This window comes from Carcharodon carcharias, chromosome 10 (assembly GCF_017639515.1).
Source record: "Carcharodon carcharias isolate sCarCar2 chromosome 10, sCarCar2.pri, whole genome shotgun sequence".
Lineage (NCBI taxonomy): Eukaryota > Metazoa > Chordata > Chondrichthyes > Lamniformes > Lamnidae > Carcharodon > Carcharodon carcharias.
In genome coordinates, this window is record NC_054476.1 from 128,473,997 (window position 1) to 128,546,085 (window position 72,089).

The 72,089-nt window shown below is 43.9% G+C and overlaps 1 protein-coding gene and 1 long non-coding RNA gene across 3 annotated transcripts; one reads left to right on the forward strand and one right to left on the reverse strand.

The window, feature by feature from the left end:
* The first annotated feature begins 5,333 nt into the window (after positions 1 to 5,333).
* On the forward strand, positions 5,334 to 52,268 carry LOC121282984. Of its 2 annotated transcripts, none has more exons than XR_005944160.1 (3): positions 5,334 to 5,462; positions 29,811 to 29,941; positions 51,991 to 52,268. It is a non-coding gene; the product is annotated as an uncharacterized LOC121282984 (long non-coding RNA). The 2 variants fall into 2 exon arrangements; XR_005944159.1 differs by lacking the exon at positions 5,334 to 5,462 and adding an exon at positions 14,088 to 14,221.
* Positions 52,269 to 66,042: 13,774 nt separating this feature from the next.
* On the reverse strand, positions 66,043 to 67,596 carry LOC121283163 (claudin-3-like). Its single transcript, XM_041197346.1, has one exon. It carries the CDS (start codon positions 67,318 to 67,320, stop codon positions 66,670 to 66,672), a length of 651 nt encoding a protein of 216 aa, XP_041053280.1. The 5' UTR covers positions 67,321 to 67,596; the 3' UTR covers positions 66,043 to 66,669.
* Between the last annotated feature and the right edge of the window lie 4,493 nt (positions 67,597 to 72,089).

The following is a 72,089-nucleotide window of genomic DNA, read 5'->3' on the forward strand; positions in this document are numbered from 1 at the left end:
GCAGTGTTGCAGTGAAGCTGAACACAAGCTTGAGGATCAACACCTCAACTTTCGATTGGGCACATTACAGCCTTCTCGATTCAACATTGAGTTCAATGATTTCAGACTGTACCCACCAGCACCCATCACCGCCAACCCCATTTTGTGTCATTTTCTTTGCAGCTTTCAGTCTCAACTTTTTTTCTTGTTTTTGCTTTCGGACATCAGCTGTTCATTATTCCGCCATTTACACCTCCTCTTGGTCCGCCTTTGGTTTCCTTAATTGCCCCATTACCACTCCCTTTGGTTATTTCCACCAACTCTTTTGACACTGGTCTTCTGCCCTATCACAGACCTTCCCTTTAGTTTTTTTTACACCCTCCCCCATTGCACCTCCTTAAAACCTATTACATTTCTAACTTTTCCCAGCTTTATTGAAAAATCATTGACCTGAAAGGTTAACTCTGTTTCTCAGATGCTGCCAGACCTGTTCAGTATTTCCAGGGCTTTCTGTTTTTATTTCAGATTTTCAGCAACTGCAGTATTTTGCTTTTGAATAAGAAAGTACTGACTGGTTTCTCAGGTCCTGTAGGCATGACTTGTCATAGGCTGCTCTCCATGATGACAATTTACTGCCCATGGTAAGTTCAGGATAGGACATAAAAGTTCTGATTATTTGCTCCCCCAAGTACGGCCATAATTGATTTTGAGCTCATTAAACATGAGGAGCTGTTAAACAAAAACAGAATTACCTGGAAAAACTCAGCAGGTCTGGCAGCATCGGTGGAGAAGAAATGAGTTGACGTTTCGAGTCCTCATGACCCCGTTTTGGATTTCCAGCATCCGCGGTTTTTTGTTTTTATCTCTATGAGGAGCTGTTGCTGATCTCTATCCACTGACCTCTGGTGGAAATGGAGGTGTCTGGAGTGGAGGAGTGTCAGGAATGCCTTCCCTCATTGAATAGCATTCTTACACTCTGTTTAATCTCACACAGGATGAATACTCATCTGGGTGCAGCTTTTTCACTGTACAACTAACTAACCTCATAATGGTCCAGCTCTATTACGACAATGACTGATTAACCCTCAGATCATGCAAAACCTGTCACTATGTGTGTAACTGACCCACAGATGGTACCACCTGAAGCAGACATCAGGTATGCCAGCTGTGAGTCAGGGCCTTAAACTTCATTATGAGCTGCTTGTTGCCCATTTTGAAGTACAGCCCCTCTTGAGCATTTTTGGCTTGAGTGTAGTGACAAGGTCATTCAGCCTATGCATTTTTCTCTCTTTTGAGTCACACTCCAAACTAGATGGGCCCAACACACTGGCCTTGTGCCTCAGACTGTAATTTCTTAATCAAAAAGATTTGTGTGGATCAAGCAGAAAATGAGAAGATTGCAAAATCACACACCAGCTGCAACCCTTAACTGACTCCCACCAGCCCAGCCTACGCTGAGACCAGTACAAGATTGCAGTTCTCACATCGGCATATCAAACACAAGTAGAGCCGAGAAACTTCTTACAATCCAATCATCCTTGAAACAAAGAGAAACACCAACTACACCTGGTGATATATCAATATTCTAATAATTGCAATTGATAGAAACATAACTGCAATGCTTGGAAAGCTAATTAATGCACTAGAAGAGTGAAGAAAGTACTTTGCAGTTATTGAGCGCCTCTCGCAATCACAGGATGTTACAAAGCATTTCATAGCCAATAAACTATCTTTCTGAGGTGTTGTCACTGTTGCAGTGTAAGGATTAGCAGCAGCCAATTCTCACACAGCAATTTCCCATAAGCAGCAATCACGTAAATGACCAGCTAATGTATTTTTTTTGTGTTGTTGATTGATGGATAAATATTAACCAGGACAAAAACAGAATAACCTGGAAAAACTCAGCAGATCTGGCAGCATCGGCGGAGAAGAAAAGAGTTGACATTTCGAGTCCTCATGACCCTTCGACAGAACTAATTAGAAATAGGAAAGGAGTAAACCAGCTTATATTTCACTCCTATCCTATTTCTACTTAGATCTATCGAAGGGTCATGAGGACTCGAAACGTCAACTCTTTTCTTCTCCGCCGATGCTGCCAGACCTGCTGAGTTTTTCCAGGTTATTCTGTTTTTGTTTTGGATTTCCAGCATCCGCAGTTTTTGTTTTTATTTTTTGTTTTTATTATTATTAACCAGGACACTGGCATAATTCCCCTGCTCTTATTTGAATAGGGTCATAGTAATGTCCACCTGAGAAACAGCGATTCTGAAAGACAGATATATTTAATTTAATTTGTTCTTGGGATGTGGGTGAGGCAGCATTTACTACAATCCCAAGTTGCCTTAAGGCATTAAAAGCCCAATACAATGTGGGACAGTCATCATTGCAAAATTTACATTCCTAATTGTATATACATAAAATCATCATCACTGCAATATATACATACCTGATCATTGTAAGCGCATGACAATAAAGGTGAGCAAAGCCATTTGGCCCACCATAATTCATTGTTGGTTTTTAGGGATTTGAGCCTCTAATTGTTGTGGGAATGGACTGTCAAAAGGTTCAGTTGTGAGACTGCTTTAATGAGATAAAGTCAGAACAAGTTTATTAAGGTAAACTATGGCAATAAACCCCGGCAGTGTTTCTCAGTCTAATGCGGGCTAAATATTTCCCGAAGGGAGTGCATGATGCTTCTCTTCATGCAGCTTTTGGTCTCTGGTCTTTATACTTCTTTCTCTCTCCCTCCGTCACTCCATCTCCCTTGTCTCTTGTCTTGTTTTCTTCTTTCTAGATTTTTCTGCCATGCTAATTTGATTGGGAGGCCTTCTTTTATCCCAGCTCTTATCCAATTAACTCCTCCCTTTCCCCAATCATCTTCAGCCCTGTGGTTGAGCATAGTTCATATGGGTGTTAATAACGTAACATAATTGCCTAATGCCCTTGGTAATTACTGCTGTATCTTAAGGCTTTTACATCCTGTGGTCTCTTATAGCGAGAGACATTTCTGCTGTTAGCCTGCAGAAGCAGCTTTCAGCAAGTTTTTAAAACTTGACATAAACTCCCAGAATCCCTCTATCTTGGCATCATTCTACACGGTGCCCTATTTCTAAGATTTCCCACTCCACCATATTGCCAAGGCAAGTTTCTAATAAAATTAGATGTTAGATTTTAACAATTAGTATTCTGGTTAGTAACCTAATAATCTTACACATCCATTCAGAAAGAACTGACAGGTCTCTTCTGTGCAACATCCATCTTTTGTGTAACCTCTGGTCCCATTTTGTTTCAAGCTTTTTTGTTTTTTCTTTCTTTTGTTTCTTTCTGAATTACTTTGGATTCAAACAGCTGCCATCCTGCCACTCACTCCTCCTCCAGAGACATCTTATATTTCTTTACTTGTCCAATATCACTCCCTCTGACATTGCACCTTTTGTCATTTAATCCGCCTAGCATCCTTCCCTTTTGTTCTTCCTTCCAACCCCCACCCCGAACCACTCCCCCCACTCTTTAAGTTGCTCAAAACATTTTTAACTTTTCTCAGCTCAGATGAAAGGTCATAGGCCTGGAAAGTTAACTCTGTTTCTCTCTCCACAGATACAACCTGAACTGCTAGGTATTGCCAGCATTTTCTGTTTTTTCTTTCAAATGCAGAGCACATGCAGAATTTTGCTTTTGTGTTCCAATTGTTACAAATGAGTCCAGGGTTTCACTCCATTGCTCGATTTGAAAGCCCATTCGTGGTGCGAGTTGCTCTTTGTGCAAAGAACAGCTGACAGCCATCTTAAAATTATATTTTATTAATTTGAATAGTTATTCCCCTTGTCCTACTCTTCATTTAAATGATTATTCTGTGGACAGAATTTAATGAGTGTAACAGGGGTCTTGCCCACCTTCTCTCCGGGAGGCCCGATGCAATTATCAGATAATCAGGCATTTGCTTGGGAAGTGTTGTGCCTCCCACTTAGTTAAGGCCCCAGTGGGTCAGAAATCCTACCCATGAGAGCTGCTGACCAATCAGAGGCCAACAGCTCTCTAGTACAGGCAGTGCCATCAGGAGCAGTGGCCACTGCCGGTATTACGCTCAAGCCTGCAGGAGAGATTGGCCATGGATCCCCAGACAGAGGTGAGTATGAGTGGAATGATAGTTGCATGGAGGGGGCATCTGGCCAAGGATGGGAAAGGGGGTCAACAGGAAGGACAGGGGCTGGCTACCTGTGCCCAAACCCCCACCCTCTGCCCTTCCTGATGCCAGGTCTCTCGACTGGGCACAGACTGTCTGAGAACGGACTGTGCTTGAGAACATGGTACCCATCTTGAACCACCCTTCCAACCAACCGTTCAACCCAACAACCCCCTTCCACTCCTTCTGATCTTCCCAGAAGGCTGCTAGCAAACCCATCAGGGTTTTCTGGGTGGCCTCCCCAGATGACAAGAACCCCGCTTGCCACTGGTTGAAGTGGCGGCCAGATCAGACCCTTAATTTCCTGCTTAGGGGCTTCAATTGGCTTCTGGGCAGAAGGACTCTCTTCTCACCTGAGCTTGATTGGAATGAGTTGGGAAGGCGGTGGGATCGCCAACCCATGTGATCAAATGGCATTCTGCCTCTGAACTCACCCTGAGTGGTCAGGGGGGAGAGACATTAAGTTCTGCCCTAGATTTCCATTTTCCGTTGTCTTCCAGGCTTGGAAACTCAATTTTCTCCAGTCTTTCCTCATAACTCTGCTCATTGACTAAAGAGTTTTAATTATTTCCCTTCTCTGCACTGCCTCCAGTGTTTGAGTAATTGGAACTGGACACAGTAACAAAAAGGTGGTCTGATTAAACTATACAGTTGGGCTTTCTCTGATTAATATCTTAATGTTTTGGCTATGCAATTTAACATTCATCGGCTTTGCTCCTCTTCCAAATGTTGAGTCTATTAAGACTCCTACATTCCTTTCCGCTTCAGCCTTAGCTATTTCAACACCAGTCGTGGTGAGTGTGTAACACATTCTTCCTTCAATTGCAGTAATTTACACTTGCCTTCATTAAATTTCAGTTGCCATTATTCTGCCCACAAACATATTTTATCCAACTCATCTATAATTATTGAGCAGCCTCCCCTGATTCTATTGCCGCTCCTAGTTTGGTGTCATCTGCAAATTTGAAAATTTTTCACTGATGGTGAGAAAATTCAACGCACCTGGTTTTCCAATGTAAAATGGTGCAAAGCCTCCAAATTTTGCATTGTAATCAGCTGTGTTCAAACTACATAGGATTATGTGGGAAGCCATATTGACTTGGACAAATCTTAGAACACCTGCCTGGAAACAACAGGGGGAATAGTAAACAAATGTAAACTAGTATCTTGCTCCTGATTAAGGATGTGCAGCCAAATTGAACTTTATATCCCTTCATTCTAAAACCTGCCAACAAACTTGGTACAGTCACAAAGAAGTCTGCCAATGTTATTTGAAGCGATCCTCAGCTGTAAGTCTCTGGTAAGTCATTTTAGACTGCTTTTGGGCTTTTAGTCAATTTCTTGCTGCCAAAGGTAGCAGTTTGGTATTGTGGCAGGATTGGAAACCTGATGGAAGGATTCAAACATGCAATTCCCAGAAAGATGGTCACAGATTTAGGAAGCATGTTCAAGTATTTCATATTTCTAGTATATATTTAATACTGCTAGTGTTTCGCTTATCTGTCATCTTCACTGTACAACAAATATGAGTTTTTAAAAAGCCAAAGTGCATGTTCCCTTTAGGAAGAACAGACTGTCATTAAATAGCATCTCAACCACTCAATTTTCTGCATCCCCAAGTGACGAGTTGCCAAAACCCAGCATGAGTAACACTGGCAGTGAGCAAATTATAATCAAATGAATCATATGCAGCAATCTGGCTTGTGCCTATCAGCTGTTGAGCCCACTTGTTGTTTGTTCTTTTGCAAGTTAAATTTCTCCTCATGAGTTACTGAAGGTAGATCATTAAAAAGTTATGGTTCCTGCATGGAGAGCTGATGCATTACAGTCACAAATACATCACATCACAGCACAACTTCAACTTTCAACCAAACACTTCATGAATTTTTGCATTTCTGCCCCAACTCCCATATCCCCCCAACACCTGCCCCCCCCTCCAATATTTTAAATTGCCTGCATTCCAGAACTGGAAATTTGTCTGTCCCAGAAGAGCAGGGGCCTAAAGTAGTGTTTCAATGATATCACTGGGGTGTGCTTGTCATTTTTAACTGTGGTCCCAACTAAGGCTGAGACTGGCCCAGTGAAACCAGGAGGCAGCAAAGATCCTGGTCACAGGAGACCCATTGCCAGGTTTTTCTTTTTAAAGATAAAAACAAAAAAACTGCAGATGCTGGAAATCCAAAACAAAAACAGAATTACCTGGAAAAACTCAGCAGGTCTGGCAGCATCGGCGGAGAAGAAAAGAGTTGACGTTTCGAGTCCTCATGACCCTTCAACAGAGCAGTTCTGTTGAAGGGTCATGAGGACTTGAAACGTCAACTCTTTTCTTCTCCGCCGATGCTGCCAGACCTGCTGAGTTTTTCCAGGTATTTCTGTTTTTGTTTTCTTTTTAAAGGTTTCTTGTGAGCCAAGGAGAGCAGGGGCGCCCACAAGGATACTTTAGGCCTCATCTGCCCAGGCTTGCTCCCTTTACAACCACCAAATCCTTACTTACCTTAGTGGCACCAGCCATGACTGTGAGTGACATTCTGACTGACCACTCTTACAAATGTTGACTCCTCCAGCCAATGGATGTGACTGTCATTCCCTCTGGCTTCGGGCTGGAGTCAATCTCAGTTAAAATCTCCTAGGCCTCATGCTCCAGCAAGGTGTTGGGCAGTTCATTCACTGCCTGGTTTGACACTCCCCCCAGCCCCGAATCCCACAAGAGTTAAAATAGAGGCTATAGTCTTGTGTGTGGGAGTGTAGTATGTGGTGGATACCCAATAATTGTAATAGACAAACAAATCCTAATTCCTCAGAACACAGTGAACGTTTTTTTCATTAAAAAATGTGCTTGACCTTTAGGACCCAGGAGAAACACCATACCAATACTGAGTAATGTGGTGGAGTGGAGCTACCTGTCACATGCGTAAAATCAATTTTCTTTTCCATAGCTACCTGTGTGGCTGCAGAGCAAAGAAACTAAAACTGCAACATTAGCTATTAGCTGGCTTGTTAATGCTTTGTTTCTCTTGCTTCAAGTTTTCCCACAGATAACTGCCTGATGTATATTTTCTTGACAAACCAGTCCCTTCAACTGCCTGCCCTTCGAAGGGAGGTTTAGTATCCTCCCAGATAAATGATCAGAATGAAGGTCACCACATCACAACCCTTCTTTCAACATTGTCCAATCAGCACCCAGGTTTATATTTGAAAGAGCGAGACTGAAAGAATTGCATTGGCTGAGCTCACACATGAGCATACACAGTCAGATAGCAAATTCAATCCATCAAAAAGAATGGGGGAGCTGCAGTAAAGCAAGTTGCCATGCTCAATCCATCAGCAGAGGGCAATATATTTGTGTTCCAACAACAAGGTGTGGTGCAGAGTCAACACAAGATCTGGTTGTGTCAGGATCCACCAGGTTTAACCTGATGCAATGTAAGAAGTGAGATTGGGACTCAAAAAGACTTAACACGTAGACCGGAAGCAGTTTTACATTTTTGCAGATTATTTTTAAGTGTGGGATATGTTGAACAAGCGTATCACAGAATTGCAACACTGACAATTACTTAAGGGCAAAATTACCACCATGACTTCTAGTTTTTGATGGCAATATGGATTTGAAAACAAGGATCAGAATTTTAAAATTGAGGCACTGCCAGATGGGGAGCCAATAATGCAGAATTGTGTGCACAGGGATGATAATGATTGGGATTTGGTTCAAGTTAGGACACGGGCAGCAGAGTTTTGGATGAACACGAGTTTATGGTAGGTGGGAGATAGAAGGCAGGCCAGAAAACTAGTAAAATAGCTAAGCCTAGAGGAAACAGAGAAATGGATAAGTCAGACTAGCTGATAGGAGCTGATTCAGGGGATATTACGGATATTGAAGTAGGCAGACTTAATGATGCTGTGGATATGTGCTTGGAAGTTCATCTGAGAGTCAAGTGCACACCAAGGTTGGGAACGGTCTGCTTCAGTCTCACACAGTTGCTAAGAGGGTGGATATAATCATTGCCTAGGGAATGGTGGTTGTGGTGGCTTCAACCTTCCCAATGTAAAGACAACCTTTGCTTACCCTCAGTAAATGTATGATTGAGATGCTCTGTTACCGAGTCATGTGCTTCTATATGTTCCCCAGTTTCTGAGGCAGATCTGGCTGCTGTGTGTTTTTTTTTACATTTTTTTTACAAGTTCATGAGATATGGGCATTGCTGGCAAAGCTGGCATTTTTGCCTATCCTTAATTGCCTTTGAAAAGGTGAACTGCTGCAATCCATGTGGTGAAGGTACTCCAACAGTGCTGTTAGGCACGGAGTTCCAGGATTTTAACCTAGTGACTTTGAAGCAACAGTGATAAATGTCGAAATCAGGATGTTGTGTAACTTGAAGGGGAAAATGAATGTGATGATATTCCCATATGATATTCACAAATGCGCCCATTGTCCTTCTTCAACTTTGTTTAACTGTCTTTGTCCTTCTAGTGGTAGTAGTAGCAGGTAATGAATGATCTTTGTCACTGAAGTGGCTAGCAAATTTTGTGAGCAGGGATCTGAGTTGCCTCATCTCAACATCCAAGTTCATGACAACTTGTTGAGATGTAGCATTCCACTAAATGAATGGGATGAGCTTGTACATTAATGAAAGCTTTTGTGGTAGTGAATAAGTGACTGATTAGGATCAAGAAAACAAAGGATAAATTAGCCTCCAACCTCTGCAAATTTTGCTTCCACTATCGGTTGGAAAACCGGTGGTAACCCTGCATCAATTCTGTGGGAGCGGCCTGACATATTAAATGCCTGTCAGGCACTTAACTGGCCAACATCGGGACTCCTAGAGGATTTATCTCCGAGGGGCAGAAATCCTGCCTACCGAGAGCTGTCGGCCAGAGATCAGTCTACACTGCCGGCAGTACCACAGGTAGTGTTGGCTCTACCAAGCCTTCACCAGGGACCATTGCTGGATCCCTAGATACGGGTGAGTTGGACAGGATGGAGGTCGCGGGAAGATGACCGTTGGAGAGGATAGGGCAGCAAGCGATGCAGCAGTAGGTTGGGGGGGGGGGTTGTCGTGGGGGAGGGGGTCGCTGTCAGCATCAATTCCTTCCTGATGCCAGTCCCTCAACTGGGCACTGCGTGCCTGACAATGAGGGACCTCTCCTCTGAGACTGCACCCGACAGGGTTTGCAGCTTTTCGCAGGCACGGGAGAGTTCTGTGACTCCCAATAAACCCCTGAGGTACAACTAAATTCTAGTAGGTTCAGGAATAATTGGTGTCAAATGGCTCATTAATGAGCCTAATTGACATCCTGCCAGCTGGTGAGATTCCTGCATTGGGTACTTCCCACCCTGTACAGTTTTTCCAATGCAGGGAAGCTGATCTGAGTACTCCCGCCTGATTCACCCGGTCTCCTCATCAACATGCCGGCTCTGGCGGGCTCAAATAAATTCTGCTCAATATTTCTTCTCTAGATCTATTGTACCTCCTCAAATGCTGAAAGAAGACACATTCTTGGGGATGCTGCAGCCCTATGGATTCTCTCCCTCTTGTTCTGCACAGTCTCTTTATGTAAAACTAATAGAATGTATTAAGTAATTGGACTTGCTAGCAGGATGTACATTGATACCCATGTTTCATGTTGGTATCCTCAGATACTGTGACAAAAGAAACAATAGTATGTAGGTACAGGATATGGAAAGATTGTGTGAATGCGTAAACGTTCATCACCGAGGTAGACACATGGAATTAGAAGTCGGGGCAGCCACATTACCGAAAGTTACTAAAGAAGATGTTGTTGGAAAGGGGTATTCATGGAAACTATATCAGAGAAAGCTATGGTAAGATGGTGTAGATGGAGGGCAGAGAGGGACTACCCTGGCTGAGGTAATCAACTTCTTCCAATATTGCACCCAGGATCATTGCACAGTGTTTCTAATAACTGTGTTTTGACAAAGGACCCACCCTTCAACTCACCAACACTGTTAATGAGGAAGAGGACTATAAAACTGGATAAATTATTGGATAAATCATTATAATAATGATACAGGACTAGGCAAATAATTGTTATACTCTTGAAATATATGGACTTCAATGGTTGCAGAATTGGATAAATATCTGTACAATAAAGAATGTGAAAATGTATGAAAAACAGAAGGAAAAGACCAATTACTCCATCAAGCCTGTGCCATTCAGATGCAGTGCAGCATTCAGAAACCACCAACCCCTCTACACACCCTCAGTCACACCTGGGACAAGTGAAAAATCATTGGACAACTTTGGAAAAATAATTCTGCAAAAGTCCTTTCTAACCTCTGAATGTGGCCAAACCAGTTCTGGGAGGCTACAGTGACTCATATCAATAATTACCTCTATCCCTTGCTACCTTGTGTAACTTGATCTATTGTTGTCTCTTTGAAACTCATTCAGCAAAGTGTTGAAGAGATGCAGTAAACCATGCTTATTGCATTTGGTCATTTGTTCCTAACCCAGCTTTGGAAGTGAATTAAAACTTCTGCAGAAGCTTCTTGGAAATTTAATTTTTGTGTGCAGGTGGAGTTTTCCTCAAATTTTCAGTGGTGAAATGGAAGAAGCCCTGAGGAAATTCCCCTTCTAGCTTTCTATATTTCACTCTGGTTACTCCTAGTTCTCCTAATCCATCAAGATATATAATTATTACGCTACAGTTATGCTACTACTGGGCTGGAAAATAACAACTAGTTACAGTAGTGTGCTGGACTGGTTAAATATATGTCACAATACAGTTATAACTCTGGACTGATTAAATAATTATTTATGTCACAATAATACACTGGACTTGATAAATATCTGTTTCCTTACAGTAATACTGGATTGGGTAAATATCTGTTACTTTACAGTAATGTTATAGGACTGGATAATTAGATATCTAGTAATTCTACAGGACTGAGTAAATATCTGTTAAATTAGAGTAAGACAGTATACTACAAGATTGGGCAAATGGTCAGGGCTGGATATGTAACTAAAAGCAATAAACTGCCGATGCTGGAAATGTGAAACAAATATAGAAAATACTGGAAGCACAGTCAGTATCTGTGAACAGGGCAAATAAGTTAATGTTTCCAGTGTGCACCCTTCACCAGAACTGTAAGAACACTGTTACATTGCAATAATATGATAAGAAATCATAAATAATTGTTGTATTACAGCATTAATATAGGACTGGGTGAATAACCATGACTAGATGAATCACTGTTAATTTTAATGTGCCGATTGCTCACAGAGCTTATGTGGTAAGTAATTGAGCTATACTGAAAGGAAAAATCCTCAGTTTGATTCTTGGCCCATGCTTAGTTGATCTTTTTTATGTAAGCATTATGTTACGGACAGGGGAGGAGAGATAAACTGAAACCCAAAATTCCTTTCCCTTCTATCCGTAATTAGTGTGGTTTTTTTTTGGAAAGGTTCTTTGTGTGTTTCTAAACCTTTGTTCGTGTGTGGTCAATCTAAAGTACCAGCAGCAGACTTTCATGTGTTTAAACAAAGAGGATTACTTAATCACACACTTGCCCTGGAAGCTACATCTGTCACACGCTACACATTCACCAAAGATATAATTAAAGAAGATAATGCACTTCTACAAGTATAAAATAAAAGAATAGTTAACAGTTCACATGCCTTTGTGAGTCCAGTGTAGAAGGAAGATTTTCATCACAGTTCAGGTAAGTTCACATGGCTGGGGGTTGGATATCAGGATTGTTTCAGAGAAGAATGCTCAGCAGGTTATGAACTCAGGTACCCATGGCTGTTATGTCAGGAGATCCAATTTCTTTACAGGTGAACTCGGAACTTTGGAATCAGGCTGGGAAGGCTTTTTCAAAGACTTTGGCTTTTAAACCTCTCCATTCTTAAAAGACAAAGGCAGCACAGTTTTTCTCTGTAGCTGTTGTGTGGTCAGTGCAGATTGCCCCGCTGGCCTCTTCTGAGCTTTGGGGTAAGAGGATTTCAGTATCAGAGAACCTGTTTCAGCCACATGGTTAACAGCTACTGATCTACAATAGAAGGTGGATGGTGGTTTTTCACACTTAACTTGTGGATAACTAGTCTCACAGAGATAAAAACAAAAAACTGCGGATGCTGAAAATCCAGAACAAAAACAGAAATACCTGGAAAAACTCAGCAGGTCTGGCAGCATCGGCGCATAAGAGCAAAGTTGCCGTTTCAAGTCCTCATGACCCTTCAACAGAACTAAGTAAAAGTAGGAGAGGGGTGAAATATAAGCTGGCATCCCCCACCTTAAACCAGTTTATATTTCACCCCACTCCTATTTTTACTTAGTTCTGTTGAAGCGTCATAAGGACTCAAAACGTCAACTTTGTTCTTCTCCACTGATGCTGCCAGACCTGCTGAGTTTTTCCAGGTATTTCTGTTTTTGTAACTAGTCTCACAGTTTTCCTTTGTTACAATGCAAACCTGGAGGCACAGGATGGAATGCTCCCTTCCAGGATTGAGACATAGAGTTTTACAGCACAGAAACAGGCCCTTCGGCCCATTGTGTCTGTGCCAGCCACCAAGCACCTATTTATTCTAATCCCATTTTTCAGCACTGGGCCCATAGCCCTGTATGCTCTGGCATTTCAAGTGCTCATCTAAATACTTCTTAAATGTTGTGAGGGTTCCTGCCTCTACCACCCCCTCAGGCTGTGTGTTCTGGATTCCAACCACTCTCTGGGTGAAAACATTTTTCCTCAAATCCCCTCTGAACCTCCTGCCCCTTACCTTAAATCTATGCCCCCTGGTTGATGACATCTCCCGCCGCAGAGGCTGCTAAGAATTCACACTGTGTCGCGCAACCCTGACCTGATTAATTATGCAGTCGGAAGGTTTCTCAATGTATTGTGCAGCAGGGCGGTCTGGATGACACGCTTCCCGCCATCATATACGGGCACCATATTTAAAAGATTGAGATGGCCAGAGACCTCCGGCGCCCAAGTTCAATGATGCCTCTCTGGGTGTCCTCCTCAACCATGTGGAGGCTAAGAGGGATGTCATCTTTCCAGCGGGTGGAAGGAGGAGGCTGAGCAGGGAGATGAGCCCAGCATGGGAGCAAGTCTCCAGGACAGTCAGTGCCCAAGGCCTCCAGCAGAGTACTGTCCTGCACTGCTGCAAGAGGATGAATAACCTCATCCGTGCCACCAGGCTAAGTAAACCCTGCTCACACTCACCTCAATGAATGGTACGGGGACATGGGCCTCAGTGGCAGCATGATAAGGTGATGCCTCATAGCCCCACTGCAGTAATCCTCTCTGCAGGCTGCAGGTGGCGAGGCCTCTGTGGCTCCCTCACCCGTCCACACAAAGAGCTCACATTCTGTCTGGTAGTGGAGGGAAGGGGCTCAGGCGTGCATGGCAGCAGCAAGCTCTGCAAATGGCATGCCTTTCTGAGCCTTATCCTTATATCTGCAAGGGCTCACTACATTTCGAGTCACTCCAGGATCTCCAAAGGAAGGAAACCATGGTTTGATTGTTGAAAGCGTGCTGCCCCTGAACCCTTCTGGACAACCTACAATGCACCAATGACATGCCACACAATCCAGTGGGTTATTTGTAGGACTGGAAGCATCAGAAAGATATGTGAAATTGCTGTATATGATTGGATGCTAAATACAATTGGGCTGGAGAAGTTAATCCATAATCGCCGAAAGAGGGAGAAGATGGGAGGGGGTCGGCCACATTTGAAGGAATTCAGTGACTTTGAGGAGCGGGCAGCCCAGCTGGCAGGGATGGACTGGGACAGGGTCATCGGAGAAGGAGAGATTGGCTTTCAGCCTCCATCCGATAAGGATCCATACATATTATAGAAACCTCAAGGACAAGGACGCCTCCATGTCGGAGGCAGCTCATGCAGTCAATTCGCTCTCTCTCCTCTCTCACTTACAGGTGCCACCAGGAAGAGGGCAAGGCCTGAGCCTCAGGAAGCCATGCCCAGCTCCAACACAAGCCAGGAGAGGAGCGAGGACATCACAGCTGACCAAAGTACACCCGTGGAGGCATCACAGGAGACACCTGCATCCTCCTCCAGCCCAGAGACATACACCTTGGTGGGTATTAGTCCTAGTATAGGAAGGAGCTCACGTTCTGGTGGTCACTGCAGGGATATGTGTCCACAGCAGGAAGAGGCAGGGTCAGCTGAGCTCACTGGCACTTGGAGGAGTGCTAGGCAAGACGCATCTGCAAATCGTTTGACAGCCTCTGGAACTGGCCATCCAAACAATGGTGGAGAGGCAACAAGACATGGGGGAACATCAGGCAGAGTTGTTGGAGGCCCTCAACAGGGTGACATGCGAGGTGGTGGAGGCTGTCCACCTGCTGGCTGATGAAGTGGTGCTGACCACTGCATGCATGGAGGTCTCCATGGGGATGATGGCGGACTCTATGGAAAACCCAGTCCAGCAGATTCTGCTGGAGATGCGCGCAGACCTGCACTCTATGCCGTGGCCATGGGGGATCTTCTGTAGCAGCGACATGAAAGGGAGATGGGACACCTTGACCTCCCTCCAGGCACCCCTTCCCCTCAAAGAGTCAGACAGGGGCCTTTGCACACCCAAAGGGTAGAGGAGTGGCAGCTGGACACTTCTGGGACTGACATTTAGGACTCTCTGAAGTTGCCTGTGACTCCTTCAATCTCGTCCGCTGTCATCACAGACAGAGCCCTCCAGGTCTCAGGTCCCCAGAGACTGGCCGCCAAAGTCATCCAAGGTGAGAGGGCCAATTGGTCAGCAGTCTGCCTCAGCCCTGCTGCGGATGTTGGAGGAGCACTTAGAAGTGGTAGGGAAAGAAAAGTCAAGAAGTTCTGAATTCACAAGCAGTTGCATGGGTGCACTATTGAATGTCACAGTTATCAAACTTTTGTACATATTGTTCACTTTAATCATGTCTAATGCAGTTTGTTTGCAATAGTCCTTAAGCCTTTGTGCATCCCTCACCTCCACCCCCCTCATGTCCCTGGGGATACCCCGTCCCCCGGAATGAGACATCTGCAGGGAGGCAAAAGTATTTGCCAGGGCCTTTGTGAGCCATGTGCAAGAAGACTCCAGTGCACATTGAGGCTTTGCCCTTCACGGTCTCATCTGTCCCAGGGCACTAGCATTGTGAAAACTACATGCTGAGTGAAGTTCTCCTTCAGTTATCCAGTTGAGATGACCTGCATCTCCACCCACCCTGATGACCCAACTTTCATGCAGCACCTTGAGATCTCCACCATGAGGCTCTGCATGGTGGCAACCAGCCAAGGTGGTAGTAACTTTCTATCTGCGATCTAACATCTTTTCCCTTCCCCCAGTAACCCACATCCTCTCCCCCATGACCATGAACTCCCCTGGAATGACATTCGACCTCCCCACTGTCACCCTTCAACCCTCCCCCATCACCTTCCGATCCGTCCAGCTTAATGTAGCGGTGCCCTTCCTACCCGAGAATCCAACAGCTGTAACTATAGACTTGCCTGCCCGCATCCTTCTTACCCTCCAAATTTGAGTCACTTTCCACATCCCCACCAATAGTCCTCAGTGCCCCTTCACATGATGCTGTCGCAATCCCACTCCCACTGCCCCCTTTAAATTTCACCACCCCCTTCTAACATGATTACATTCACTTTTCCCCCCCACCCCCCTGGAATCCACTAGTGACTCCATGGCCCCTCCCTCTGACCCCCTTCATACCTCTACATCCCCCCCCATGCCCCTTCACACTTTACACGCCCCATTCCCCTTCACACCTGCACAAGCCCCCTACCCACCTGCTGCATCACAACCAGGGCCCTTCCCACCCAACCATTCCATATCAGCTGATCCATTGAAAGACCCCCTCTGATTCTGTCTGTCATGAAAATTGGCTACAGCTTCACCAACTATATATGGGCACATTGAACCTTTTAAGGGCAATCTGTTTTTTAAAGAAATACACATAAAGACACTGATCAAAAGGTGGCTGATATGTAAAATTACGATGTGGATTATAATGACAGACTTGGCCTGAGAACATGGAATGTCTTTTCTGAAGAGGTGTCAAGGCCCACTTCAAATGGGGACACTTGAAAGAGAAGTATGAAAAATGTAAAAGGTTGGGCTTTAATCTCCGTGTTTGATTAGACAATGGACAATTTCCTACATCTCATCAGAAATCCAAAAACCCATCTCCTGTTGATTTATGTCTGAGAATGCGTAAAAAGGTTGAGATGAAAGTAAAGTGGCTTGTAGATGCAAGACATGCCTATTTTCCCCTTGCAGAATACACACAGGAAATGGGTTAAAACTGACTGAAGACCAGCAAATGGGAGTGTAGAGGAACAAGGAAGCAAGAAGCAACACCAGTTAGTTACCCCAGCAGAGACAAGCAGGCAACCTTCCTCCCTCCCTCCCTCTCTCTCTCTTGCTGGATGCAAGTTGTCTATCAGGCAGCAAGCAGAAAGAAACAGGACAGCCTCTTCAGTTACTCCAGCAGAGACAACCACGTCACCTCTCCCGCTGGGAATAAACCAGCAAGTGTCTCCAGCAGACTGAAAAATTGCCAAAGTCAGCTCTACCAAAATCACCCAACTTAATAACCTCAAAGTACCACCATCTATACCTCATGGACAAGCCAAGGACTGATTTGTATATTCCTTTAATCTTTTATTTGAACTCTTAACTTTCTCAGTTCTGGTGTGTGTGTGTGTGTGCGTGTGTAGACGTGTGCGTGTGTGGATGGGTGTATGGATACTTTTTTATTTTTCCTCTGGTTTTAGTAACTAAAGAACGTACTCTTTCTTTGATTCAAGGAAACCTGGTTAAATTGACTCCTTATAAAACGTAAATACATTTGGATTGGGAAAAAGTATCCACAGGGGAAGAATTATAAACAAACCTTTGTTGCAACCAAGAGGGTTGAATAAAAAGGGGAGACATCCCACTTCTTCATTCCACTCCATAAGACCATAAGATGGAGGAACAGAAGTAGGCTATTCGGCCTATTTGAGTCTGCTCTGCCATTCATGGCTGATCTGATAATCCTCAACTCCATTTTCCTGCCTTTTCCTCATAACCCTTGATTCCCTTACTGATTAAAAATCTGTCTATCTCAGCCTTGAATATACTTAACTACCCAGCCTCTGCAGTAAAGAATTCTGTAGATTGACTAGTCTCCGAGAGAAGAAATTCCTCCTCATCTCTGTTTTAAACTGGGTCCCCTTACGCTGAGATTATGCCCTCTGGTCCTAGCTTTCCCACAAGGAGAAACAACCTCTCAGCATCTACCCTGCCAAACCCCTTAGGAATCTTATATGTTTCAATAAGGTTGCCTCTCATTCTTCTAAACTCCAATGAGTACAGGCCCAATCTATTCAACCTCTCCTCATAAGAACATCCCTCCACTCCTGAAATCAACCTAGTGAACCTTCTCTGGACTACTTCCAATGCCAGTATATTTTTCCTTTGATAACGGGACCAAGACTGTTAACACTATTCTAGGTGTGCTCTAACTAGTGCCTTGTATAATTTCAGCAAGACTTCCCTATTTTCATACTCCATTCCCTTTGAAATAAAGGCCAACATTCCATTTGCCTTAGCTATTACCTGCTGAACTTGTATGCCAGCTTTTTGTGATTCATGCACGAGGACCCCCAAATCTCTCTGTGCTGCAGCTTTCTTCAGTCTTTCTCTATTTAAGTAATAGTCAGCTCCTTTATTCTTCCTGCCAAATTGCAAAACCTCACACTTACCCACATCATATCTCAGCTGCGATGTTTTTGCCCGCTCACTTAACCTGTCTATATCCCTCTATAGACTCTTTGTGTCATCCTCATCACTTGCCTTCCCGTATATTTTTGTGTCACCTGCAAACTTAGCGATAGTACATTCATTTCCCTCATCCAAGTCATTAATATATGTCATAAATAATTGTGGCCCCAGCACTGACCCCTGTGCACTCCACTAGTTACAGGTTGCCATCCTGAAAGTGCCCACCATATCCCAACTCTCTGTCTTCTATTAGTTAGCTAGTCCTCTATCCATGCTAATATACTACCCCCAACACCATGGGCTCTTATCTTATTAAGTAGCCTTATGTGTGGTACCTTATTGAATGCCTTTTGGAAATTCAAACATATTACATCTACTGATTCCCCTTTATCTATCCTGCTTGTTACCTATTAAAGAATTTAAATAAATTTGTCAGGCATTATTTCCCCTTCATGAAGCTGTGCTGATTCTGCTTGATTATATTATGCATTTCTAAATGCTCTGCTATTACATCCTTTATAATAGACTCCAACATTTTCCCAATGGCAGATGTTAAGCTAACTGGCCTATAGTTACCTGTTTTTTGTCTCCCTCCCTTTTTGAATAAGGGTGTTACATTGGCAGTTTTCTAATCCTCTGTGACTTTTCCAGAATCTAAGGTTTCATGGGGAAAATTTTCCCCCATGTTGGGTGGGAAGCGCGGGAGTGGATGCGCCTCCAAACGCCATTTTACAGGGGCAGGCCAATTAAGGCCCACCCAGCATGAAATCCACCAGGAAGCGCTATGCGTCCCCTGTGCGGGTGGTGGGGGGGAATTCCCTCAGCCGAGAGTGCGCTGTTTTGCGCATTCGCGCGAAAGAGTGCACAGATCTCCCTGAGGCTAAGTGCTGCCTCAGGGAGATTGGCTCCCAATTTGCAATACAACTGATAGAAAAATTTCCCTGACATGTCCCCTCATGTGATGCTGTCACATGAGTTGGGACATGTCCATAACTTTTATTAAAACCTTTATTAAAAATTTAAATACCCTCATGAAACCTCACCCCACCCGTGGATGAGGTTTCATGCTTTTTCTGAAGCCCGCCAGGGCTCCCGGCCTGCCCGCCAACCTTAAGGTTGGACAGGCAGGTCCATTAATGACTTCAATTAGTTTCTCAATAGCCTCAATAGGCCGTTGTCAGGTCAGCGGGCATGCAGCCGACTCGACTGCGCCCCCACTGACCTGAAAGTGGGAATGACACGAGGTGACATCAGGAGTTCCATCCAATTTCATCGCGTGTCATTTTACGTGTCGGCGAGTGGGCCCCGCCCCTGCTCGCTGACAGGAAGATCCTGCCCTTGGAAGATTACTACCAGTGCATCCATTATCTCTGCAGCTATTTCCTTTAATATCCTAGGATGCAAATCATTTGGTCCAGCTGACTTATTGGCCTTTAGCCCTACTAGTTTCCCTAGTACTTTTTCTCTAGTGATAGTTATTGTATTTATTTCCTTCCCCCCTTTTGCCCCATGATTATTTGGTATTTTTGGTATGCTATTAGTGTCTTTTACCATGAAGACTGATGCAAAGTATTTATTCAACTCCTCTGCCATTTCCTGGTTCCCCAATATTATTTCCCCAACCTCATTCTCTAATCCCAAATACATTCTATGAACTCTTGCTCATGGCTACCTCTGCCAATTTCATTTTCCAAATCGGCATGACGATTAAAGTCACCCATGATTAATATTGACTTTGGCCTCTCTCTTCCTTTTTATATATTTAAATAAGCTCTTACTTTCCATTTTTATATTACTTGCTAGTTTACCATCAAAATTTATCTTCTCCCCCTTTATTTTTTTTTTTTGGCCATCTTCTGCTGGTTTTCAAAACTTTTCCAATCCTCTGGGTTATCACTAATCTTTGCCACATTGTATATTTTTTCTTTCACTTTGATACTATCCTGAACTTCCTTGGTTAATCATGGTTGGTCTGTCCCTTTCCTACAATCCTTCTTCCTCACTGGGATATATCTTTGTTGCGAATCATGAATAATTTTCTTAAGCATCTGCTATTGTTCATCAACCGTCTTACCTGCTAAGCTCCTTTCCCAGTTCACTCCAGCCAACTCTGTTCTCATTCCTTTGTAATTACCCTTATTTAAGTTTCGCACAGTTGTTTCAAAACTAAGTTTCTAACTCTCTAACTGAATGCTAAATTCCACCATGTTATGGTCGCTGTTTCCCAGGGGATCTTTTACTCTGACGTCATTTATTAAACCTGCCTCATTACACAATAACAGATCCAAAATAGCTCTTTGGACCCACAATATATTGTTCTAGGAAACAATCCCAAATACACTCTATGAATTCTTGCTCATGGCTACCTCTGCCAATTTCATTTTCCAAATCTACATGAAAATTAAAGTCACCCATGATTAATATACTGCCTTTTTTTACATGCCCTCATTATCTCCTGATTTATTCTCTGTCCTACAGCATAGCTACTGTTCAGGGGCCTATAGGCTACTCCCACCAGTGTCCTCTTCCCTTTGTTATTTCTTACCTCCACCCATATGGATTCCACTTCTTCTAATCCAAGTTCATTTCTTGCTATCGTACTTATTCCATCTCGTACTAACAAAGCTACCCCACCACCCTTTCCTTCCTCCCTGTCCTTTCAAAAAGTCACAGACCCCTGAATATTTAGTTCCCAGCTTTGATCTCCTTGTAGCCATGTCTCTGTAATGGCTATAAGATCATACCCAGTAACCTCTGTTTGTGCCGTTAATTCATTTATTTTGTTCTGAATACTACGTGCATTAAGTAAAGAGCAATCAATTTTGCCTTTTTACCATTTTTCCCCCTTTGACCACATTTGCTGCTGTTTTTTTTAATGTTTGTACACTCTGGCCCTTCCTGTCACACTCTGGGAATCATTAACTAAGGAGCTGCCCTGCAAGGCTGCCATATCCTTTTGCTTTGTAAGCCTATTTATCCCCTCTCCAGAATCCTCCTCCCACCCCTCCATTTAGTTTAAAGTCCTCTCTACAGCCCTGGTTATTCAATTCGCATTGATCCCAGCATGGCGCAAGTGAATCCCATCCCACCGGAACAGCTCCCTTCTATCCCAGTACTAACGCTAGTACCCCATGAACTGAAACCCATTCCTCCCACAGCAACCTTTGAGCCATGTATTTAGCTCCTTAACTTTATTTACCCTATGCCAGTTTGCCCGTGGTTCAGGTAGTAATCCCGAGATTATTACTTTGGAGGTTCTTCTTTTTAATTTAGCTCCTAACTGTTCAAATTCTTTCAGCAGAACCTCCTTTCTAGTCCTATCAATGCCGTTGGTACCAATGTGAATGATGACAACTGGATCCCTCTCCTCCCACTCCAAGTTTCTCTCCAGCCCTGAGGAGATGTCCTTAACCCTGGCACCAGGCAGGCAACACAACCTTCGGGACTCATGCTCACAGCTGCAGAGAACAGTATCTACCCCCTTAATTATACAGTCCACTACCACTGTCACGTTCCTATTTCCTCCCGTCACTTGAATGGCTCCCTGTAGCATGGTGCCGTGGTCAGTTTGCTCATCCTCCCTGCAGTCCCTGCTCTTTCCCACATAGCTTGCAAGAACATCATAACTATTGGACAATTGCAGAGGCTGAAGCCCTTGAACGCTACCCCCGGGTCCCCATATCTGCCTAACCTGCAGTCACACCTTCCTGTCCCCGATCACAGGCCAAATTCTAATTATTTCGAACCTGTGGAGTGTGACTGCCTCTTGGAGTAAAGTGTCCAGGTAACTATGCCACATCAGGGAGAGGGAAAATGTCTGCAGCTCAGATTCCAGCTCCTTAACTCAGATCCAAAATTCCTCGAGCTGCAAACGCTTACTACAGATGTGTTTGCTCTGGATCACCTTGGTGTCCAGGAGTACCCACATGCTGCAGCAGCAACACATCACCCGTCCTGCCATTGCTATCTTCTTTTATTTAATTAATTAATTACTCTAATATCCCTGCTCTTTACAGTTTATTGAAATTAATTATTTACACCAGTATCGATCTTATTCTTAACAAGCTATTTTTACGAAAGAGAAAATAAAGACTAGTGATCTAAACACTAAATTTAGACCTTAATTTTAATCTAAAGACTAGAAATACTCACCAATCCAACTCACCAATCAGCTGTCATCTGTGCTCTTTTTAAATTAAATCTCCCTGTTCTTTGTTTCAAATGAAGTCCACATGCTCACCCACTCTCTGTTTCAAATGAAGTGGACACGCTCACCCACTCTCTGTTTCAAATGAAGTCCACACACTCACTTGCTCTCTGTTTTAAATAAAATCCACACGCTCACCTCTCCTCCCCATCTTTGCCCCCACTGGTCCATGCGGACCCTTGCTGTCCAACAGTACTTCCTGCAGACTTCCATCTGCTTCTGGAAGATCTGAACACTGGGAGAAGTTGCCGGTTGAAGGTCCGAATCCTGGGAGAAGTTGCCGGTTGAAGGTCCGAATCCTGGGAGAAGTTGCCGGTTGAAGGTCCGAAATGTGTCCTGGACTGGGGTGATTTCCCGTTGCTGTCACAGACGATTGGGCCTGGGGGCACGATTCTGGTCAGGCCTTCAGCCACATCCCATTAGTGGGAGGCAAATCACTTTCATGCCGGCATGAAAGTGATTTTTGGAGCTCCCACTGCATGTCCCCCTCCCCCCCCGGCCTGCCCCAGACTCCATTAAAGCAATCATAGGGGCACAGGAAAATTCTGCCCATAGAGCCTAAGAGCCCAGTGTTTTGGAGTAAGTTTTGAACATTGGCAGGCGTGAATTCCCCAAAGGAGTGCAGTCTATGCACGTCCATTCAAAGGGGAGACCCCCACCCATTCTGATTCAATTCAGAGCTTTCCAGAAGCTTGATCGTCAGTGTTGAAGTTGTGGAGATCACCTGACTCCACCTGGGCAGCTATTTTAACAATTCACCAGTGTTCATCTTTAAATAAATAAAGGCAGTTCCAGAAGCTTCCACATAAGCACAGTCATGTTTAAAGTTGTAAATGTTTAAAGTTTTACTGGGCATGACAATTGAAACACTAGAATTGTCCTCATTGTTTCCGTGTGGAACAATCACCCCAGAGTTTTCTCAACTGATCAGTATTCAATGGCTCTTCTTGGAAAATGGACATATGTAAACATCAAGGCCGGAATTCTCCAGCAACCCCACAGTGGGTTCCCCCACGGAGGGGCCAGCAAGACATTGAAATCTCCACTTACATCGGAGGGACCAGAAGGTCTCACCGACATGAGGGGCTGGAAATTTCCGGCCCAAGTGTCAAAACCCTATTGATGCCCTCCATGATAGTACAGCTTGTGACTACCTGTTCACAACCCTGAAAGTTCAAGAATATCATTTGGTGCAAATATTGGAGAATGCCCAGTAGAAGTTCAACTTAATAGGCTGCAGTTGAATTCAGAATATGCAATGAAAAAATTGGATAAAAAGAAAGCAATGATTTAAAATAACAATTACTCTGCAATTACTGCCACAATTCAGAAGGTTTGCTGCCAAGTCTTCCTCTGTCTACAAGAGCTTCGCAGGTAAACTGGAGCCTTATCTCTGTGTTCCACGTCAGTCCAAATGGCTGCCCTCCTTATCCTGAGACTATGACCTCTAGATCTAGATTCTCCAGCAGCAGGAAATGACTGCTGTGCATCTACTCTCTCAAGCCCTCTCATCATCTCATGTGTTTTATTGAGACCTCCCCACATTCTTCTAAACCCCCAAAGAGTATAGGTCCAACCCACTCAATCTCTCTTCATAGGATAACCCTCTCTTCCCAGGAATAAACTTAAGGAACCATTGTTGTACCCCCTCTTAAGGCAAGTGTCTCCAGTCTAGACTATAAACAGTATCAGTAAGGGAATCATGGGTTATGGGGAAAAAGCAGGAAAGTGGAGTTGAGGATTAACAGACTAACCATTATCTCATTGAATGGTGGAGCAGACTCAATGGTCTGAATAGACTACTTCTGCTCCTACGTCTTATGGTCTTACAATCTTACAGTACTCCAGATGTGGTGTCATAAAAGCTCTGTAAAATTGCAGCAAGATTTCTCTTGTTTTCTAGTCAATTTGCAATAAATGCCAATATACCATTTCTCTTCCTAATTTCTTGCTTTACCTGCATGTTAACTTTCGTGTGCAAGGACGCCTAAATCCTTCTGAACAATAATATTTAACATAATCTCACCATTTAAAGAATATTCAGTCTATCCATTCTTCTTATCAAAATGAAAAACCTCTTTACCCCACATTGTACTTCATCTACCACCCTTTTTGTTCACGCACTTAAGCTATTTATATCCTCTTGTGTCCCATGTAGCTTTGTCTTATTAACAAACTTACACATTACACTCAGTTCCTTCATCTAAATCATTATACGTATTGTAAGTTGCTGTGGCACCAGCACTGATCCTTGTGGCACTCCACTAGTAACAATCTGTCAACCTAAAAATGACGGGTTTATTCCTACTCTTGGGTCGGGTCCAATGGGGACACAGGGTAGAGGCAGTTCCCTGAAAGCTGCTAGGAGGTGCAAAAACCCCTGAGAGAGCTGTCAAGGAAAGAACTGAAGACTTTGGTGTTGGAAGGTGTCATGGCCTCAGCATTTGCTGGGCATGCCAGGTGGGAGGGCAATGCCAGGGGGCACTGCCCCCTGCTTCTCAGACGAGTGCCTGTGCACTCTAGTAGAGGCAGTAAGTGCTAGGCGTGACATATCTTGCCACGGGATGGCAAGATGAGGCCATCACACCAGGTGAATAAGGTGTAGACAGAGATGGCAGCCCAGGTGAGCGGACATGACGTGGTGCTTTGCATACGGCTCCAGTGCTGCAAAAGGTTCCATGACCTTGTGCTCCACAAGAATGAGTACCATCTTGGCATGGAGCAATGTATAGATGTTTTGAAGGGTGGCTCAAGGGTGTAAGATTTAATGTGCCTATACTAAGGCTGGTAGATTGACCTGCATGGAAGGGTGAGGTGTGATGATGTGATGGGCACCTCAACCTGGGGGATGGGGGCTGGTCGGGGTGTAGGACCAGGCTGGCATGGTGTTGTAGGTAGAGGATGGACTAATGAATGCACTTTTGTCCATACAGGAGAAGAGAAGTCTTAATGAAGACATAATGATACCGAAGCAGTCCATGTCCAAATGCAGCAAGGCCTGGACAATACCCAGGCTTGGGCTGACAAGTGGCAAGTAACATTCATGCCACACAAGTGCCAGGCAATGACCATCTCCAACAAGAGTAAACCTAACCATCACCCCTTGATGTCCAATGGCATTACAATCACCGAATCCCCCACTATCAACATCCTGGGGTTACCATTGACCAGAAACTGAACTTGACTAGCCATATAAATACTGTGGCTACAAAAGCAGGTCACAGGCTAGGAATCCTATGACGAGTAACTCACCTCCTGACTCCCCAAAGTCTGTCCACCATCTACAAAGCACAAGTCAGGAGTGTGATGGAATACACCCCACTTGCCTGGATGAGTGCAGCTCCCACAATACTCAAGAAGCTTGACACCCTCCAGGACAAAGCAGCCCGCATGATTGGCAACACATCCATAAACATTCACTCCCTCCAGCACTGACTCACATAGCAGCAGGGTGTATGATCTACAAGTTGCACCGCAGGAATTCACCAAGGCTCCTTAGACAGCACCTTCCAAACAGATGACCACAACCATCTAGAAGGACAAGGGCAGCAGATAGATGGGAGCACCACCACCTGGAAATTCCTCTCCAAATCACTCACCATCCTGACTTGGAAATATATTGCCATTCCTTCACTGTCACTGAGTCAAAATCCTGGAACTTCCTTCCTAACAGCACTGTGAGTGTAACTACACCACATGGACTGCAGCAGTTCAAGAAAGCAGCTCACCACCACCTTCTCAAGGACAATTAGGGATGGCAGTAAATGCTGGCCCAGCTAGCGAAGCTCACATCCTGTGAATAAATGAAAGAAATGCTCTGGAGTGCACACGTTGGTGGGGTGTGGTGGCCAAACTGCTTATACTCAGAAAGTTTGAAATGGACACCCTGGAGTTGGAATGTGAGCAAGGAACAAGGTCTACAGGTCCCAGAGAGGCAGGGGTCTTGGAGGAAGATAAGAGTCCAGTCGAGGCTGGGGGAATGTGCAAGAAATGTGGGATAGTGTCATCTCCAATGGGATATTCAAAACAAGAGTCCCCATTGCTCGTCCAATCACAATGCCACAGTGAGGCAGTTGTCCATGGTTTCAACAAACCCTCTTGCATGCACAATCATTTTGTGATGATGATATCTACTGACATATTCTCTTCCTCCCTCAGATGTGCCACACTTAAAATGCAGCAGAGATCCTGAGGTTCCTCTGTTGACACCCAAGGAGGACACGTGGACAGAGGCACCCACGTCACATCTTGAGCAGATACATGCACATCAGTGAGCATTAGTGTGTTGGCTCCATTGGTATTGCACATTGGTGAGGGCACTACACGTTCACATGAGGAGCTGGCAGAGGCAGAGGGTGCCCAAGATGCTGGCAATTGGAGGACTGTGGGAAACCAGTACCTTGCTGAGTCTGAGGCAGATGATGAGACTGTCAGACAGCAGATGCTGCATGTCCAGCGGGATGCGTGAGAGGGTCTGGTGGACACCCCTGAAGGTCTGCATACCATGGCCTCTGTCACGGAGGAGTCCATGCAGAGAGTGAGCATTGCATTGACTCGGATCTCCAAGCGTACTGCCTCCTCCATTGAGAGAGTGGCGACTCTCATGGAGAGGCAGCTCCAGGAACACAATCAGGGTTTCAGGGCTGTGCTCGGACCTGCAAGCCCACACACTGGCAGTGACCTCAGCAGGTCACTGCCAGTGTGAGAGATGGATGAGGCACCTAGATACTCTGCTAGGTGCCCATCCATCAATGGTGAGCAAGGAGGTTCAAGTCAACCTCATGGTGGCGGACGAGCTGCATGTTGCATCTGCGGGCTCCTCTCTGGCCACTCCAGATGAAGGCAGCAGTTCCTCCACCCCTCTGTCAATGCCTGTGGCATCTGATGAGGACGACTGAGGAATGTCCAGCCATGGCGCTGGACAATCCCTCCCAGGTGGTGCCTGCACAGGTTCTGCTGGCCAGAGGACGCACGCTAAGGTCATCAGGGTTGACAGGATATCACAATCAGCAGCTACCTCTGATGCCACTGCCAGCAACAGGGGACCAGAGTGGGGGCACCAAGATGTAGCACTCACAAGTGGATGTTTAAGACTCTATAAACACAAGAGGAATTGTCATGGGTGATATAAATTAAGTTGATATGTGTTCAATGTTCAAATTGTGTAAACATGACCACCAATTAAAGATGTTATAAGGTGCCATGTTCTGAATGTGCTTCATGTTTCTCATAGGTGTTGGGTATGGGAATGGCTTGTAACAGATGGGAAAGGCTGCAAACTTTATTTCAGAGGTAGTTGGTTGACACAGGGGTCTCAGGATGGCCTCATCAGAAATGTTCAGTAAGGAGGCGTCACCCTTGCCTCTTCTTTCAAGCCATGTATTGGATGCCGAACTGAATGAACGGAGAATCAAGGCCTCCCTGGTCTCCTTGACTCCCACAATGTTCATCACTTCAGCAGCCACATCCTCACCCTGGGCCTCCTCCTGCTCCTCATTAGACCCATCGCTGAGTCGCCCTCTGTGGCCTGGGGAGCTGCCTCGCTGTCACCATCCTCCAATAGGTCTCCCCTTAACAGAGCCAGATGGTGCAGAGCGCAGTACACACTGTTAATAAGCGAGACGAGCTCTGGAGGCTATTGCAGTGCTCCTCCTGATTGGCCCAGGAAGTGGAAGCACATCTTGAGCAGATCAATGGTCCTGTCAATTACGGCCCCTGTAAGGGCATAACGTCTATAGTACCTCTCCTCCACTGCTGTCCTTGGGTGTCGGAGTGTGTTATGAGTCACATTTTCAGGGGATGCCTTTGTCACCCAGGAGCCAACCACCCACTGAGCTGCATTGATGAAGAGCCTTGGTACCTGGGAGTGCTGCAGGCTGTACACGTCATGGGAGCTGCCTGGGTACATGGTGCAAACCTGCAAAATTCGTGCCCTGTGGTAGCAAACAATCTGGACACTGATGGAGTGGAAGACCTTTCACTCGAATGAAGGCACCCGGCTTACCCGCTGGTGCTATTGTGGCCACATGAGTGCAGTCTATGGCACCCTGGATGTGTAGAAACTCAGCAATTGCAGTGAAACCTCTGCCTCGCTCAGCCTGGCTGGCATTGTTGGTCCAGGAACGAAGGAAGTTCATCGCATGTCTGAACAGAGAGTCAGTGACCAGCTTGACACAGCTGTGGGCAGCAGATTGGGGGACACCATGTAAATCTCCCGCTGACCCTTGGAAAGAACTGGAGGCGAAAGCTCATGGCACTATCACCTTTAGAGCCACTGGCATTGGATCTCTGGGCCAATCCTATGGCTGATGGAGGTCACAGTCTCTCTAGAGAGGTGGAGCCTCCTTAAGCACTGGACTTCCAAAATGTCCAGGTAGCTGGAGCGCTACCTGTAGACTCATGCTGCAGGATAATGGCATCTTCTGAGGAGTCTTCCACCTTCAGCTTCCTGCTGGCCCTGTTGCCCCATGTGGATGCGCTTCTCTTTCCACATGTCTCTCTCTGGGAGGCTGCCTGCGGACATCAGCCCTCAGAGGATGAGGAGGTCCCTCTTCTGGGACAGGCAATCCTCATTTGCTGGAATACAGATGGCACAGGATAAAGTCCTTAAGGGTGCACTCAGCAGAAATCCTCTAGGAAAGCTTGTAAGTCAAAGAGTCCTCCAGAAAACAGGAAATACAATGAACTGTCAGAAAAGTACCTACAACCAACTCTTTCCTAAACTCCTACCCACTCACAAAGCCACGGCTCTGATCAACTTTAATCCCAGCCTGGATTGAGTTTGCCTTAAAAATGGCCTGCCCATGTGGCCCATGCACTGACTACAAAATCGCACAGGCCACATAAAATTCAGGACAATTATATGTTTAATGGGTTTAATTGCTCTTTTAATTGTCGTTGGGCAGGTATGCTTCAGATGCCCGCCTGCGCTCGCCGACTGTAATATCGCGCGTTGGTGCCATGATGTTGGGATTTGCGGCTGATATTTTCTCGTGCGATTTCATGCGGGTTTGAGTCAGCCGCAAGCCCAATCCAGCAATGTAAAATTCTGGTCTAAATCCTGTGGCGGGGGCAGGAAGCGGGAGTATTTCCCTCCGTGGAGCCCAATGGGAGATTGCGCCAAATTGCGCACTGCTGGGCTCATTAATTATGCAGTTGGGTGTTTCCTGGGTGTTAGCGGCAGGCGGGCAGGAAGTCATTTGCCTCTGGTGTACAGACCACTAGTAAGCACAGCTGATGACATGCCTCCTCGTGCTTTATCCTTCTATCTGCATGAGCTCACCGCTCTGCTGGGTGCTGCCAAAGCACCTTAGTCGACTAACTACAGTGTATCTTTCACATGGCATACAGTAGCCAGTGGGTTGCTGCTGTTGACTGGCAGTATGTGGACACCACCTGCATCCTAAGTACTCTCAAACCATCTTCTCTCCTTGTGCAGGACAAGTTGGTGCACAACAAGCGGGAGAGGGAGAGGGCGGGATGACGCACAGCTCAATTCAGACAGCTCAAGCCACACAAAGATAGGGCTGCCCAAGTTAGCACACAAGGATTAGGACTGGCCACATGGAGATAGTGAGTTATGCATCTGGCCTCCATCCAGTAAAGAACAATGCTTTACGTCTCTACCTAAAAATCTAAGGGTCATGCATGGTGCCATGTTGGATGCAACCCATGCAGTCACTCACACATCTCCTCTTGCAATTGCAGATGCCAGCAAGAAGAGGGTGAGGCCATATCCTGAATCCAACTCCATTTCCAGCTCCAGCCCACAGAGGAATGAGGATGATGAGGGCAATGATGAGATTGCAACCTCCACCAGCCCAGGGACACACGCCTTGGTGGGTATAGGAACTAGTTCAGGCATGCTCTCATATTCTGGTAGTCATGGTAGAAACATGGACATGTTTCTGCAGCAGGAGGAGGCAGGGATAGCCAAGCTCACTGGCATTCAAAGGACCGCTGGGAAGGAGGCCAAGTCAGATGATGAGCCCCCAAGAGCAGTTCTAGACAAGGTGCTTGAGATGCAGCAAGAGGCAGGAGAACATTAGGCAGAGATGTTGTAGGCCCTCAACAGAGTGCTACGTGAGGCAGAGGAGTCCGTCTGCCTGCTATCTGAAGTGGTACTGATGTGTGCACATTGACGTCTCCATGGGAAGGGTGGCAGACGCCATGGAGACCCTTGTCCAACAGAAAACGCTGTTGCTGATGGATATGTGCACTCCTGCAGGCCTGCACTCCATCATAGTTTCCATGGTTGAGGTCTCATAGTGGCTATGCGAGAGGGGTCAGGGCACCTCGACCTCCATCCAGGTGCCCCTTCTCCTTAAGGAGTCATGGAGGGGTCCTCAGGCACCCAAATGGAAGAGGAATGGCAGGCTAACACCCCTGGGATCTCCACTCAGGACTCTCAGAGGATGTGTGGCCCTTTGGGTTCCCCTTTGTCTGTAGCCCCATCAGCTTTGGCCTCTGTGACTACAGCGTGTGCAGCTGCACCAAAGCAGGAAACCCAAAGTAAGCCAAGGCCCTCCAGGCCTTGAAGACACAGAGGACGCCCGCCAAAGTCATCAAGGACTACAGGGCACAGTGGTCAACAGGTTGCCTCCATCCCTGTTGCAGATGTCAGGGTAGCACTTAGAGGTAGTGGCAGGCAAAGAAAAATTAGGAAGTTCTGATGACACATGTGGTTGCACAGGCTCACTCTCATTGTTCAGTGTTGATACACTTTTGTAACTATATGGTCACTTCCACTTTTAGAAGGTCTGATACGTTTTCAGTGTTTTTCCAATCATTAGGCCTGTGTGCATCCCTTATATTCTGGGGGACAACCCAGGCTGGGTCTATGTCCCCAGAAGCATGCATGCAGAAGGAGGCTTGATCTTTGCCAGGGCCCTTGCCAACCAAGTGTGAGAAGCCTCCATGCACATGCTGCTCCTTTGCCATTCACAACCTTTTCAATTTCTAAGCCTTTGCATTGGCAGAACTACATGCTGGCATTCCCCTACAGTTGTCCAGCTGAGCTGACCTGCAGCTCCGCCTACCCAATGATCCAGCATCTTGAATCGCCACCATGAGGCACTGGATAGTTGTGATCGGGCATGGCACGAGTCACTTTTGCGACGCAGTCTAATACCTTTCAGCTTTTATTCTCCCCTTGTTATCCACACCCTGCACCCCATAACCATTGCCCCTTCTAGTGTTACCTTTGACCTCCCCACAAACACCTTAGAACCTCCATCCATCACCCCTTGTCCAGTGCAGGTTAACATTACTGTCCCCTTCCTTCCTGATGAGCCCACCCCAGTAACTGTAAAGATGCCACCCCCCTTGTCTGGCCAACTCATAGAATCTGTGTTTATTTCCGTCTGCCCTTTAACAGCCCTCAGCGCCCCACATCTGCCATCACAGGACCCTTACACTCCTACTCTACATGATCCCACTGCCCCCTTTAAGCCTCACCATCCCTTCATATCATCAATTCCCTCAGTTTTCCCCCTTAGGACTCAGTAGTAGACATTAAAAGCTCCTCCCTCTGAACCTGGTATCCCACACTGCCCATTCACACCTGCACACCTCCCCCTGACAACACTGCCCATACTCTAACACAACCCTTCCCATGCTCCCGCTCCGTAAACCATCTCACCCATCCCAGACCCCCACAGCTTTTCATTCTTTTGCCAGCTTATGATCCCCAACATCCACTTCTCCCCTCTATGCCTTCGCACCCAGCCCACCTCTTTTTCCCTCTCCTCCCCATCTTCTTGCCTCCACAACACGATGTCCATCGCTGTGCCCACAATCTCATGCTGCTGCTCACCTGTTGGTGGAGTCTACCTGAGTGATGCTCACCTGTTGGTAGAGTCCACCCTATCAATGCTCACCTGTTGGCAGACTCCACCCAATCGATGCTCACCTGCTGGTAGAGTGAACCTGAGCAATGACCTACCTAATCGATGCAACACTTTGTGCTCAGGAAACCATCAGCTTCTGAGTCCTCCATCTTTTCCAGTGTCCGAGAGCTGTCCCAGGCCTCCATCCAGATAAGTCACAACAAGTGCACATCACATTGGTCTGGATGTGTCCTGGATTGTCGTGTAATCACGACGGCAAAGGGGGTATAATTCCACTGGATGGGGGGTGGAAATTCCAATTAGGGCTTAATTTGAATCTGATCAATGGGATGCAGAAGAGCTTCCTGACAGCCTGTGGCGGGATTGGTGACCCACCATTATCTTGCCACAACAGTTGGGACCGCAAGTTCCTGTCATCAAATCCTGCCGTTGGGAAACCGATTTTCTTGTTCCTGCAGGATTGCAGTGCCAGTAGCAGGAGAGGAAGATTCTGCTTTTGGCTTTTTGTCCTATAGCCAATTCTCTATCCATGTTAATATATTAACCCAATCCCAATCCATTTTCTTGTGTAAAAACCTTTTATGTGGCGCCTTATCAAATGCCTTTCAAAAACCCAAATATTTTACATCCACCAGCTCCCTTTTACCTCCCCTGCTAGTTACATTCTTCAAACACTCAAGTAGATTTGTCAAACACAATTTCCCTTTCATAAAGCCACGTTGACTCTACCTAATCATATTATGATTTTCAAAGCGCTCTGTTAATACTTCTTCAATAATAAATCTCAGCATTTTCCTGATGACCGGTATCAGGCTAACTGGTCTGTAGTTGCCAGTTTTCTCTCTCCATTCTTTCTTGAATAGCTTTGTTACATTTTCTACCTTTCAATCCACAAGGATTGCTCCAGGATCTGATGATTTTGGAAGGTCACAACCATTGCAACCACTATCTCTGCAGCCTCCTCTTATAAAACCCTAGGACATGGGCCATTGGGTCCAGGGGATTTGGTGCCTTTCAGTTCCACTAATTTCTCCAGCTGTTTTGCTTTCCTGAAATTAATTATTCTAAGTTCCTCACTATCATTTGCTGCTTGGTTCCCCACTATTTTTGATATTACTTTGTGCCCTCTACTGTGAAAACAAGACACAAATAGCAGGATTTTCAGGCCCCTCTGAAGTTCGGAGTGGAGCCAGAGAGGCCCTGAAAATACCAGCACTGGTTGGCATGCCTTTCCAGTGCTGATCATTTTGGGGGAGACAGGTTTGGCTCAACTAAGCTTTCCGCCCCACAAGGTGATCAGCCAGTTAGGCACATTGAGATCCTTATCAATGATAATTGAAGAAGATCCATGCACTGGGATTTTCCAATTGGTCCCCAGTTTCCCACCACAACAGGGGCAGTTTAACTGCCTGGAGGCAGGAATCCAGCAGCAGGCCGGTGTGTTACCCCTCCAGGCAGACACACAGGTCTTCCCTGCCTGCTTGCGGGTTAGTGAAAGGCATCCTTGTAGAGTGATGCCCACCTCTCACAGCATCTCATATAGTGGTGGTCTGGCTGATGTTTCTATTTAATTTGAATTGTCAAAGGTGTTGGTGAGAGGGAACATCATGTTGAAGCACCATCTTGGTTATTTACCCTTTACTGCAGCTGGTTGCCCCTCTGAAACCGGAAGGCCTATAATTCGTATTCCTGCTTTGGGATCCTGCCTGCCACCCTTAATTGGGCAGGGAATTGTCTCCATGCTATTAAATGCATGCTGTGGTTAAAATCACAACTCCTTTTTCCCGCTCCCAAAGTGAAAATTCAGTCCAAATTGGTAGTTTAATAGAGTCGTACAGTCATAGAGTTTTACAGCACGCAAAGAGGCCATTCAGCCCATCATGTCCACGCCGGTCATCAATTCCCTATCTACTCTAATCCCATTTCCCAGCACTTGGCCCATAGCTTTGTATGCTATGGCATTTCAAGTGTTCATCTAAATATTTCTTAAATGTTGTGAGGGTTCCCACCTCTATCACCCTTTCAGTCAGTGAGTTCCAGATACCTCCCACCCTCTGGGTGAAAAACTTTTTCCTGAACTCCCTTCTACCCCTTACCTTAAATCTATGCCTCCAGGTTATTGACCCCTCAAGTAAGGGGAAAATTTTCTTCCTATCTATGTCCCCCATAATTTTGTACACCTCAATCAGGTACCCCATCAGCCTTCTCTGCTCTAAGGAAAACAGCCCCAGACTATCTAGTCTCTCTTCATAGCTGCAACGTTCCAGCCCAAGCAACATCCTGGTGAATCTCCTCTGCACCTTCTCTAGTGCAATCACATCCTTTCTATGGTGTGGCAAACAGAACTGCACACAGCACTCCTGATGATGGCCTAACGTTTTATACAGCTCCATTATAACCTCCTTGTTCTTGTATTCAATGGACTAACAAAAGCAAGTATCCCATATGCCATCTTAACAAACTTAGCTCCCTGTCCTGCTGCCTTCAAGGATCTATGGACATGCACACCAAGGTCCCTCTGATCCTCTGTACTTTCTAGGGTCCTACCATTCACTGTGTATTCCCTTGCCTTGTTAGTCCTCCCAAAATGCATCACCTCAAACTTTTCAGGATTAAATTCCGTTTGCCACTGTTCTGCCCATCTGACCAGCCCATTTATATCGTCCTGTAGTCTAAGGCTTTCCTCCTTGCTATTTACCATACCACCAATTTTTGTGTCATCTGCGAACTTACTGATCATACCTCCTACATTCATGTCTAGATCATTAATGTACACTACAAACAGAGAGCGACCCAGCACAGAGCCCTGCAATATGTCACTGGACACAGGCTCCCAGTCACCCTCTGCCTCCTGCCACTAAGCCAATTTTGGATCCAAATTGCCCTGGATCCCATGGGCTCTTACCTTCTTGACCAGTCTCCCATGCAAGACCTTGTCAAAAGCCTTACTGAAGTCCATGTAGACTACATCAACTACACTACCCTCATCTACACACCTAGTCACCTCCTCGAAAAATTCAACCAAATTTGTTAGACACAATCTCCCCCTGACAAAGCCATGCTGACTATCCTTGATTAATCCCCGCCTCTCCAAGTGGAGATTAATTCTGTCCCTCAGAATTTTTTCCAAAAGTTTCCCTACCACTGATGTTAGACTCACTGGCCTGTAGTTCCCTGGTTTATCCCTACCACCCTTCTTGAAAAATGGTACCACATTAGCTGTCCTCCAGTTCTCTGGCACTGGGACAATGTTTCTGTCATTTCTTTATTCCCAATTATAATTCCTCCTACCTCAGTCTTTTAGGGACCCATGTTTTTACAATTCCTTTTTATATTTTTGGCTAGTTTGCTCTCAGATACTATTATCTCTTTATCAATGTTATGGTCATCCTTTGTTAGTACCTAGAACTCTCCTAATCCTCAGGCTTCCTATTCTTCATGGCAATATTCCAAACCTCTTCTTTTAATTTAATATTATGTCCTTAAGCTCTTGTTAGCCACAAATAGATTTATTTTCCAATGGAGTTTTTATTTATCAAAGGAATATAAATTGGTTGAGAATTATGAAATAATAGCAGAGAAATGCAAAACATTTGCGGTTAGTATCATTATTGCAACAGAACTTCCTTAAATACAGGATTTATAGTTATTCTTTCACTAAAGAATTTAACAGTATCAAAGCTTCTCACTCTGGAAAGATCTGTTATAATTTCAGCATCTATCATTGGGCATTTGAAGGTGGGGCAGATTGCAAAATGTAATGTGTGGTCTGCCTACTGTCCTCCCAACCACCCCAATTCTGTCTCCCATTTTGCAGTGTGCAGTGGAAGCATCAGGTGGCCTGCTATTGAGGCCCTTAAGTTGCCAATTAATGGCCATTTATGTGCCACATTCCCCCCCCCCCCACAACAATTTTACCCATGGCAGGCCAAGCAGGTAGGTTTTACTTGAAGTGCTGATATCGGGCAAGGAGTTGGGGATCCTACTTTCGAGGGACACTTGTGCCCATCGGAGGCATCACCCGCCGGCCCCACCACCCCACCAAAGTCATGCCATCCCTTAGCCCTCCCCCCACCGGTCTCTCAACCCCGGATCCCCACTTCCCTCACCCCCCCTTTCTAGGACCTTCCAGGCAGGCCCTGCCGATACCTCAGGCTTAGCCCGGCTTCCTCCTCTTCTTTGGGTTCGGGACCTGCAGTGGCCACCTCTCGAACCTGGCGCTGCTGGGACTAAAGATATGCTGGCCAATCAGATAGTCTTGCAGCTCTCTAAGGCAAGATGTCCTCCGCAAATCAGGATAGAGGTCTTTCCCTGAGCCAATTAATGGCCCACTCAGCATGTGGAACCAGCTGATCAATCTTTTAGTTGGGGGTGGAGGGGGGTGGGGGTAACTGGAGAACTCGGCACTCCAACAAATTCAGCCCATTAAGATAGACAGCTTCTTAACTGCCATTTTTGTTCCATGACAAAGTCTTATTTAGGATTTAAAATTCGTAGCAACATTATAACTGCAAAAACTCAGCAGGTCTGGCAGCACGGCGGAGAAGAAAAGAGTTGACATTTCGAGTCCTCGTGACCCTTTGACAGAACTGATTGAATGTTAGAAGAGGGGTGAAATATATGCTGGTTTAAGGTGGGGGTGGGGAAGAGAAGTGGGGTGGGAGTGGTGTGGTTGTATTGACAAGCAAACAGTGATAGGAGCAGATAATCAAAAGATGTCACAGACAATGGAACAAAGAAGTGTGGAAGGTGGTGATATTATCTAAACGAATGTGCTAATTAAGAATGGATGGTAGGGCACTCAAGGTACAGCTCTAGTGGGGGTGGGCTGGAAAGACTAGCGGGCATACAAGATTTAAAAATAATGGAAATAGGGGGGAAAAGAAAAATCTATATAAATTATTGGAAAAAACGAAAGGAAGGGGGAAGAAGTGGAAAAGGGGTGGGGATGAAGGTTTCAAGATCTAAAGTTGTTGAATTCGATATTCAGTCCAGAAGGCTGTAAAGTGCCTAGTCAGAAGATGAGGTGCTGTTCCTCCAGTTTGCGTTGGGCTTCACTGAATCAATGCAGCAAGCCAAGGACAGACATGTGGGAATTTCCGCCAACTCCAGCATGATGCCACCACCAAACACATCTTCCCCTCACCCCCCCGGCGGCATTCCATAGGGATCGTTCCCTCCGGGACACCCTGGTCCACTCCTCCATCACCCCCTACTCCTCAACCCCTACCTGTGGTACCTCCCCATGCCCACGCAAAAGATGCAACATCTGCCCCTTCACTTCCTCTCTCCTCACCGTCCAAGGGCCCAAACACTCCTTTGAAGTGAAGCAGCATTTCACTTGCATTTCCCCCAACTTAGTCTACTGCATTCATTGCTCTCAATGCGGTCTCCTCTACATTGGAGATACCAAACGTAAACTGGGCGACCGCTTTGCAGAACTGTACCTTGAGTGCCCTGCCAACCATTCTTAATTAGTACATTTGTTTAGATAATATCACCACCTTCCACACTTCTTTGTTCCATTGTCTGTGACATCTTTTGATTATCTGCTCCTATCACAGCTTGCTTGTCCCTACAACCACACCACCCCCATCTCACTTCTCTTCCCGCAACCCCCCCCCACCCTTAAACCAGCATATATTTCACCACTCTTCTAACATTCAATCAGTTCTGTTGAAGGGTCATGAGGACTCGAAACGTCAACTCTTTTCTTCTCCGCCGATGCTTCCAGGTAATTCTGTTTTTGTTTTGGATTTCCAGCATCTGCAGTTTTTTTGTTTTTATATTTTGACCCAATCCTTAAACTGCCCAATGAAAACAGACCAGACAAAACACAAGTACTCATATTATATATTTCTTTATTTGTCCACCATTGCTGATCTACGATCGTACCTTGAAATCTAATTTCCCAATCTACCTCAGAACACTAGACCCTTGTACATCAGTAATTGACTTCATTAAAATTTGAGGGGCAAAATTTTTTTTTGCGTAGTGCTGCCAAACCATGCAGCCTGATGTGATTCCTGGGGCAATCAGTGCCACTGTAAGTGTGCAAAGTGCTGCTTGAAGTGCTAGACGAACAAATTTCCCCTGCCCCATATTCTAAATTTTGGACTGATGTATGTCTCTCTCAAATTTAATGTGGAATTTTATCATATTACGATCACTCTTTCCCAGAGGATCTCTAACTATGAGATTACTAATTAATCCTATTTTATCGCCCAAAACACGACCTAAAATAATCTCTTCAGAATGCATTGTCTTGAAATCATTCCATGAACTTGCCGTCCAAATTACTTTTGTTGATTTGATTTGTCCAGTCTATCTAAAGATTAAAGTACCCGCAGTTATTGCATTGTCTATATTAGAAGCCCCTCTTTTTCCCTTGATCTATACTCTGAGGAGTGAGAAGCCTGGTCGACTTTTCCTTGCCCAAGCGCAGTGAAATGGAGACTAATTGTAGTATCCTAAATGTTAAACTGAGAAATCGAAGCTGAGAACTTGTGCTGTGAGGGTTAAATGCTGTGTTACTCAGTGTCTGTAATGTTGCAGCTGCTACAGGCCTTGTGATTTGTCAGTGTAATGTAACGGTGCTGTGGGAGGGCTCAGATCGCAACTGGTATCAGGTTGCATCCCTCACACACTTTTCTAGTTTCGGTCACGTGTGGAACTGGTTTCAGGGTGGAGGTTTACAGTGAGCTACTTGAATTGACACAGATTCTTCATTGTATGAGGGCATTAGAGAGGAACCTATGAACAGTCCAAACCTAAAACAAACTGTACAAGAAAGTAAATGACCATTTCATTCTGAAAACACAGAGCACAATGTAAGATTTCAGACACAAAGTAAAACTAAAAACTAGAAAATGAGCAGGGCTGCTAGCAATTAGTAGTAAAACTCGCTTCCAAAGGGAATAGTTGATTCAAATAGTATATATGGATTTAAATGGGGATGAAGTAAATGGATGTTTTGATAAGGTTAGACGAGGTAGGGTGAGAGGAGACTCGATGTGGATCATAAACACTGGTATGGACCAGTTATGCCAAATTCTCTGCATCTTTTTAAAAAGGAATAAAACTAGACAGACTACCTGGCATCAAACTGGGCATCAGAAATGAAAGGGCACACCCTTCCCAGTCGAGCCTGAAAGCATAGGAACATAGGAGCAGGAGTAGGCCATTCAGCCCCTCGAGCCTGCTCCACCATTCAAATAGATCATAGCTGATTGTCCACCTCAGCACCATTTTCCCGCGCTATCCCCATTTCCCTTGATGTCATTAGTACCTAGAAATCTACCGATCTCTGTCTTTAACATATGCAATGACTGAGCTTCCACACCCTCTTGGGTAGAAAATTCCAAAGACTCACTACCCACTGAGTGAAGAAATTCCTCCTCGTTTCAGTCCTAAATAACCTGCCCCTTATTCTGATGCTGTCTTTCCTGGTTCTACACATCCCAGCCAGGGGAAACATCATTTCCACATCTACCCTGTTTAATCCCTTAAGAATTTTGGAAGTTTCACCTCTCATTCTTCCAAACTCCAGAGAACACAGGACCATTCTCCTCAATTTCTCCTCATAGGACATCCCAGGAATCAGTCTAGTGAACCTCCATTGCACTCCCTATATGGCAAGTATATCCTTCCTTACATAAGGGCACCAAAACTGTACACAATACTCCAGGTGAGGTTTCACCAAGGCTCTATACAATTGCAGCAAGACACCTTTACTCCTGTACTCAAACACCCTTTCAATGAAGGCCAACATACCATTTGCCTTACTAATTGCTTGCTGCACCTGCATGTTAGCTTTCAGTGACTCATGAACAAGGATACCCAGGTCCCTTTGGACATCAATACTTGCTAATATCTCACCATTTCAGAAATACTCTGCACTTCCATTCCTCCTACCAACCTCACATTTTTCCACGTTATAGTCCATCTGCCATGTTCTTGCCCTCTCACTAAGCCTGTCCATATCCTCTTAAAGCCTCTTTGCATCCTCCTCACAACGCACATTCCCACCTAGTTTTGTGTCATCAACAAACTTGGAAATATTACACAAGATAAAAGCAAAACACTAGGTGGATGCTGGAAGTCTGAAATAAAAACAGCAAATGCTGGAAAACTCAACAGGTCTGACAGCTTCAGTGGAGTTAACATTTTGAGCCTGCATAAGCCTTATTCAGAACTAAAGAGAAGTAGAAATGTGATTAAATTTATTATTGTTTAAGAGGGTGGAGCATGTGAAGCTGGATAGAAGGCCAAGAATAGGTGGGGGCTAAGGAGAGATGGACAACAATTTCATGGACAAAAAGACAAAGGGAGTGTTAATGGTAGGGGTAAGGGCTAAAGGAGGTGCTGATAGTGGCATAAAGGTAAGAAAGCAGCATGTGTTAACAGCAGAACAAGGGTCAGCACTCTGAAAGAACAACATGGAACAAGTAACAGATGGTCCTTTTGGAAGTGGGATATGGTTAGGGGCAGTGGTTGGGGAAAAAGTGGACAAAACAATAAATAAATTAATAAAAATGAAAATAAGTGGATAAAAAATAAAAATAATTTTTTAAGAAAAGGAATTATAAAGGATTGAACATAGAGGAGAGAATTCATGGTCTGAAGTTGTTGAATTCAATGTTAAGTCCAGAAAGATGTAAAGTGCCTAAATGGAAAATGAGGTGCTGTTCCTCCAGTTTGCAGTGGGCTTCACTGTAACATTGCAGTAGGCCAAGGATGGACATTTGGGCATGAGAGCAGGATGGTGTGTTGAAATGGCAAGTGACAGGGAGGTCTGGGTCATGCTTGTGGACAGATCAGAGGTGTTGCGCAAAGTGGTCAACCAGTCTGCGTTTGGTCTCCCCAATATAGAGGAGACCACATTGGGAGCAGCGAATGCAGTAGACCATATTGAAGGAGGTGCAAGTGAATCAATGCTTCACCTGAAAGGAGTGTTTGGGCCCTTGGATGATGAGGAGGGGGGAGGTAAAGGGGCAGGTGCTGCACCTTCTGAGATTGCATGGGAAGCTGCCGTGGGAAGTGGATGAGGTGTTGGGAGTGATGAAGGAGTGGATCAGGGTGTCAGGGAGGCAATGGTCTCTACGGAATGCTGATGAGGAGGGGGGTGAGGGGAAGACATGTTTGGTGGTGGCATCATGCTGTTTTTATTGGAAATATTACAGTTGGTCCCCACATCGAAATCATTGATATAGATTGTGAATAGCTTACCGACCAGGTAAGGACAGCAGATTTCCTTTCTGAAGGACATTAGTGAACCAGATGTGTTTTTACAACAATCCACATTGGTTTAGTGGTCATCAGATTTTTACTGAATTCAAATTTCACCATCCGCCTTGGTGGGATTTGAACCCGAGTCCCCAGAGCATTACCTTGGATCTCTGGAATACTAGGATACCACTATGCTACCAACTTGGTAGACAGATCAAAACAATCCCATAACCAATGGATCAGGTCAAAGCTCTGTAGTCCTTCGACATCCAGTAGTGAATGGTGGTGGACAACTGAACAACTAATAGGAGAAGGATGTTCTACAAATATCTTCATCCTCAATGATAGCAAAGTCTAGCACATCAGTGTAAAAGGGAAGGCTGAAGCATTTGCAACCATCTTCAGCCTTAGTTGAAGGGTGGATGATTCATTTCAGCCTCCTGAGGTCCCCAACATCACAGATGCCAGTCTTCAGCCAATTCGATTCACTCCACATGACATCAAGAAACAGCTGAAAGCTCTGGATACTGCAAAGGCTATGGCCCTGACAACATTCCAGCAATAGTACTGAAGACTTATGCTCCAGAGCTCGCCACACTAACAAAGCTTTTCCAGAATGTAACTAGTAGAATTGATGAGGGGGAGCCAATGGATGTGGTTTATTTGGATTTTCAGAAGGCTTTCGACAAAGTCCCATATAAGAGATTGACGTGTAAAATTAAAGCTCATGGGATGGGGGGTAGTGTACTGAGATGGATAGAAAACTGGTTGGCAGACAGGAAACAAAGAGTAGGAATAAACGGGTCTTTTTCTGAATGGCACGCAGTGACTAGTGGGTAATGCAGGGATCGGTGCTGGGACCCCAGTTATTCGCGATATATATTAATGATTTAGATGAGGGAATTAAATGTAATATCTCCAAATTTACAGATGACACAAAGCTGGATGGGAGGGTGAGCTGTGAGGAGGATGCAGAAATGCTTCAGTGTGGTTTGGACAAGCTGAGTGAGTGGGCAAATGCATGGCAGATGCAGCAGAATGTGGATAAATGTGAGGTTATCCATTTTGGTAGCAAAAACAGGAAGGCAGATTATTATTTGAATGGCTATAAATAGAGATAGGGGAATGTGCAATGAGACCTGGGTGTCATTGTACACCAGTCGCTGAAGGTATGCATGCAGGTGCAAAAGGCAGTAGAGAAGGCAAATGGTATGTTGGCCTTCATAGCGAGAGGATTCGAGTACCGGAATAGGGGTGCCTTGCTGCAATTGTACAGGGCTTTTGGTGAGACCACACCTGGAATATTGTGTGCAGTTTTCGTCTCCTTATCTGAGGAAGGACGTACTTGCTATAGAGGGAGTGCAGCGAAGCTTTACCCGACTGATTCCTGGGATGGCGGGACTGATATATGGGGGAGAAATTGAGTCGATTAGGATTATATTCGCTGGAGTTCAGAAGAATGAGGGGGGATCTCATAGAATCATGATCACGGGGGATTTCAATATGCAGGTAGACTGGGAAAGTCAGGTTGGTAGTGGATCCCAAGAAAAGGAATTTGTGGAATGTCTATGAGATGGCTTTTTGGAACAACTTGTGGTGGAGCCCACTAGGGAACAGGCAATTCTAGATTTAGTGATGTGTAATGAGGCAGATTTGATAAGGGAGCTTAAGGTGAAGGAACCCTTAGGAGGAAGTGACCATAATATGATAGAATTTACCCTGCAATTTGAGAGGAAAAAGCTGGAATCAGATGTAACAGTATTACAGTTGAATAAAGGCAACTACAGAAGCATGAGGGAGGAGCTGGCCAGAATTGACTGGGGGATGAGCCTAGCAGGAAAGACAGTGGAACAGCAATAGCGGGAGTTTCTGGGAGTAATTTGGGAGACACAGCAAAAATTCATCCCTAGGAAGAGGAAACATACTAAAGGGAGGACGAGGCAACCATGGCTGACAAGAAGGAGACAGCATAAAAGCTAAAGAGAAAGCATACAATGCGGCGAAGAGCAGTGGGAAACCAGAGGATTGGGAAGCGTACAAAGACCAACAGAGGACAACTAAAAAAGAAATAAGGAGGGAGAAGATTAAATATGAGGGTAAACTAGCCAATAATATGAAAGAAGATTGCAAGAGATTTTTTAGATATATAAAGGGTAAGAGAGAGGCAAAGTGGACATTGGGCAGCTGGAAAATGATGCTGGAGAAGCAGTAGTGAGGAACAAAGAAATGGCGGAGAAACTGAATAGGTACTTTGCGTCAGTCTTCACGGTGGAAGACACGAGTAACATCCCCAAAGTTCAAGAGAGTTGGGGGGCAGAGGTGAATATGGTGGCCATTACCAAGGAGAAGGTGCTAGGAAAACTGAAAGGTCTGAAGGTGGATAAATCACCTGGACCAGATGGATTACACCCCAGAGTTCTGAAGGAGATAGCTGAAGAGATAGTGGAGGCGTTAGTGGTGATCTTTCAGGAATCACTGGAGTCAGGGAGGGTCCCAAAGGTCTGGAAAATCGCTAATGTAACCCCACTGTTTAAGAAGGGAATGAGGCAAAAGATGGGAAATTACAGGCCGATTAGCCTGACCTCAGTCGTTGATAAGATTTTAGAGTCCATTATTAAAAATGAGATTTCAGAATACTTGGAAGTGCATGGTAAAATAGGGCAAAGTCAGCATGGTTTCATGAAGGGAAGGTCATGCCTGACAAATCTGTTAGAATTCTTTGAGGAGGTAATGAGTAGGTTAGACAAAAGAGAGCCAATGGATGTTATCTACTTGGACTTCCAGAAGGCCTTTGACAAGGTGCCGCACACGAGGCTGTTCAGTAAGATAAGAGCCCATTGTGTTAGAGGCAAGATACTAGCGTGGATAGAAGATTGGCTGTCTGGCAGGAGGCAGAGAGTGGGGATAAGGGGGTCCTTCTCAGGATGGCAGCCAGTGACTAGTGGAGTTCCGCAGGGGTCAGTGTTGGGACCACAACTTTTCACTTTATACATTAATGATCTAAATGAAGGAACTGAGGGCATTCTGGCTAAGTTTGCAGATGATACAAAGATAGGTGGAGGGACAGGTAGTATTGAGGAGGCGGGGAGGCTGCAGGATTTAGGCAGGTTAGGAGAATGGGCAAAGAAGTGGCAGATGGAATACAATGTGGGGAAGTGTGAGGTCATGCACTTTGGTAGGAAGAATAGAGGCATAGACTATTTTCTAAATGGGGAGAGAATTCAGAAATCTGGAGTGCAAAGGGACTTGGGAGACCTAGTCCAGGATTCTCTTAAGGTTAACTTGCAGGTTGTGTCAGTAGTTAGGAAGGCAAATGCAATGTTGGCATTTACTTCGAGAGGACTAGAATATAAAAGCAGGGATGTGCTGCTGAGGCTTTATAAGGCTCTAGTCAGACCACATTTAGAATATTGTGAGGAATTTTAGACCCCGTATCTCAGGAAGGATATTCTGGCCCTGGAGAGGGCCCAGAGGAGGTTCATGAGGATGATCCCAGGAATGAAAGGCTTAACATATGAGGAACATTTGAGGACTCTGGGTCTATACTCAATGGAGTTTAGAAGGATAAGGGGGGATCTGATTGAAACTTACAGAATACTGAAAGGCCTGAATAGAGTGGACGTGGGGAAGATGTTTCTATTAGTAGGAGAGACTAGGACCCAAGGACACAGCCTCAGGGTAAAGGGAAGACCTTTTAGAACAGAGATGAGGAGAAACTTCTTTAGCCAGAGAGTGGTGAATCTATGGAATTCATTGCCACAGAAGGCTGTGGAGGCCAGGTCATTGAGTGTATCTAAGACTGAGACAGATAGGTTCTTGATTAGTAGGTTACGGGGAGAAGGCGGGAGAATGGGGTTGAGAAACTTATCAGCCATGATTGAATGGCGGAGCAGACTCGATGGGCCGAATGGCCTAAATACTGCTCCTATGTCTTATGGAAACCTATAAAATTCTAACAGGACTAGACAGGGTAGATGCAAGAAGGATGTTCGTGAAGGTGGGGGAGTCCAGAACCAAGGATCACAGTCTGAGGATATGGGGTACACCATTTAGGACTGAGGTGAGGAGAATTTTCTTCACCCAGAGAGTGGTGAGCCTGTGGAATTCTTTACCTCAGAAAGTAGTTGAGATCAAAACATTGTACCCTTTCAAGAAGGAGTTAGATATAGCTCTTGGGTCGAAAGGGATCAAAGGGTATGGGGAGAAAGCGGGAGCAGGCTATTGAGTTAGATGATCAGCCATGATCAAAACAAATAGCGGAACAGGCTCGGAGGGCCGAATGGCCTTCTTCTGCTCCTAGTTTCTATGTTTCTATGTCTATGTAAGTACAGCTACAACACCGGCATCTACCTGACAATGCCTAGCTATATCCTGTCCACAAAAAGCAGGGCAAATCCAATCAAAACCAATTAGCATGCCATCAGTCAAGGCCACTCAGCTCCTGACTTCATTACAGCCTTGGTCCAAACATGGACAAATGAGCTAAATTCAATAGGTGAGGTGAGAATGACTGCCCTTGGTATCAAGGCAGCATTCAACTGAATGTGACATCAAGGAGCTCTAACCAAATTGAAGTCAATAGAATTCAGCAGAAAAACTATCCATTGATTGGAGTCATACCCAGCATTAAAGAAGATGGTTGTGGCAGTCGGAGGACAATCATCCCAGGAAATCATTGCAGGCATTCTTCAGGGTAGTATCCTAGCCCAAACTATCTTCAGCTGCTTCATCAATGACCTTCCCTCCATCATAAGGTCAGAAATGGGGACGTTTGCTGGGGATTGCATAGTGTTCAGTAACATTTGCGACTCCTCAGACACTGAAGCAATCCGTGTCCACATGCAGCAAGACTTAGAGGACATTCAGGTTTGGGCTGATAAGTGGCAAGTAACATTTGTGCCACACAAGTGCTAGGCAATGACCATCTCAAACAAGAAAGGATCTAATGATCTCCCCTTGACATCCAATAGCATTACCATTGCTGAATCCCATACCATCAACATCCTGGAGCTTACCATTAACCAGAAACTGAACTGGACCAGTGTATAAATACTGTGGCTACAAGAGCAAGTCAGAGGCTGGGAATTCTGTGGTGAGTAACTCGCCTCCTGATTCCCCAAAGCCTGCTCACATCCACAAGGCATGAGTCAGGAATGTGATGGAACATTCTGCACTTGTCTGGATGAGTGCAGCTTCAGCACCACTCAAGAACTTGACATCATCCAGGACAAAGAATCCTGCTTCATTGGCACCATCCACCCTGCTAAACATTCGCTCCCTCCACCACTGACACATGGTAGCAGCAATGTGTACCATCTACAAGGTGCAGTGCAGCAACTTGGTAAACCACCTTCAATAGCCCCTTCCAAACTCACATCCTCTCCCATCTAGAAGGAGAAGTACAGTAGGCACATGCCACCACCAGCAAATTCCCCTCTAAGCCACATAACTTACTGAGTTGGAACTACATCACTGTTCTTTCATTGTGGCTTAGTCAAAATCCTGAAACTTTCTTCCAAACAGCACTGTGGGTGTACCTGTACCATGGATTGCAGCAGTTCAAGAAGGCAGCTCACCACCATCTTCTCAAGGGCAATTAAGGATAAGTAACAAATACTGGACTTGCTGGCGACACTTGCCTTTATTAACTGAGGCATAGAATATAAGAGCAGGGAGGTTATGCTGGAACTGTATGAAACGCTGGTTAGGCCACAGCTAGAGTATTGTGTACAGTTCTGGAATCCACATTATAGGAAGGATGTGATTGCACTAGAGAGAGTGCAGAGGAGATTTACCAGGATTTTGCCTGGGCTGGAGAGTTTTAGTTAACAGGAGAGATTGGGGTTATTTTCCCTGGAGCAGAGGAGATTGAGGGGGCACATAACTGAGGTGTATAAAATTATGAGGGGCGTAGATAGGGTAGAAAGGAAGGAACTTTTCCCCATGGTGGAGGGATCAAGAACCAAGGGGCATAGATTTAAGGTAAGGGGCAGGAGGTTTAGAGGGGATGTGAGGAAGAATTTTTTCACCCAGAGGGTGGTGGGAATCTGGAACTCACTGCCTGAAAGGGTGGTAGAGGCAGAAACAAGTTAGGTACTTGTTTAACCGGTGCAGACCCGATGGGCCGAAGGGCCTTTTTCAGTGCTGTAGACCTCTATGACTCTATAACTCATATCCCATGAAAGAATTTTAAAAAACTATGTCACTTTTCATCTATCAAACTTATTAAGTAATAATTATCTCCCTGATTAGAGAAGGGGAGAAAATTGGGTAGAAGCATGGAAGATTAAAATATAGGGAAGGACTATCTCTGAAGGCTCTGTTGGCAAGTACACTGCTGAATGCAGTGCTGAGACATATGCACATCAGAAAGATTCAAACTGCTGCCTCCACTGTGCTGACTTAGCTGAGTCAACCAGATAGTGGTGAAAAATTTAATACTGTTTTCAATGCCTTGAGCAAGTTCAAAAATCAGCCAGGGTGTCCATTCTGATAACTTACCAGTGACTCCTTCAGGGTAGTGCACATGTATTATTACCAGGTTGATGGAGGATCAGCTTGATCACAATGTTTCCTTCTCAGAGTTTCTGCTGGCATTCATATCTAGGTTCACACTTGAAGAATAGTTAACTTGGGTCAGATACTGGCCCTGTGGAATCATACCCCAGGATGGGTCAGCATCGCCAACAGACAAAGGAAGAAAACTGGAAAAAAGAATTTAGCAGGTTCACTCTTTGGCATTCTTCACTTCCTCATTGTCTCTCCACAACCTTTTCTGCAGGCACAGTGTCAGGCTTCCATATGTATAACAGATGGCTTCTAGCTCTACATCTTGACCGTCTCTCTTGACTCCTTTGCTATCAATCTGCCTATCTCTTAGCAATTCCTGAATGAGCCATAGCCTTCTCCAACTTAACATTGGGAAGATTGAAGATTATCCCATGTCAAAAACTGTGATTTCTTGCCACTGATCCCATTTCCTGTCCATTCATTCAGGCTGAACCATGTGAAACTTTGTGTTCTGTTCACTTATCCTGAACTTTGATCCTCAGAACGTATCCACCGTCAATTCTGTCTATTTAAACTGTGCAGCATTGTCTGCTTCTGCTCTAACCTCAGTCCTAACTTACTGTAGCCCTTATCCATGCTTTTGGCATTTCCCCCAAATTATCCTGAAATGTCACCTTGTTCCTACCTTAGCAATATTTTCCAGCTTTGTTTCCACTCCTCCCTTTCAGTCTTATGGCTGGTGTTTTATGCATCTCCAAACTCACTTTCACTGAGGGTGTTAGTGAAATTGACAGAACTGTTGCTGAATTTCAACCTCTTATTTCTTTCTGAATTTCCCATTTCACCACTGTGATCAATTGTAGTGGGTAAAGTAGCCTTTAACCTTTAAATCTCTGCAGTGACCCCATAACAACATTGAGTGACAGGAGACATTCCTAGCGCCCAGCATTGTTAAGGCACAAATGCTGGGAAACTTCCACCTCATTATCCATATTTATGCAGGCTTGATGTTATTTCCTGTGAAAGATTATGGAAGTGTGATGTGTGGGGAGGAGCTAGTGGAAAAGCTCCCTAGCCAGTTGTCCTCCACTATCCACCACTGACCCACCCAAAATCAGGCAGAATGAGAGAGGTGGGAGGGGCAAGAACTCTGCTCTTCCCTATCCAGGTTCACACAATGAAGAATGGGTGCTTGAGTGAGCCAGAAGTGGATGGTTGGCATTTCTGGGTCTGTCACCCAGCCAAGAGTCAGCGTTGTTGAGAACAGGCTAATCAAAAAGATGAATGCCAATGTTTTCTGTTGGATATATGTCAATACCTTGCACAATTGTGATTTTTGTCTTTATGTTTCAATGCACACCTGACAGGCTTGTTTTCACTGAACAGTCTTGAGATCTGTGGCAATTTACTTCCGTGGAGTTATGTCCCTGTAGTTGTGTACACTATTAACAGACCAGCTGTGATATTTATTCAAACATACAGTGTTGCATCACCTATTGCACTTCTAGTGTCTCCAGTTAGGTCAATACACAAAACCTTGACCAGTCTGTTTTCTTGTCACAAGCTGTGCATTTACACATTTTTTCTCTTGGTTCCAATTTAAATCCCCTTCTTCTGTTGGGCCAGTGGGGAGCTGTTGCCTGGTGAGTTTAAAAAGTAGGCTTCTTTCTGAAAAAACAAACTGAATTGTTCAGCACTGGATCTCATTCCATAATTTTTCTAATATTTTACTATTGTCTTCAAAAGAATATGAAGAACAAAGAAAGAATCATTATACATCAAAAAATGTAAGTTGATGGAAATTGCTCCATAAAACATCTTGTGCACTGAGGAGTAACCACCTAAATTCACATCTTCATGTATAAACTCTTCAGCAATAAATAGGGGCCATTAACAGTCTCCTGCGTATGCTTGTATCATGACCATAAGACATAGGAGCAGAAATTAGGCTATTTGGCCCATCGAGTCTGCTCCACCATTTAATCAAGGCTGATACGTTTCTCAACGCCATTCTCCCACTTTCTCACTGTAACCTTTGATCCTCTTACCAATCAAGAACCTATCTATCTTGGTCTTAAATACACTCAATGACCTGGCCTCCACAGCCTTCTGTGGCAAGTAATTTCATAGATTCACCGCTCTCTGGCTAAAGAAGTTTCTCCTCATCTCTGTTCTAAAAGGTCTTCCCTTTACTCTGAGGCTGTGCCCTTGGGTCCTAGTCTCTCCTACTAATGGAAACATCTTCCCCACGTCCACTCTATTCAGGCCTTTCAGTATTCTGTAAGTTTCAATCAGATACCCCCTCGTCCTTCTAAACTCCATCGAGTATAGACCCAGAGTCCTCAAATGTTCCTCATATGTTAAGCCTTTCATTCCTGGGATCGTTCTCGCGAACCTCCTCTGGGCCCTCTCCATGGCCAGAACATCCTTCCTGAGATACAGGGTCTAAAATTGCTCACAATATTCTAAATGTGGTCTGACCAGAGCCTTATAAAGCCTCAGCAGCACATCCCTGCTTTTATATTCTTGTCCTCTCAAAGTAAATGCCAACATTGCATTTGCCTTCCTAACTACTGACTCAACCTGCAAGTTAACCTTAAGAGAATCCTGGACTAGGTCTCCCAAGTCCCTTTGCACTCCAGATTTCTGAATTCTCTCCCCATTTAGAAAATAGTCTATGCCTCTATTCTTCCTACCAAAGTGCATGACCTCACACTTCCCCACATAGTATTCCATCTGCCACTTCTTTGCCAATTCTCCTAACCTGCCTAAATCCTTCTGCAGCCTCCCCGCCTTCTCAATACTACCTGTCCCTCCACCTATCTTTGTATCATCTGCAAACTTAGCCAGAATGCCCTCGGTTCCTTCATTTAGATCATTAATGTATAAAGTGAAAAGTTGTGGTCCCAACACTGACCCTTGCAGAACTCCACTAGTCACTGGCTGCCATCCTGAGAAGGACCCCCTTATCCCCAATCTCTGCCTCCTGCCAGACAGCCAATCTTCTATCCATGCTAGTACCTTGCCTCTAACACAATGGGCTCTTATCTTACTGAGCAGCTTCGTGTGCGGCACCTTGTCAAAGGCCTTCTGGAAGTCCAAGTAGATAACATCCATTGGCTCTCTTTTGCCTAACCTACTCATTACCTCCTCAAAGAATTCTAACAGATTTGTCAGGCATGACCTCCCCTTCATGAAACCATGCTGACTTTGCCCTATTTTACCATGCGCATTCAAGTATTCTGAAATCTCATCCTTAATAATGGACCCTAAAATCTTATCAACAACCGAGGTCAGGCTAATCGGCCTGTAATTTCCCATCTTTTGCCTCACTTCCTCCTTAAACAGTGAGGTTGCATTAGCAATTTTCCAGTCCTCTGGGACCCTCCCTGACTCCAGAGATTCCTGAAAAATCACCACTAATGCCTCCACTATCTCTTCAGTTATCTCCTTCAGAATTCTGGGGTGTAATCCATCTGGTCCAGGTGATTTATCCACCTCCAGACCTTTCAATTTTCCTAGCACCTTCTCCTTGGTAATGGCCACCATACTCACCTCTGCCCCCCGACTCTCTTGAACTGTGGGGATGTTACTCGTGTCTTCCTCCATGAAGACTGCTGCAATGTACCTATTCAGTTTCTCCACCATTTCTTTGTTCCCCATTATTACTTCTCCAACCTAGTTTTCCAGTGGCCCAATGTCCACATTTGCCTCTGTCTTCCTCTTTATATATCTAAAAAAACTCTTGCAATCTTCTTTTATATTACTGACTAGTTTACCCTCATGTTTAATCTTTTCGCTCCTTATTTCTTTTTTAGTTGTCTTCTGTTGGTCTTTGTCGGCTTCCAAATCCCCTGGCTTCCCACTGCTCTTCGCCTCATTGTATGCTTTCTCTTTGGCTTTTATGCTGTCCCTGACTTCCTTGGATTATAGCCCTGAATTATTTACGGATATATTGAACTTTTAAGTAAGGCATGTGTTTTTTGAAAAAGGACCTACAAGTCAAAGCTGGCTGGGACTGTAATCACTTACTGAAAAATTCCTATGTGGGTTATACTTGATCAACTAGTCTAGAGAGAATGGAATGTCACACCTAAAAGTTGTCAAGGCCTACTTCAGACAGAGACACTTCAAAGGAAGAGATGCAATGCAAAAACCTGACTGTAATCCCCTTTGGTTGCGGAGATAATGGAGGCTGATTGCCATCTTCTGTTGAGTTATATCCCAGACTGTGGACATGATCTAAGTTGAAAGAAAGCAGTTTCTGAGAGAAAGGCATGTTTGTTTTTTTTCCCTTCCAGGAATACACAAGAAAGGGAGTTAAAAAGCCAACTGCAACCCTGGTCTATGTGTGTTTGTCTGCTTGTTCTAGTGTTTGCTGTGTCAGTGTGTACAGTGAAGGTCACAGCTGAAGAACATCAACTAGGCATCCCTGTCCTTGCAAGTTAAAAAAGTCTCTGTCTCTGATTGCTGGCAGCAAGTCATAAGTCAGCAAAGCCACAGTCAAAAAGGAAACAGGACAATTCCTTTCAGCTAACTTGCAGAACTAAGAATCTCCAAACCAACTGCTCAACTGCTGAATTCAGCTCTATCTGAATCATCCAACTTAATGGTTGCAATGTTTCACCATCTAGTCCTCATGGACAAACCAAAGACTGATTTGTAAATCTTTTAAAACTTTTGTTTCTGGACTCACTTCTCATTTCTAATCTGTGTGTGGCATTTTAATTATTTTTTTCTTCCATTTTAGTAACTAATAAACTTACTCTTTCTCTGACTCAAGAAAACCTGGTTAAATTGGTGCATTTTAAAGCATAAATACATTTGGACTGCAAAAAGGTATCCACGTGGGAAGGGATCCTTTTTAAGTAAACCTTGTTGCGACCAACCAAGGGGACTGAATAAAGAAGAGGAGCTATTTCAGCCAACCTCACCCGGGAGCATAACAATTTTGGGGAACCTCGCCCAGGGACAGGTCATATCAGTTTGACATACACTGACTCTTCCTGTCCATGTGCACAGAACTGATACAGACGCTCGCAGCTAACTGTACTAATGTATTATGCATGAATAGCAAATAGGATCTAAGTAAATGAGGCACAGCTCAAAAAAATATTAAATGCCATTGATGATGAATACAAAGACACAATGTGTGTCACATGTATGTACCAACAGAAATACCACCACACAAATACATAGGGCAGAATTTTCTGCTCGTCGGGACATCCGACCTGAACCAATGTAAAATGATTCACAATATTTCAGTCAGCGGGCAGGTACAGGAGTCAGCAGTGCGCCCACCGACAATTAAAAGGCCCATTAAGGCCATTAACAATCTAATTGAGTTAAATATTTTGCTGCCCATCCAACCTTATGGTTGGCAACCAGACAAGACGGCCTTTGAATTTTCTTCGAAACCTCATCTACAGACGGGATGAGGTTTTGATCCGTCATTTAAAAAATTTTAAAATTTTCATACTAGTTTTTAACATGTTGCTGCTCATGTGACAGAGTCACATGAGGGGACATGCTTTTCAACATCTTAAAGTGCTTTATTTTTAATTTTTTATATCTTCATCTCCCTGAGGCAGCTTGTGTGAACTTCAGCTTTCGCCCTCCTCCTCCCCACCACACCTCCACCATACAAGCAGCGCTGAGCACTGCAATACGTGTTTCACACTTTGCAGGCCTTAATTGGCCTGCTAGCGTGAAATCACGGCCCAGCCCCAATCGTGGGCAGCGGTCAGCTTCCTGACAACTCCTGCCCGCCCCCAGCAAGCCCACCCAACGAGGTAAAAATTCTGGCCATATATACACAAATTTACATCAACACAGAAACACTCAAGTACACATACACATACATAAGTGCACAAAATTATTTGCATGCACACAAATACACACCCACACAGATATACATGCAGATGCCAAAATATGTACAACACAAACACACAAAGATGCACAGAAAACAATTCATGCACACAAACATATATATACACACTTACACACACATTCATATGCATAAACAGGTTGCATCAAATTACATATCGTGTACAGCACAGAAACAAGCCAGTCGGTCTAACCAGTCCATTTATGACTGACTCAATGCTTCTCCCATCCTTCCTCACCTTACTCTCTCACTTCTCCCTCGTAAGCTTCCCTCAAATGTATCTAAATTAATTGCCTCAACCACTTCCTGTGGTAATGAGTTCTACATTCTCACCTCTCTCTCAATAAAAAAATTTATTCTGACTTCCCTTTTTGATTTCTTGGTGACTATCTTGTATTAATGGCCTCCAGCTTTGCTCTTCCGCAATAGTTGAAACTCTCTGTCAGCTTCATCAATACCTCTCATAATTTTAAAGATCTCTATTAAGTCACCCATCACTCTTCTATTTTCAAGAGAAATGTGACCAAGCCTGTTCATTTTTCCCCCAAAATATATTTTATTTGTAAAAATTATAAAAGTACATTACATAAATGATCAATGCTGTCATTACATTGTGCAAAATAACTTCGGTTCTTCCAATACTGTATGTTACTTACCACATTTACAATTACAGACAATATTTACAATGTTCATTTAATGTCAATAAAAAGGCCAAGGAGTTTCTCACAATTTTCATCCCTTCGATGTACCATGGCTGAAGGGTCTTAGAGAGTAGCCTTTCCCCATTGCGACATTGTGGCAGCTGCCCCAAGCTTTACTGCCTCCAGCCACAGTTAATGTTTATCTTGGGGTGTGTCCCTGGGAATAGTCTGTAGTGCACAGAGTCCTGCATCACAGAGCTGTTTGGGGTGAACCTTGGCAAACTACTACACCTTTTTCCACACCTGTTTTGCAAAGGCACATTCCATAAGAAGGTGGACAACAACCTCTTCCCCACCATAACCACCTTGCTGATAGTTTGCAGAGTGGCTGATGCTCTGGGCATGCAAGAAGGATTCTGTGGGGAGGGCCCTTCACATACCGCCATGTTCACCCTCTCCAGATAGTTATAATCTCCCAGTTCTGCTATCATTCTGAATCTCTTTTGCACCCTCTCCCCTGTCTCTATATCTGTCTTATGATATGATGACCAGGACTGATTACAATACTCAAAGTGTGGTCTATCCAAGGTTTGATACAGGTTATTTATTTTTCAATTTTATCCCTTTAGAAATGGAACCTAGTGCTTGGTTGGATTTGTTAATACCTTTCAACTGTGTTGCAGCATTTATTGATTTGTATATTTGTACTTCCAGATCTCTTTGCTCTTCTACCCCATTTAGATTCTTATTTTCCAAGTAATATGTGACCTTATTATTTTTCTTACCAAACAGTATTTACCTATGTTGAAATTCATTTGCTTTAAGTTTACTAATGACTTCTTGTAATTTATTGAAGTATCTTTCAGTGTTGACTTTCCCTTCCAATTTGGTGCCATCCACAAATTTAGAAATTGTATTCCTGATCCCAAAATCTAAATCATTAATATAAATTGTGAACAACAGTGGGTCCCAGCACTGATCCATGTGGAATACCACTTCCCACTTTCTGTCACTTTCTCCTACTGTCTGCTTTCTATCTTTCCACCAGCCAGCTGTCTATTATGCTGATTGTCCCCTGACACCACCTTTAATCATTGGTCTATTGTGCGGTGTCTTATCAAAGGCCTTTTGGACATCACAATAATTTACCTATCTCATATGAGTAACTCCTAAAGGCACTGTAGAGTCTGAAACAAAAACAGAATTACCTGGAAAAACTCAGCAGTTCTGGCAGCATCGGCGGAGAAGAAAAGAGTTGACGTTTCGAGTCCTCATGACCCTTCGACAGACTGACCACACAGATTATATGGTCACAACTTTGATTCCAATATCTGCAGTGTTAGTTGATTGTTACTCTGAGTTGTAGATGTGGGCTGGAATTGAGCTCAACAATTGTAGTTTAAGAATGTGAAAATCCACTTTTTGCATCAGATGATTAATCCAGTGACTCCTACTAGAAAATGCAGAAAGACACGATGGACGCCTTTCTAATGACTTATGATCAGACAGCATCATTGCCTAGACTCACATATGAAGAATGGTCAATTTGGTGAAATGAAAAGGTGCTGCCAGTGCTTGTGAAACTGTGTCCCTGACTGGAACTGTACCAGCTCCAGCTCCAGCTCCTGCATTTCTGGACCACACCAAGTCTATTGAGTATGGTCAAAAGCATAGGCCAATTTCCTGCATGCAGCATTGAAGCTGTCCTCATATCTTTACTAATGTAAAGTAGGAGGACATAATGTAGGAGCTCATCATTTCCTCATTGGAATGCTGGCTTTGCAGAACACTGCCGGTGACAACTGGAGAAACCTGAAGGATTTCAGCTTTTCCAACATATTTGTGAATTTTCTTGCAAATTGTCCTGATGAGTGCAAGATGAAAAGCTTCAGCAAAAGATTTTTTTTTCAGCTATACTCAAGTTCTGTACTACTAAATTACTATTTATTTGACATTTGTTGCCAGTCTCTTATCCCAGAAGATATCAGCAATGATTACCAAGCCAAGTGATTTATGTTTGTACCTGAAGAGTATTTACAAGCCTTACAGAATGGGGGTTGGAGGCCAAGACTTGAAATCCATGTCGCTCTGCAGATTGAGGTGTTAACAGGTCAGTTTTCCACTCTGTCCCACCCAAGACTCAGGTGGCAAGGGCAGGCGGAATTAGTCACTCTGGGGAGATAATCACACATTTTACGAACTGTGAGGTTAAATTGGTAACCAAGTGACAGATTAATAATGCCTCATTCCCATGAACCTTGAATGAGTGGCAATGTGGGGGGTGGTGTCTGGAGTTACCGTGATCTGACTTTGATCTCTTCTTGTGGGCAGGTTTAACAATTGCTGCTTTACGTCGGGAAGGAGAAAGAAATTTTGTTGCTATACATGGTACACTTGGATACCTCACACTATATGGCAGTGTGATTTGATTCACATAAACAAGTTCTGAGGTTGCTTTCATATTGACTTCGTATTAATTTGGATTCCAGACCCTGGGTGCCTGAAAAACACAAACAAACCTATCCATTAGTCTGCCACTGATATACGAGAGCTGGAAGTGTCAATGTAAGTGCTGGAGCTGGCTCACAGATACTGACCTCCTGGAATGTGAATTGACACAAGGCCAATATAAAAAGAGCATACGTTTTGGCAGAGCTTAATGTTCCTGGTTCATAAAAGTCACACTGACAGTTTTTAACTGTGCAAAAGAACCAGAGTAGCAGCTTCCAGTCAAAGAATGTGGCAGTAGTTATGTTGCCCTGTGACATGTAAAAGAGCCGGCATGGGCTCGATGGGCCGAAGAGCCTCCTTCTGTGCTATTATGACTCTATGTACGACATGTATACCCACAGATGAATCCACATATGTTCAGTCAGAGCTAGTCCCCGTTATCCTCAAATGTTAAAATAGTTGAAGATATATTGATGGTGTTTTGCAGAAAGTACTAGCTCAGAGGGAACACCTTACTGATTATATGCCTTGCTAAATGTTACAGAATGGCATCTGGTTGCACTGTATTCTGTGAGACATTCAGAGCTGTTTAATATATGGGTGTTGGGTATTGCAGGAGAAGCCTTGCCCCCCCATCCCCCACCTGCCTTTGACTATTGATGTGAAAACTGACATCATGTGGATATTGGGTTTCTGGAGAGGAAAGGCTGATTCTGCAAGGCTGATTCTCATTCATGCTATTGTTTTGTTATGCAGGAGAAGGGACTTTGCATATCTAGTATCTGTCACATGGAAAATGTTTCACTTTGTATGGTAATCCTTTAAAGGGGAACAAAAAATTAGGAGATACTGTTATTGAATCGCTGCCACTTATTTCAGTGAGAATTCAGTATCTCCCTCCTTTCATCCCATCAATGGTGGCAAAGCCTACAAACACTTCTTATGCTCTGAAGGAAGTCATTACCTAAATCCTTCTGCCTTTCCGCTTCTCTCTCCACTGGTAGTAACCTCCATGGTGTAAATGGTTTCAGAACTATAGGCAATATGCACCTAAATTACTGATGCAGGATATGTGTTCAGTGGATGAAATTCCCGGAAGCTTGAACGCACAAAATCACCCTCTGTATGTGGTCCCCAGGGCTTCAGAACACACAGCTATAGAGCAAGCAATCAGAAAATCTTGCAAAGTCCTGGTGTAAAGAATCATCAGTACCTAGAATTAATTATGAGACAGCAGAAAGTTACAGAGCACGAGAGCAGAAGGGGTGGATTATGTTAACTGCAACCTGAGCCTGTCTTTTTGTTGCAAATTCACTCAGAGCAAGCTGCGATTGTTTATAAGCTGGAGATGGGACTTTACATATCTGTGGTATGGAATATGTTTTGTATAATAATCCTACTAACAGATGATATTGCACGTTCATCTTCCGTTTATGGTGTTGGACATCAAAAATGGTGAGATTAATGCTGGAATAAAGGAGGTGGTGCAATTGGGATGGAATAAGGAATAAGAGCTGTGTGCAATATTACCAACCAATATTGAACATTTGGTTACAGTAATATTCTCTGCTCAACAGTATATATACATGCTTCCTAGTGGGTGAGTGCACTACAGGGTATGATATTGACCATGAAAATTGTACTTCCATCCATTTGCTAATGAACTTATGGCAGCCACAGCAATAGTGGTGCTAAATTTGCTCTTAGGATTCTTGAGCTATGGTTTCTTATTGCTGTCTAGTAACTTCTACATATTTTATAAAAATTTGTTCACTCATGGGTTGTGTACGTTGCTGGCTAAGTCAGCATTTATTGCCCATCCCTAATTGCCCTTGAGAAGGCGGTTGTGAGCTGCCTTTTTGAATTGCTGCAGTCCATGTGGTGTAGGTACACCCACAGTGCTGTATGGAAGGAAGTTCCAGGATTTTGACCCAGCAACAGTGATGGAACAGCAATATATTTCCAAGTCAGGATGGTGTGTGGATTGGCGGTGAACTTGCTTGTGGTGGTGTACCCGTGTATCTGCTGCCCTTGTCCTTCTAGGTGGTAGAAGTTGTGGGTTTGGAAGGTACTGTCAAAAGAGCCTTGGTGAGTTGCTGCAGTGTACATTGTTGATGGTACACACTGCTGCCACTTTGCATTGGTGGTGGAAGAAATGAAAATTTAAGGTGGTGAATGGGGTGTCAATCAAGTGGGCTGCTTTGTCCTGGATGGTGCCAAGCTTTTTGAATGTTATTGGAGCTGCACTCATCCAGGCAAGCAGGGAGTATTCCATCACACTCCTGACCTGTGCCTTGTAGATGGTGGACAGACTTTGGGGAGTCAGGAGATGAGTTACTCGCTGCAGTATTCCTAGCCTCTGAGCTGCTCTTGTTGCCACAGAATTTATATGGCTAGTCCACGTGCATGAATGTTGGGTGAGGGAAAGTTGCCATAAATACCCTTAAAGTCAAATGGCCATTGTCTAGGCACAGACATGAAAAATGGCCAAATGTGAAATTCCAACAAGAGGGGAACAGGAAATGCAGCATAGAGTATATTTTCCAACCCTGCACTGTTAACTTCAATTTGTATTCCGTTTCAAACACAGCTTCACACAGGTTCAGTGGATTTACTGCACACCACTTTTCAAGTGCATTCATCTTTATTAAACAAAGTTTGCATTTTCCTCCTCACTTTGAGAAAACATAATCTAAATGTTCCCTTGACCCAAGGAGGAGGACAGATTTGCGGCACTTAGCCTATTGACTCTGCTGCTCTGTAACTACCAGGTGAGAAAGTGAGGGATATGTTCCCAGATTTTTAATTAATATAAACCCAGGACCATGGTGCACTCACAACCAAGATTGAAAAAGAGAGATGAGGCTGATCAAAAAGTAATGTTTAGGTAAGGGTAAGCATATATTTTCAATATGCCTAAATTAAAGCATTGGGAATACATTGTCCTTGTTAGAGAGCCAGGATCAGGAACTCTTCAGAGAAGAAATCACCATCAGCATTTGTATTCTACAAACTTAATACTACTACTGCTTGTCTCTTTATTTCAGTTTGTTTTCAAGCTCTGTTTGTGTCCAATTATTGTAAAACAGACTGGGACATAGGGTGAAGCATGGATCAATAAACCTCAGCAAGGCACCACAGTTAAGCAATAAAGATCAGAAAACCATAGGTTTGATCTGCATGGGTGAACACAGGATACAGGCTCAACTGTGATGGTTTTTATTGTTCAATAATTTACTAACACTGTAGGATGGAAATTTCAAGGCTGCACTACGCTAATGTAGCTCTCTGCTTGGCCTGCAGTTCATAATTTCAGTGTTTTACTGCCTTACCTCACACTTAAAGAATGGCCATTGGAACAGAAACTAAAGGGCTGCTGGCTCCCATGGAACTGTATCTCACCAAGAAATTGACTAAACATTCCTAGTGGTCAAAGTATCAAACAACTATTCTTCTCTTTTTTTGGGAATGTGATTTCAGCCAAGTTGCAATTATTCCCCATCTTAAGTTGCCCTGAGATGATGGTGGTGGGGCTTTCTCCTTGACCTGCTGCAGTCCTAGTGGTGATGCTCTTATGAAGGTGTTATGAGATATCTGTTCTCTTCTAATTCTGGTCTATTCAGCATCCCAGATTTTAATCACTCCACCATTAGTGGCTATATTCTTAGCTGCCTGGGCCCTAAACTCTGGGATTTCCTCCTTAAGTCTCTCCACTCCTCTTTCCTCCTTTAAAAAGCTCCTTAAAACCTACATGTTTGACCAAGCTTTTGAACATCTACTTTAATATCTCTTTAATGTGGCTTGGTGTCAAATTTTGTTTGGCAACACTCCTGTGAAGCACCTTGGGATGTTTTACTAATTTAAAGGCACAATATAAATACAAGTTGTTGTCATTGTCAGGCAGGGAATTTCAGTGTATCGACCCAGCAACACTGTGTTATGGGTCAGTGTACTATTACAAACTGAGTCTAGCACCTCATTATCAAATCTACAATCTGTTATATCTCAGTTAGGTCTCAGCAACAACTAAAGTGAGGTTTGCATTCATTTATCTATTACAGCTTCCCCCCGTAACTTCAAAGTCACTTCTACATCATGCCAGCACAGCTGAATCCTTGCAGTTGAGAACACCAAACATAAATTTGCCATATTTATTAGGCCCAGCACCTGGGATGTTCATCAGCATGAAATCATCAGGTAGATTATTCAACCAGAGGCAGAATAAAAGCTAAGCTTGATGAACTTTATCCCACACCCACATATGTGATATGCTGGATATCTGTACAAAAATAGAAGCCACAAAACAGAACAGGCCTGTTGTCCCAGCCAGTCCATACCAATGTGAGCAAATAGTTCCAATCACAATTTACCCACCCTCTTCCCATATCCCTTTAACTCCTTCCCTTCATTTAGCTATCCATCCTAATCTTAAAGATTGACCTATTTTCTGCTTCAACCCAATTTATCCTTTTTTTTGTATTTATATTTCCTTCTACTAGGCAGCATCCTAGTAAATTTGTGATGTGCTTCTCTTAAGTCTCAATGTTTATTGCTTAACTTGATGAGCAGCAACTATTGGCATGGAGCTATAGTGTAATTATATTCAATAGAGTTACAGGGACTTTTCCCATCTTGGTTACTGTCATGTTGGCATCTTTGCAGATCTAAATTCATACTGGATAGTGAGTTTACCTGTTAAATTATATGTTAAATTAGATCGTCTATCAAGAGCTTAAAATCCACCCTGTCTAGCCCAAGGCTGATAAGACCAGTTGGAATTTATTGCTAACCTATTGCCATCTTGTTTGAGTCTCAGAGATCAGCGGTCTCAGAACAAACAAAGGATTGAAGCAAATCAGAGACCTGCTGAGTCTGGGCACTTCATAGTTTATTCTGCATTTGGAGGACTGTGTTCAATTCTGCTTTAAAAAAAGGCTACCAAAAGCATACTCAAGCATTGGTAAGTGTGCAAAGAGCATCAATGCTGATTCCAAGTATCAAGGTAAGGGGGAATTAGGGGCCAATATGTAAATGAATGAGAAACAATTTAACACGGATATCAGGATGAATTTATTTAATGAAAGAGAAATAAATACTTGGAAGATGCAGCATAGCAAAGGGCAGTATATTAGAAATTGGATCCTGTAATGGGAGAGTTAGGAAGCAGAGGATGAATTTCAATGGGTTTTTTTATCCTCGACTGCATAGTTTCACACTGTGCAATGCACTCACCAGCTAAATCATTGGGTCAGTGTCTGAATCATTTGTTATTCCTATTGATCATTTATGGAGCTACAGCTCTTCCACAATGAGCTTTCTTACTGACCAGTCACATTTTTAAACCAGCCCAGCATTTAGGTCACTTAATATGCACTGGTACAGTCAAAGAAACTTAATCCAATTGGCTCCTCTGGGGATTGAGCAAGCCAATCCCTTCAAAAACGGAGAATTCTGGAAAATATCCATAACCGCTGTCTCAGGATGGCCTCTTGTTGTCCTGGAATTTGAGCAATAACATTCTTTAAAACCTCGTTTTCATGAGAGGGCCAGACAGGAATAGGACAGAGGGTGTAGGATTGCATAACATGTTTTGAGATCTATTGCTATATGTCATAAGTTGGCATTACAAGTGGCACAATCTGGTGGCATAAATGTTCAACCCTAGGGCATGACCCCCATGCCATTCAGGCGATTGGACTCACTTGACTTTTAGTAATGTATCTACATGGTATTTTGCAATTTACACCACTCCTGATAACCCCAAACCTTGTTGGGGTGCAGTTCCAAAAGTGCTCCAGAAATGTACCCAAGTGTGAGAGTCTGCACAGGCTGTACAACAGCAGACAGAATCATTACCAAGCCCAACCCTACTGGCTGAAATCCTGAAAATCTACAATATCAGGAAAGGTTAGGTGTGCCATTTTTTCTCTCTGTAATTTCACAGAAAACATTCACCCAATTAACATCAAATGGATTAATATCTTCAATCAGATTGCAGGTGCTCTGTTAAATAGCAGACAAAAGAATTTCATAAAAATGTGCCTGTTATACCTGTTATTAATGATTGCATGGCAGGATTTCGATACACTGAAATGCATTCACACTTTCCAGCAGGATTATCTGAATAGTGATCAGTAGAGGGAATCCAGGCTGATTACCGAGCATTGAGGTGAATTTAGAACCCTCAGCTAAACTCATTAGAAATACACAGCAGGTCTGGCAGCGTCAGTAGAAAGAGAAACAAAACATTTCAGGTCTGTGAACTTTCATCAGAACAGATCTTTTTCCTCTCTCCAGAGAGAGAGCTGCCAGATCTGCTAAGCGTTTCTAGCATTTTCTATTTTTATTTCGGATTTCTAGCATCTGCAATATTTTGCTTTTGTACTTTGATGGTTGGGCTCATCGAACTGGCCTTTCTGGTCTGTATCATTCAGCATCACATTAGTTAGTGCATTGAGCTGTCAGGAGATCAAATACTGGCACCTTGAAGCAATGCTCTGTCCCCTTACAGGTTCCCATAATTGATTCATGGGCTTTTATCTGGTTTTTAATCTCAGTTAACAGAAGAAAGCTCTTAATAAAGAATCACAGATAGGTGCTACATGAAGGCACTGATGCAAAGAGGAACAAATGAGTTTTGAAACCCTCCCATATCTGTTGTGTTTAATATGTGATTCAGTGAAAAGCAAACCAAAGGAAGAATTACTATTATCACAAATAGAATCATCTCAGTTAAAGTGAACCTCCATGGGGATGTGCTCGTGCTTTTATTTTTCATAGCATTGAGTAATTAAAAACAACTGCAAATGGTGAACATCAAACACAAGACAAGAGAATTTAGGTAACAATTCCTAATATTGATTACTACTACACTGAGCGAGGCCCAGCAAGAAAAAACTTGCATCTAAAAAGCTTCTTTTGCAACATTTATAACTAATGAAGCACTCGGCATGAAGAGTACTGTAGGAAACACAGCTGCCAATTTGCAAGGTCCCACAAAGCAGTAAAGTGATAATGACCAGATACTCTGATTTACTGATGTTTGTGGAGGAATAAATATTGGCTAGGACACCAGGTGAATGCCTCTCCTTTTCTTTGAATAATGCCATTGGATCCTTTAGATTCACCCAAGAGGGCTTAACATGTCACTTGAAAGATAGCACCACTGACAAGTATAGCATTCCCTCATTACAGTACTGAAATGTTCTCAAGTGTATGGAATGGAACAATAATCCACAATCTTCTGACTCAAGTGAGTGTACTACCTCTGAGTGAGAGCTGAAGCCTCAGAATTAACAAATCTAAACATTAGGTAGTAATAGCAATTGTTACATTATTCTTTTGTTTGTTTCTTTCATTTCTACCAAGAGGGATGGTGCCGTTTTCATGCACAACTCAGTACCTGAAAGAAGCGAGTAAAACACAGACCTTTCCATTCAAGTAATCAGTCTTAGGGTCTATTCACCTATAAGCACCAACTCTTTGGCAGTGGCTTTTAGGTGGTGAACATTTGCATTTAACAAGATGAAGGATGTTGGTCCTGGGGAAGAAAACACATTTCATTTTGGCCATCCAAGATCAGGGCCAAGCATGATTAGAGGATCACCATAGCTCTTGAATCGCAAAGTTGACCAGGGATACTGTGAGGCCCTACCATCCATTCTTAATTAGCAAATTCATTTAGATAATATCACCAACTTTAACACCTATGTGTTATTTTGTTCTGTTGTTTGTGACATCTTTTGATGATCTGCTTCTATCACTGCTTGTTTGTCCCTACAACCACACCAACCCCCTCCACTTCTCTCTCTCTCTCTCTCTATCCCCCCCACTCCACCCCCCCCCCACACACACACACACCTTAAACCAGCTTATATTTCAACTCTTTCTTGGACTCGAACTCAAGTTCTGTCGAAGGGTCATGAGGACTCGAAACGTCAACTCTTTTCTTTTCCGCTGATGCTGCCAGACCTGCTGAGTTTTTCCAGGTAATTCTGTTTTTGTTTTGGATTTCCAGCATCTGCAGTTTTTTTGTTTTTATCTCTGTGAGGATCCCTGTAGAAAGGTCACCACAATATCTTGTGCTAGAAAGTAGGGGCGGGAAAATCCCTATACTCCTTGCTGCAGTGTAGCACGGTCAGCAATGCTGGTTAAAGAGAACCCATTCAGGATAGAAGGGTTGCTTTGGTTGACATCTCTCCCACTGGACTCAATACCAGCCCCTCCGGCACCAATGCACTATAGCTGCAGTATGTGCTACCAACAGAATGTGATGCAACAACTCAGCAAACTTACTTTGACAGCACCTTTCACCCACAACATCAGACACTGAGAAAGGCAAAAAACAGCATTGCCATACAAATATCTTCACCTCCAAAGTCCCCTGTCAAAAAAGAGAAGAAAGGGGAAACCACTATGGGAAGAGACAGGGAGATAGAGTGGGAAATAGTAAAATGCATTTAAGGGGAAGCTTGATAAGTACATAAAGGAGAAAGGCATAGGATAATATACTGATAACAGTTAGATGAACTAAGGTTGGGGGAGGTTCATGTGGAGCACAAACACTGGCACAGAGCTGCTGGGCTGAATGGCCTGTCTCTGCTGAAAAATTATATGGAATACGTAAAACAGATGAAAGACAAAGGAAATGACGGGGGATTGAGAAGGTCAGACAGAAAGGGGAATATAGGAGAGATGAAGACTGCATGAATAGCTAAGAGAGAAAGAGAACAGAGGAGATGAGAGTGAGGAAGAGGAATGAGATGGGAAGAAAGCGACTGGAAGAAGTGAAGAGAAGACAGAGAGTGAGAGAGGGGAAGGATGGAGGGAGGGTGGAAGCAGATAAGCAAAGAAAGACAAGGGGCATGACATGAGATCATTGGGGGAAGAAATAGAGGGGGAAGCGGAGGAATACAGAGTGAAAGAGACAAATGGAGAGGGCAAAACTTTGGGGGGACAGGGTAGCACAGTCTCTCACTTCAATACTGAGTAAACATAAAAATGAGCTGACTCCCAGTTTCTCTGAACCGGGGCTCATCTCCCTGGAATGTAGATAATGAGACAGGGAGAAGTGCTGACAGGGTGGAGTGGCTGGCTGTGTGGTTGGAGGTTATTGGTACATGCAGACTTAACTATTTCTTAAGATGCATCCTACCAAAGCGTTAAAACATGTTTGCTCAATTATAAGATATAATATCAGGGCATAGAATGCTAATTGGATTCTCTGGAGCCAGATCCCAGTCTGAAGCAACAATAACATCTCATCCCTTGGTGTGTCTGCAAAGTCTATAAACCTGAGTTTTGTTCCCACCCCAGCTAATATCAGTTCACCAAGTTTCAGAAGATCTCGTCATTGAAAAGAACTGAGGCCCAGGTGAGTTTCTGTTAACTTTATTCATTAACATGCATTTTACAAGCGTGAATATACTTCTACTGAAATGATTCCTGCTTCCCCCCCGGCCCCCAAGTACAACCCTCCCCCATCATTTCCTCCTGTTACTCATTAATAAAGAAAAAACTGCACACTCCGGTAATGCATAGCAGAGCGTTGCACTGGCGACTTTTCACGGGTGCTTGCCTTTTTCCCATGTTGACCTGTTGGTGCTGCATATTTCCAGCAATGTTACTTTTTAATTGGTGCCGCCCCATGTCAATCATATAGCCCGGGTTTTTGACATGGTCCCGGATTCACGAGGCCAGAGGCGGCGTCACATGAACACGAAAGAGAAACTCACGAGAGAATCAAGACAAATGTAGTTCACCATCAAACCCTATTCTGCTAACTGGTGAAATGTACCAGACCGTTATATCTATATACACGCACACACATCCACGACATTATCTCTTGAGTTTAACAAGTAATTTAAAGTTGAAAGAAAACAATCTGATTTTTTTTTTAAAAAGACAATAAAATCGGAGATAGGATTCACCACAAAGCGATGACTCCTTAAGGGTTTAGGGAAGCTGCTGAGACCCTGGAGGGCGATCTGGCCGATGCCCCGTCACACATAGTCCTTTCTATCGTACCCAGTCGGACCTGTGGACCTGGCGGCCGAGTAAGCCATTCTGGAAGGCACGTACTTCTCGTCTTTGGGAGGGCAGGAACAGCAGAGCAGAGCCCCTCCGAGGATCAGCAGACCCGAGGTTCCCCAACCGATGTACAAGGAAGCTCCAAGTTCTCTCCTCTGGGCGTCCGTCACCAGCGGGTTGTAGAAATCCCTGATGATGGTGTTCGCTGACCAAGACACTGGGATCAGGGTCATCAACCCAGCCAGGATGAAAGTAATTCCGGCTACGATCATAATCTTGGCTTTGGTCGCTTCGTCTTCCACACAATTAGTACACTTGGCTCCCACGATGGAGACGAGGATGCCCAGGACTCCCACCACGATAGCAATGACGGTCAGAGCTCTGGAAGCCTGGAGATCTTGGGAGAGGGCTAGCAGGGAATCGTACACCTTACATTGCATCTGCCCAGTGCTCTGAACAATGCAATTCATCCAAAGACCTTCCCAAATAATCTGCGCCACCACGATGTTGTTCCCAATGAAAGCGGTCACTCTCCACATGGGTAAGGCACAGGTTAAGACGGCTCCCAGCCACCCCAACACTCCCAGGGCGACCCCCAAGATTTCAAGCCCAGCATTCGCCATTTAAACAGTTGTACTGACAAACTTCCAAAAATCTCCGGTGACTGCGCTCCTCGCGTCTCTGGTGCACTTGTTGCAAGATGAGGAGCTTTCCAATTGGAGTAGGGTTGTACAGTGTGATCGAGAACACCAATCAGCTGTACTAAAGGGGTTGGCGCCCGAGGCGGAGTCAGCGGCAGCTCTCAGGTGTAGCAGTAACTGCTAACGGATCATTGAGCAGCTTTCAAACTCTGTGTGAAGGAAATCCAATCCCTGCCATGGCTACAATTCGAAGCATTTGGCTGTCTACTGTTAACAGACTTGGACCTCGCAGTCTATGTCTGAATCAGGCGGAGCATCCTCCCCCCGACCACAAATTCCTGCTCGTCACCCTCAGTGAGATTTCTGACATAGGCATAAACATCATCAACACAGTGCCTGCTGTGTCCCTGACGGATTCTTACCTTGCTGTTATTGGGAGCAATGCCCATTCTCTCAGGTGTCTAATGAGCGTAGCAGTTCCTGAACTCATTAAATTCTGCTCCTGCTCACAACACTCTCGTAAAAAGATGATTTTTTTCAACATTTTGGAGGCAAGTGGAGCAAGCAATTGAAACGAGAATATTTAAAGAGAATTTCTAATTATAGGTGTTCAGTGAATCTTCACTTATCATCAAATTTATTGGTGAATTGAATTTTCAGTAGACTGTGCTATAATTCGTATTAGTTCCCTTAGGCTAATTTATGTTTGGCGCACATTTGATTATAAAAAGGACAGCGTATTCCCATACAAAATCTATACAATCTTCCTTTGTTCGGGGAATCAGAAGAGGTGAATGCTTTCCTTCACAATGATATTGTAAACACAAAGGCACTGGTGATTTGTTTTGATGTGAATCATGTCGTCTCCCTATGCTTATAAACAAGCAACAAAAGATCTGCCATGAAAATGCTTCCTTTTAAACCATACATGCGCAGCAAGCTATGCAGCCATTGGACTAAGAACATAAGATCATTAGGGATGAGGGAAGGCCGTTCAACCCATCTAAACTAGTGATCTTGAAAGACCAAAACAAAAACAGAATTACCTGGAAAAACTCAGCAGGTCTGGCAGCATCGGCGGAGAAGAAAAGAGTTGACGTTTCGAATCCTCATGACCCTTCAACAGAACTCAGTTGACAAAACGTCAACTCTTCTCCGCCGATGCTGCCAGACCTGCTGAGTTTTTCCAGGTAATTCTGTTTTTGTTTTGGATTTCCAGCATCCGCAGTTTTTTTGTTTTTATCTTGAAAGACCTTACAGTTTCCAGTTTGCAGCATCCAATTCTTTTAAATTGCAAAGTTTTCACCACCCGAAATACATTCCATATATTGGTTAATGTTACAGACAGGAGTGGCATTAATTTAAAAAGCACTAATAACTCCTCTCACTGCCTTCTGTAAACAGAAAGGTGTTTTTGATTTGCTTCCCACCATATAAGCGAATTTCCCAACCCCATGGTTTTGGTATGATCCAATTTCTATTGATAACCCCACAGCAAACTCGAGATGGGATGAACTCAAAGGGTTAGTTTATTTGCACACACACAAACCGCAGGAAGAGGGTCACAACACTGCCTCCTTTGCATTCATACAGTAAAAGAGGGATAGAGGAAGGAAAGATTTATGGTGCAGAGACCACAGAGAAAATAAATATTGTTTCACATGGGTTCCAGAGTCCAGAATCAAAGTCCAAAGTTCCTGCATGGAGGTCAGTGAGCTAAAAACCGATGCTGGTTAATTCACTTTTCCTGTGGTGTTGACTTCGCATGATGAGATAGGCATGCAGAGACGATGCAGTCTTGTAGGTAATGGCACAGAGTTTCCATCAGAAGCAGTGTAGATGGGGCTAGGTGTTCAACCTGGGCCAGAGCTCCTTGTCTGTGTTGCTGCTAGTTAGATGGTAAAATGGCAGACTGAGATTTTGCAGTGCAGGAAGGCAGTATCACTGGTTCCACAAGCTAGGTCCATGTCACATGATATCCATCTCTCCACTCTGGCTTTGACAAGGGATGTGTATCTCTCGTCAATTGATCAAGGAAGGTTGCAGGGTCCTTTTTCATAGCAGACAAGCAGACTCCTGTTGGCCAGCCTAGGTTACGAAATGCAGATGGCCTTTGTATAGCTCTCTTTGAATTTGGTCTGTGCTTCTCGCAATGTATCATTAGTGGCTCTTGAGAGATAATGAGGTGCCGTGTTTCTCCGATACTGCCAAGTAGCTCCTTTTGTTCGAGGGTCACAGACAGACATAGATTCAGCCATTTTAGGTCTTTGTCCAGTTTTAAATTTTTAGAGATAGCAATGACCATATCTCTACATGTTTTATATTAAAAAAAAATGGGGTGAGGTCTTAGTCCCTCACAGTTAGTCTGTGAGAAGAACATCCCAACAACACAATTAAATTTGTCCTTTACCAGTTATGGCATATCTCCTTTTGAACTACTTCCCCAGCTTAATTTAAAGTAATTTTTCTGGATTACATTCCCCAGACCATTTACTATCAAAAACCTCAAAAAAGTCACCACTCCATCATCTCCATTTAAGGCTGAAAAGGTTAAGTTTCACCCATGTTCCACATGGTTCAGACCTCTGGACACCAAGACTCAGCCTCGTGGCTTTTTTGTACTGTCTCTAGTGTTGGAATATCTCCTTTATATCTCAGTCACCAAAACTGGTCATAATATTCGAGGTGTGGTTTGATCAAAGCATATACAGTTTCAGCATCATTTCTCTAACTTATATTCTATTATTTTCTTATATGTTCATTAGCCTTCTCTTTCTCTCATGGGTTGCTGCTCTATAGCAGTTGGATATCTTAAATGTTGAATCTAATAAGCCTTGGAAGTCTCTTTGAATTCATTAATTCAACATGATTGATGGAGGACAAATGTCACCTACCCTTCCTTCATATATACAGTACTTTATACTTACCTGCATTAAATTTCATCTGCTGTTATTTTACCCACTCATTTTTTTAAATTCAGCTTGTAATGAATAAAAAATGAGCTTCATTCTCTGAATTGATTTCCTCTCCTAGTTTGTACTATATGCAAATTTAACCAATTTGCATTGAGATTCTGCATCAAAGTTATTGATGCAAATTAAAAACCCAGATGGTCCCAATTTCTTGGATATTACATTCCTACCTCCTACTCTATCTCCTCTATTAAGTACTTGTTATTTTCTATCTTTCAGTGTGTTTAATATTCATTCAAAAGATTTGCTCTGAAATCAACTTATATTGAATTTAACTAGTAGTCTTCCATGTGAAACTTTGCCACATGTCTTTTGGAAGTCTGAATATATGAACGTACAAAGTAGGAGCGGGAGTAGGCCACTTAGCCCTTCAAGCCTGCTCTGCCATTCAATAAGATCATGGCTGATCTGATTGTAACCTCCCGCCTACCCCCAATAACCTTTCATTCCCTTGTTAATCGAGAATCTGTCTAGCTCTGCCTTAAAAGTCTTTAAAGACCCTGCTTTCACTGCCTTTTGAGGAAGAGAATTCCAAAGACTCACGACCCTCTGAGAGAAAAAAATTCTTCTCATCTCTGTGTTAAAGGTGCGACCCCTTATTTTTAAACTGTGACCCCTAGTTCTAGATTCTCCCACAAAAGAAATATCCTCTCCACATCCACCCTGTCAAGACCCCTCAGGATATTAAAGGTTTCGATCAAGTCACCTATTACTCTTCTAAACCCCAGTGGATGTCACAGATTTCCATGCTCCACTCGGGATGTGACTTCCTCAAAAGCTCAGAAAGGATACTTAGGTAGGATCTTCCCCTTCTGAATCCATATTGACCACTATTTACCAAGTTATGACAATATAGGATGAATCTCAAGTTTACTCCGATAATCAATTCCATTATTTACACAATAGCAGGAGCTTCAGTTTATCCTGGCATTCATTTGTTTTGTGGGATTTTTGCTTGCAAGAGGTTTCAATTTTATTTATATTGAAGTCATTAATTCTGCTTACATGATCTTTATTTGGGAAAAAGTAGGTTGCTTATGTTTTCCCTTATGACTACTTGGAGAGAAGTAATTATTCAGAATATTTATTGTCTTATCCTCATTCCTTGTCGCAGACCAATTCGTATTCTTTATGATTCTTACCTATTCTGTAACTGCTCACTTACTGTAGAAGTACTGAAAGGATTTCTCACTGATATTTTGTGTCTTCAACTTTTTTCCAGGTGCTCCTTGTCCCTCTGACCACCCTTTTAATATATTTGTGCATGTTCCTATATTTGGCACAGTAAATAATATTTTCACCCAACATCCAGATAAACATTTTCCAGCAAGTGGTAGTGATTTGGAGGGGGAATCCTAGTTGATTTTATCTCCTCCCCTGTTCAAGATACTATGGTCAGTTGCACCATCTCTTCCACTGCCTTGACTGTGAGCAGCATTCCATAATCTTTTAGTGTTACAATAAAATCAATAATTAATTGGCTAAAGGCAGATGAATCATCTCTTCTAAGCCACTCAATTTTGGAGCCTAGAAGAGTGACATCAGATCACTCATTTCAGGGGAGAGGTGGATTAATCATTAGGAGGGTGCCCCAGCCTGGTTTAGCCAATGAGAGTGCTTCAGCATGGCTCATTCCATTGGACAGTACCTTAACCTGCTCAATATAAGCAAACTCCAGTAAAGTTTATTAAGATCATGCCCAATATAGCATATTCCAAAGTTTATTCTCATTACGCCATCTCTGTTAATTTACAGTTGTACTGAACTAGTTGAACAAGT

What these genes read in the sequence shown, in the direction of transcription:
- LOC121283163 (XM_041197346.1), bottom strand. Translation starts at nt 67,320, where the DNA reads ATGGCGAATGCTGGGCTTGAAATCTTGGGGGTCGCCCTGGGAGTGTTG.